This window comes from Pleurodeles waltl, chromosome 10, assembly GCF_031143425.1.
Source record: "Pleurodeles waltl isolate 20211129_DDA chromosome 10, aPleWal1.hap1.20221129, whole genome shotgun sequence".
Lineage (NCBI taxonomy): Eukaryota > Metazoa > Chordata > Amphibia > Caudata > Salamandridae > Pleurodeles > Pleurodeles waltl.
Genome location: NC_090449.1, coordinates 39,833,792 through 39,905,880, shown reverse-complemented (window position 1 = coordinate 39,905,880; position 72,089 = coordinate 39,833,792). Strand labels below are relative to the sequence as shown.

At 44.6% G+C, this 72,089-nt stretch overlaps 1 protein-coding gene across 1 annotated transcript; it reads left to right on the top strand.

Annotated features, from left to right (window-relative positions):
* The first annotated feature begins 29,015 nt into the window (after positions 1-29,015).
* On the top strand, positions 29,016-55,362 carry LOC138262304 (olfactory receptor 1E16-like). The gene is made up of 2 exons (XM_069212202.1): positions 29,016-29,101; positions 54,438-55,362. The coding sequence occupies exons 1-2, from the start codon at positions 29,016-29,018 to the stop codon at positions 55,360-55,362; spliced, it is 1,011 nt and encodes a 336-aa protein (XP_069068303.1).
* The last annotated feature ends 16,727 nt before the right edge of the window (positions 55,363-72,089 follow it).

The window sequence follows — 72,089 nt, the reverse complement described above, 5'->3', positions numbered from 1 at the left end:
AGCGGTGTCCCAGGTGGACACCCCTCTTGCCAGTTCCAACTGGCCTGGTGTTCTGCACCCAGATTTACTTGGAATAGGATTACTGGGCCCAGTTTTACCTGGTGGACTCCTGCACATGGTAACAATATCTGCACTTTTATATTTTCAGTTCCAAGCTATTTATTATTGAAATCTCTCTGGGATATACTATGCCTCTGCTGCCCAGGCAATAGAGGTAAATTACATCTGCAAAGCAAGTGGTAAGTGTCTGGTCTTGTGCACGAAAGCACCCACACCAAACGCAGGTATAATGTAATTTAATTAATAGCACCAATAATTCAATGGAACAGCAGAGCTATTAACAAAGTGTAGATGATATCCCAAAGCAGTTACGTAAACTGAAAGAATAACATGGGAGTGCAGAGAAGACAAATTAGCTTTCATATGTCCCTGTAAAGCAATACTGGAAACTCCTTGTTTGTGTTCTCATAAACATCAATACACGGCAAGGGAAGAGGGAGCTGGACCAAAAGCAGCAGCATGCATTACTCTGCAACTGAAACCCTCAGATGTCTGGTGATTCAGTCCTTTATAACTAAAAAGCTGGCAATTCTTCTCATTGATCCAAAGGGGTGAGCACTGATGTATTCAATCTGGTTTTATCCAAGCTGCGGTGTTGTGGCGATTTGGAAAAAACAAAGGTCAAAGGGACATTATAGTAACCAATTGAGTGTTCTAAACTCCCTAGTGGAGACTTTTATTTTTATCAATGATATATATATATATATATATATATATATATATACATACATATACATACATATATATAGTCACTGGAAAAAACAAAGGTCAAAGGGACATTATAGTTAGGTTCTGAATTCACAGGTACAAAACCATAGCAATTCAGCTGTTATAGCTAGAGTTATTTCAAGTACCTATACACATCAAAGTGCGGTACCCCTCATGTAACAATTAAATGGATTGTAATCTGAATAAAAATCACTCAGTAATCGGCACTCGCAACACGGCGGTCTTATTGTTCTGAACGTCGGCTTTTGATTCCCGTTGGAGGCACTCAGATATGCCCTGGAGTTATTGAACTCACGCATTGTATATATTCACTACATTGCGTGTTTCAGTGCCGATTACTGACAAACAATCGCCTGTTTGAGCCAGATTCGCATTGGATTAGGTCACATACAAAGTTGTGATGGAAAATTGGAAGTAGTAGGACTTGTAAATAAGTGGGAACGAATTATCAGAGTCAAGTGCCCTGAAGAAGTCGTTTGGGACAAGAGACAACACTGTCCTGAGACGAAACACGTGTTGGCGGGCTCGAATTCTTAAATGAATTGTGGCGTGAATTGCATGAAAAATTTGTATTACAATGAATGAATTGTTATAAATATTGTGTATTACAATGAATGAATTGTTATAAATTGACTTGAATTATAAAATTTGTTGGACAAGTTACACTGTGTGTCCAAAGTGATTTTGGAAATTGTAATCATACCGAAGTGTAATTTTCAAGAGCAACAATTAATGTTTTTTGACTTTTTTGGCTAAATCTCAACTTTCCGAATTGTTTTTTTCTGTGGGGAAGTGATTTTTATTCAGATTACAATCCATTTAATTGTTACATGAGGGGTACCGCACTTTGATGTGTTTAGGTTGTAGGTTCTCTTTGGAACCTTTTGGAGGGTCGGGTGATTACCCTCGTGCAGGTTCCCTCTTACTTTGAGATCTTTGGTCCTTTTGAATCCTGAGCGCCTTGGTAATCCTAGTTATTTCACCCCATAGTTAGTATTATTTCAAGTACCTATATCTCTCAACCTAAGGTAACTATAATTCGTGCCCTCGCCATACACACTTTTTCGCATCAATAATTTTATTGCAAATGTTGCAGTGATAATATCAAAGATGCCATAGAAGGTGTCATCAATTATAAGTATGTGAAGTAATTAGGTGTGCATGCGAAGGCACGATCAATGGGTTTTTTCAGTGAATTTCTGTGCTTTTTTTACATATAGTAATTTTAAATACTGTGCATTAATCCAACCACCAACGCGCATGGCCTTTATAACCACCCAACCCCACGCTGTGCATGGCATTTGGCTGTGCGTAGCGGGGGTTTGCTACAGGGCCTGTCTCTGTCGGTGAATCTTTGAGTGGGTGCGTGAGTGGGTCTGAAAGTGGGTGCGTGAGTCTATGAGTAAGTCTGAGTGGGTGCAGGAGTGTCTGAGTGGGTATCTGAGTGGGTGCATGAGTTTCAGAGTGCTTGTAGGAGTGAATGAATTAATGTATGAATGAGTCAAATTAGTGTATGAGTCTGTGAATGTTTTTTTTTCTTAATTATTTTCACCATGGTGAAAAAAAAAAGCATAAGCCCATAATTTGACCCTCAAACACCCCTATATCACACCCCTGGGATCAGGGTACCTACACCTTGACCCATTATGCTACATTTCATTTTGTTTTAAAGCCCCAGGGACTATGTCACAGAACATTAAAATGGCTGCCACAACTTTCTGTTCAGGTTGTGGCCAGCCAGTTATAGCACCTCTGTTTGCACACACATTTGCACATAATAATTAATTATTCGTGAATCCTTTGCGCGTCTCGATAGCTATATTATTTTTTCTTTTACTATCTCAAAAACTACTGAACAGATTCACACCAAGCAAGAAAAATGCTTCTTTCTGGAACAAAAGCTACCTTTCTGCCAAATCTGGTGTAATTCAGTTCAGAAGTTCGGGCTATAGTCATGTTCAAAATCTCAATGAGACTTAACATGGAAAATGCAACTTTTTGACCTCCCTATCTCTCGGCCCCCACTTGCCAGAACACCACGAAACTTCCCATGCATTACAAGATTCTCAGGAACACTTTGTTTGGAAGATTTTGTGAAGATTCGTCCAACTCCGCCAAAGATATAGGCAAATCAAAAAATGATTTTTCTATGGAAACATGGTCCTAACTACACCTATATACTGGTGACCGCCAGTAGGTAATATGTGATATATATATATATATATATATTACCTAGTGGTGGTCACCACTAGGTAGTTATAATTAGGACCATGTTTCCATAGAAAAAGCATTTTTGACTTGCCTATATCTTTGGCACCATCTAGCGAATCTTCACAAACTTTTCCAAAAAAAAGTGCTCTGGGGATTCTTGTTCCGTACGGAATGTTTTGGGGTGATCCGTCAAGCGGGGCCCAAAACAAAAGGGGGGGAGAGTTGTCCAAAAAGTTGCATTTCCGATATTAATTCCCATTGGACCTTTAAACGCGACTAAGGCCCGAACCGCTGGATGGAATGGCACCAAATTTGACAAAATGGTAGCTGGCAGTGCACAGATTGTGCTTTCGGTAGTTTGGTGTAAATCCATTCTGTAGTTCTTTAGATCTTTGAGAGAAAATTAAGTTGTATAACTGTCATCACGACTTTAATAGTGACGTTCGCGAACTGTATTCGCGAATGCGCACAACAATGGGAATGTTGCGATTTCCTGGCAGCAACCTGAGGAGAAAGTTGCAGCCGCCATTTTAGGGATCCTGACACGGTCCCCAGGGCTGAAACATACAATGAAAATTATCATAAGGGGTCAGGGTTGTAATACAGGTGAATGTGGAAGTCAAATTATGAACTTAAAATCATTTTTGTCAAGCTGTGCGATATTTGCGAATACATTGCAACACTTAGTGCAGGCCCCCGTGTGATGTCACAACCAATTTGTGATTCTCAGCTACACAAAAAAAACATTGAGAGAGTTATTCATAAACAAATTCATTCAGTTATAGTAACACTCAGAAAGTGATGCTCCCACTCACAGACCCAGTCACACATTCATGCACCCACTCACAGACACTTATACGCCGGTTCACAGAGCCACTCAGACTCTCGAGCAACCACTGACAGACGCAGTGACACCCATACACACACTGGCAGACCAACTCAGACACTCTCACACCCTCTCACAGACCCACTCAGACACTCTGACACTTATACACCCATTCACACACCCACTCACTCAGACCCTCAAGCAACCACTCACAGACCCACTGACACTCATACACCCACTCACAGACCCAGACACTCAAACACCCACTCACAGACCCACTCACTCATTCACACACCCACTCACAGACCCACTCAGACATTCACCCACCCACTCACTGACCCACTCAGACATTCACCCACCCACTCACTGACCCACCCACACCCACACTTATAGACCTACTGACACTTATACATCCACTCAAAGACTCAGTCAGACACTCAAACACCCACTCACAGACCCACTGATATCCTCATGTACCCACTCAGAGACCCACTCAGACCCTTATGCACCCTCTTCACAGATGCACTCAAACCCTCAATCACCCACTCACAGACCAACTGGTACCCTCATGGACCCACTCATAGATGTACTCAGAGCCTAATACACTCACTCACAGACCCACTGAGACACTAATGCACGTAGTCTCAGACCTGCTTATATGCTGACACATTTACTCACATAGCCACACAACAAACACACACCCATCCAGTGACAGAGTCATGTGGCCACTCATGACTAAGTTGAACATAGGTTACGACATTTACTGAAAGAGTTTGTGAACCAGTTATGTACAGTAGAAAGTGTCATTCAAACTTTGGTATGTGTAGCGACAGATAGTCACATATATGTTTTTTGAGGTTTTAAGAAAGTAATATGTGAGGTGTGATTTTCAATTTTTCCGAAAAATATATACTTAATAATTTTGAATGGGCTGGTGTTTTTCCAACAGTTGCGATGATTGCAACATTGTAGCGAATATTTTTGAAAATTTGAAAAAAATAATTTGATAATGTCAAATAACAAGAGCTTTGGGTATTAGGGTGGCCCTGAGGAGAGCTTTTGAGTTCATTGAGAGTATTTTAAAGTTACATGTAAGTGCGGATGCAGAGTTTCAGTTTGGAAAGAAAAACGTTGTTGCCTTCATCTGTGAAATGGACACCGTCACTTCTACATATAATATTCATGTCAAAGCACAGTTTGTTGTTGTATATACCATATTATGGTCCCCGAGGAATGCAGAAACAGTTTTATAAACATGTTTCCTGGCTCCCTCAATCTGAGGACAGAATTGATTTGACCACTTCCATTTCTGTCTTTGACATATGTTGGAGTACACCAAGACAATGTGAGGGTGAAGTCTCATCTATTGTGCAAAGATATCCTTCATTAGGATTTCCACTCAATGTGCCCAAGTCATTACAGCCACAGTGCGCAATCATGAGTTCAGGGGGTTGGTAACCTTTAATGCTTTCAATCAAAGGCACCAACTGATGCCACTTTCACCCTCTCTGGCCAATCTAATTAATGTTCACATTAAGAAAACCCAAGTCCCTGTCAATACCACTCCTTCTTGCAACCTCTCTAGCCCAAAACACATAGCTGTGCCCAACAATCTACATTCCAACCATTTTGAAGTGAAGCAGCAGTAGCAGTCAGGAGAAGGCCAGAGACGAATTAGCAGTTTTGAAAATGGTATGAAGTTAAAATGGAGATGTGCTGCTGGTTTAAAAAAACATATGTTTGATTGGATGCTGTGGATATGCAGGCGACTGGAAGTAGGTAGTGTCTTGAAAGGATAAATAACTAGTATTTTGATTGGCTCTGGTAAAAATATAATTTGTACTGCAGGCTTAGATATGATTTTGAATCTCTACAGTAAACAACACCTGCTGCAGCTCGTTTTGTATCAAATATGCCCTTTCCAGAATGCGCACCAAACGTTTGACCTACTGGTTCTAGTGGGTTGCTATTGAGAGTGTGCTAAGACTGTATTGAGGAAGGGTTTTAAAGAATGAGTTCTTTCTTTGAAAAAGTAAAAGGCTTTGCAGTCATTATTGTGTGAGTAGGATTTACTTTCCTAGACTGTGATTTCCCCAAAAAGTCTACTATGTTCTTAAAGTCTTAAAACTAGAAAGCGAAATATTTTTTGGACCTCTGTTTTTTTCACAAACTGGTTGCGAAGATCACAACTAACACGAAACACACAGAAAATAAAAAAATCTACCATACTTTGCTTCTTCAGAAAAATGCATGAAAGGGTTAACACATACTAACCATTCAGAAGAATACTTGCAAAAGTTAACAAGCATTTGAAATGCAATGGGTCTCGCATTTGCTTTAGTTACAGCTATTGGTGTTGTAAATTCACAACTGGACTTCCACTTAAATTGGTCAAACCTGTCTCATAATTTGGTCTTTTCCTGCCACATAACACCAGTGGCCCTGCATATAACTAAAGCACTTCCATTTACCTTCTTCCTCTCTCTGCACCCAAAAATGAAAATCTTGCCTTTTAACATCCTAATTTAAATCTACCATGCTAATTCCAATAGAATACCACTTTCACCACCCAACCATCAGAGTTGCTGGCTGGCTACCACAATTCCCAAAACAAGACAGTCACGTAGGAGTAATAAGAGAAATAAACTGGAATGGTCATGCCATAACATCTTACAGCACTACTAGGGCTAGACAGCTATGTTCACTCAGATATATAGGCAAGTACTGACACAATCTGTTTATGTATCCAGACATATACTGCTTTTCTAAAGGGTGAGGCCTAGTAGTGCAGAGCCTCTGTGTACTCTGTCACTGGCCACTGATATTGGACTGTAAACCTGCTTTCTGAAATCTCAAACTTACCTTTTAGTGCAAATCTCTCACCTCTCTGACATGCATCAACCATGGTGCTATGTGCTTAAGTGATTAGGAAACATGTTTTCCAGTTTTAGAAAGTTACTCATGCATTTTCAGACTGGTAGCCCAAGCACTACATAGAGTATAGCACACACCGAGGATGTGATACTCATGTTTCCAGAGCATAGATGCTGTGTCCCAGCACTGACAGAGAAACAGAGACACTTCTACATTTACTGACAAACTAAAAAAGCACTTATATGTGCAGTGATAACAAAGGCAATTGCAGACACAGGTATATGTTCAGCCACTTATGTACAGATTTACAGAGTCATAGAGCTTCTAAAAACAGCAGTCAGATTGCGGCAGATGTACTAAAATATTGTGTGCTGCTACTGCAGGTACACACTTACACTCACTCAGATATATAGGGAAGTGGTGACAGAATCTTTTCATGGCCTAGTAGTGCTGAGCCTTTGTGTGGACTGTCAGTGGCCACTGAAATTGGAATGTAAAATTGCTTTCTGAAATCTCAAAGTCACCTTTTAGTGCAAATCTCTCACCTCTGTGACATGCTGTAGGTATGCTATTAACCATGATGTAACATGCTTAAGTGATTAGGAAATGTACTTTTCAGTTTTAGAAAGTTACTTATGCACTTTCCGACCGCTTAGGCAAGCACTACGAAGCGTATAGTACTCACCAAGGAAGTAATATTCCTGTTTCTAAAGCATGGATGGTGTATCTCAGCCACTGACAGAGAAACAGAAACACTCTTACATTCACAGAGATACTCAAAAAGCACTTCTGTGTGCAGCAATAACAAAGGCAACTGCAGGTGCACTCACATATCCCTGTAATCTCCAACAGAGGTACTAAGGTAATTGTTCAGCCACTTATGTATAGATTTACAGAGTTATAGAGTTCTAAAACAGGCACTCACATTCCAGCAGGTGTAGTAAAATATCTTATGTTGCTATTACAAGTAGACACCTACATTCACACATATATATAGGCAAGTTGTGACAAAATCTTTTCATGTATCCAGATAAATATTGCTTTAATCATGGGTGAGAACTACTAGTGCAGAGATTGTCTGACTCCGTGATAAATTGTAAATATGCCATAAAGGAACTCACATACATATTTTCAAAGCATGCACCCTGTGACTTAGCCAGTGAGAGACATAATGTATGTGCTCTCTCTCTGCCTAACTGAAATTGGTCTTTGAAAGTTCTCTGTCAGGAGAAACAGATGGAAATATAAACTTCATAATTAATAGAACAATGTTATTTATATTATAATACAGCAACTGTTTATATTACTATCTACTAAATTATAATGTTTAATGTGAAAAAATACAAATAAAATAAAAATGTACTTTTGTTTGGTTTATTTTCAGACATTAATTTCTTGTTACGTATACACAGTTGCCATGCCATTAAACAATCAGAGAAAAAAGAAACAGAGACAACAATACTACCTTATGACAACTGAGAAACAAAAGGGGCAAGATGGAGAGAAATAGCGGAAGAGAAAGAAGCGGCTGGTGAGACAACAAAGACATTTATTAAAATGATATGTGGTCAACTTGGAAGACATAAAAAACGAGATGTATAAGAGACAAAGGCCCATATTTAAGGTTTTTGCTGCAAAACGGCGCTAATGCCGTTTTGCAGAAAAAATATTAACGCCGGCTTACGCCATTCCTTAGGGCCATCTTAACGCCATATTTATACAATGACGCAAGATGCCGCTAAGTAATGGCTAGTGTCTGGATAAAAAGACGCTAGCTGGGCAGAGATGGCGCTAGGTAGTATGACGCTACTGGGTCAGAAATTAGGTTACGCTAGTTAGTGGCATAATATATGCCACTAACCAGCCTAGCTTCATTTTCTGACACACAAGCAGCCACAAACATGTCTCCTGTCTAAGTATAGACAGAAGTCATGCCCACCACCCCAATGGCTTGCACAGAGGACCAGTATCCCCTAGGCAAGGCCATTGCATGCACCCAGTGCCAAACACTGGCCCTCATTCGAGGGGCCCCCAACGGCACACTGTAGGAAGTTGGCTCTGTATATATTATCTCAAAGTGAGAGATAATGTGCACATAGTTGAAGGGTTCCCCTTAGAGGTTGATAGTGGCAAAATTAGATAATACTAATGCTCTATTTTGTGATAGTGTATTCGAGCAGTAGGCTTATCAGAGGGTAGTGTTAAGCATTTGTTGTACACACACAGGCAATAAATGAGAACACACACTCAAAGACTTAACTCCAGGCCAATAGGTTTTTATATAGAAAAATATTCTTCTCTTAATTTATTTTAGAACCACAAGATTCAGAATTCAAGTAAGTACATACATTGTAAGGTACTTGGCATAGGTAAGTATAGAACTTTGAATTAAAACAGTAATGTACACAGTTTTGGCAAAAATGGCAATAAGCTATTTTAAAAGTGGACAGTGCAAAAATCAACAGTTCCTGGGGGAGGTAAGTAATAGTTAGTTTAGCAGGTAAGTAAAACATTTACAAGTTCAGTCTCCAGAGCATTGGCAGCCCACCGTTGTGGGTTCAAGGGAATCCCAAACACCCAGCACCAGAAACACAGGGCCGGTCAGGTGCAGAGGTCAAAGTAGGGCCCAAATAGGTTAGGAGCCTATGGAGAATATGAGTGCTCCGGTTCCAGTCTGCTAGCAGGTAAGTACCTGCGTCCTCGGGGAGCAGACCAGGGGGGTGTTGTAGAGCACTGGCGGGGTCACAAACAGGCACACAAAATACACCCTCAGTGGAACAGGGGCGGCCAGGTGCAGTGTGTGAAGTAGGTGTCAGATATTAGGTAGAAATCAATGGAGAGACCCGGGGATCACTCTGGCGATGCAGGAAGGGCACAGGGGGACTTCTCAGGCCAGCCACCAACTGGGCAAGGATGAGGGCTGCCTGCTGGTCCCTCCTGCACTGGCAATTGGTTTCTCTTGGGCCTGGGGGCTGCGGGTGCAGTGCTTCTTCCAGGCGTCGCATTCTCTCTGCATGCGTCGCTGTGGGGGTGCAGGGAGGTCGAATCAGGGTGTCCACGTCGTGGAAGTCAGATCGGGGTCCTCTCTGCAGTGTTGGTTCTTCCGGAGTGAGGCTGGAGTCCCTTTAAAGAAGGTTGTTTATTTGTTTCTTGGACAGAGCTGCTGTCCACAGGAGTTTCTTGCTCCTTTGGTTGCAGGGCAGTCCTCTGAGTCCTCAGAGGTCACTGGTCCTGCTGGATGCGTCGCTGTGCAGGTTCTTTGAGTCTGGAGACAGAATGGTAGGGCTGGGACCAAGTCAGTTGTCATCTCCGTCGTCTCTGCGGGGCTTTCAGGTCAGCAGTCCTTCTTCTTGTTTCAGGTCTTCAGGAATCTAATTTCCTGGGTTCAGGGTCACCCGTAAATACCCACTTTAGGGGTGTGTTTAGGTCTGGGGGGCAGTAGCCAATGGCTACTGTCCTTGAGGGTGGCTACACCCTTTTTGTGCCTCCTCCCTGTGGGGAGAGGGGCACATCCCTAATCCTATTGGGGGGAATCCTCCAGAACAAGATGGAGGATTTCCTAAGGCAGGGGTCACCTCAGCTCAGGACACCTTAGGGGCTGTCCTGACTGGAGGGTGACTCTGCCTTGTTTTTCTCATTATCTCCTCCAGACTTGCCGCCAAAAGTGGGGGCTGTGTCCAGAGGGGCGGGCAACTCCACTACCTGGGTGCCAGGGGGCACTGTAACACCAGACTTGAGCCTTTGAGGCTCACGGCCAGGTGTTACAGTTCCTGCAGGGGGAGGCATGAAGAACCTCCACCCACTACAGGCTTTGTTCCTGGCCACAGAGTGACAAAGGCACTCACCCCATGTGACCAGAAACCCGTCTGGATGTGGCAGGCTGGCAGAAACTGATCAGCCTAGCACTAGTAGTTGGACTGGTATACAGGGGGCATCTCTATTTGTCAATAAATCCCACACTGGCATCAGTGTGGATTTATTGTGCTGAGAAGTTTGATACCAAACTTCCCAGTATTCAGTGTAGCCATTATGGAACTGTGGAGTTCGTGTTTGACACACTCCCAGACCATATACTCTTTATGGCTACCCTGCACTTACAATGTCTAAGAATTGGGGTAGACACTGTAGGGGCATAGTGCTCATGCAACTATTCCCTCACCCGTGGTATAGTGCATCCTGCCTTAGGGCTGTAAGGCCTGCTAGAAGGGTGACTTACCTACGCCACAGGCAGTGGGTTGTGGCCATGGTACTCAAAGGGGAGTGTCATGTCGAATTAGTCTTTTTCTCCTCACCAGCACCCACAAGCTGTGAGGCAGTGTGCATGTGCTGAGTGAGGAGTCTCCAGGGTGGCATAATACATGCTTCAGCCCTTAGAGACCTTCCCTGGCCACAGGGCCCTTGGTACCAGGTGTACCATTTACAAGGGACGTATCTGTGTGCCAGGGCTGTGCCAATTGTGGAGACAAAGGTACAGTTTAGGGAAAGAACTCTGGTGCTGAGGCCTGGTTAGCAGGGTCCCAGCACACTTTCAATCATAACTAGCATCAACAAAAGGCAAAACATTAGGGGGTAACCATGCCAACAGAGGAATTTTCCTACACAACACCCCCCCCCCAAACGAAAGAGGATGAGACTAACCTTTCCCAAGAGAGTCTTCATTTTCTAAGTGGAAGAACCTGGAAAGGCCATCTGCATTGGCATGGGCAGTCCCAGGTCTGTGTTCCACTACAAAGTCCATTCCCTGTAGGGATATGGGCCACCTCAACAGTTTAGGGTTCTCTCCTTTCATTTGCATAAGCCATCTGAGAGGTATGTGGTCAGTTTGAACTGTGCAGTGAGTACCAAACAGGTACGGTCTCAACTTCTTCAGGGACCAAACCACAGCAAAAGCCTCCCTCTCAGTGGCACTCCAACGCTGCTCCCTGGGGAGTAACCTCTGGCTCATAAAAGCAACAGGCTGGTCAAGGCCATAATCATTGGTTTGGGATAGAACTGCTCCTATCATAATGCTCAGAGGCATCAGTCTACACATGAACGGCTTAGAATAATCTGGAGCTTTCAGTACTGGTGCTGAGCACATAGCTTCTTTCAGGGTGTCAAAGGCCTTTTGATAGTCCAAGGTCCAGTTAACTTTTCTGGGCATTTTTTTGGAGGTGAGTTCTGTGAGGGGTGTCACTATGGATCCATATCCCTTCACAAACCTCCTATAGTAGCCAGTCAAGCCAAGGAATGCCCTGACTTGAGTCTGGGTTTTTGGAGCTTCCCAGTCCAGAATAGTCTAGATCTTGGGTTGTTATGGCTGAACGTGGCCTCTACCTACAAGGTGTCCCAAGTAAACCACTGTACCCTGTCCTATCTGACATTTAGATGCCTTAATAGAAAGGCCTGCTGCTTGCAGGGCCTACAAAACCTTCCTCAGGTGGACCAGGTGGTCCTGCTAGTTGGAGCTAAAGTCAGCAATATCATCTAGATATGCTGCACTAAAGGACTCCAAGCCAGCAAGGACTTGATTCACCAACCTTTGGAAGGTGGCAGGGGCATTCTTTAAGCTAAAGGGCATAACAGTAAACTGATAATGCCCATCAAGTGTAGAGAATGCTGCCTTTTCCTTTGCTCCAGGTGCCATTTTGATTTGCCCGTACCCTGCTGTCAAGTCAAAGGTACTTAAGAATTTGGCTGCACCTAATTTATCAATCAGTTCATCTGCCCTTGGTATGGGGTGGGCATCTGTCTTGGTGACAGAGTTGAGCCCTCTGTATCCACACAAAACCTCATGTCTCTCTTTCGATCCTTGGTGTGAGGTTTGGGGACCAAGACCACTGGGCTAGCCCAGGGACTGTCAGAGTGCTCTATCTCTCCCAATTCCAGCATCTTCTGGACTTCCACTTTAATGCTTTCTTTGACTTGGTCAGACTGTCTGAATATTTTATTCTTGACAGGTAAACTGTCTCCTGTGTCCACATCATTGGTACACAGGTGTGTCTGACCAGGGATCAAGGAAAAGAGCTCAGCAAACTGCTGGAGTACTTGCCTTCAGTCAGCTTGCTGTTAGCTAGAGAGGGTGTCTGAGTAGACAAATCCATCTACTGAGCCATCTTTAGGGTCATTTGAGAGGAGGTCAGGGAGAGGTTCACTCTCTGCTTCCTGATCCTCATCAGTAACCATCAGCATGGTTAAGTCTTCCCTATTATTGTAGAGTTTGAGGCGTTAACATGAATCACCCTCTTTGGTGTCCTGCTTGTGCCCAGGTCTACTAAGTGACCTGACTCTTTTTCTCTAGCACTAGGTAAGGGCCACTCCATCTATCCTAAAGTGCCCTGGGAGCCACAGGCTCCAGAACCCAGACTTTTTGCCCTGGCTGAAACTCAACCATTGCAGCCTTTTGGTCATACCACAACTTCTGGAGTTGTTGGCTGGCCTCAAGGTTTGTGCTTGCCTTTTCCATGTACTCTGCCATCCTGGAGCGGAGGCCTAGTACATAGTCCACTACATCTTGCTTAGGCTCAAGGAGAGGTCTCTCACAGCCTTCTTTCACAAGTGCCAGTGGTCCCCTAAAGGATGGCCAAACAGAAGCTCAAAGGGGGGAAACCCTACTCCATTCTGTGGCACCTCTCTGTAGACGAAAAGCAGGCATGGCAAGAGGACACCCCATCTCCTTTTGAGTTTTTCAGGGAGCCCCATGATCATGCCCTTCAATGTCTTGTTAAACCTTTCTACAAGACCATTGGTTTGGGGGTGGTATGGTGTGGTGAACTTATAAGTCACCTGTTGGAAAATGGGTTATTGGTAGGGCAGGTAGGTACCTACACCTAGCAACAAGCCACAAACCTCCACAAAAGTACAGTTAGGTCTCAGTAAATTAATCCCAGCTCTACCCTTGGTAGCTTGGCATCGAGCGTCAAGGCTTAACTTAGGAGACAAAGTGTAAAGCATTCAAGTATCACAAAACAGTAATTAAATAAAACACAGGAAACAGTTTAAAAATCCAAAACCAATTTATAAAAATAGCTTATATTTTTATCTTTAAAATGACACAAAAACGATTAAAATCGGTTCAGGGGAACCGGAGATATGAATTTTTAAAGTATTATTATTTTCTAGCGCATAGAAACAAAAAGCGCCAATCGGGTCATCTGGTTGCACCAGGACCGGGACAAAGTCAAACTTTCAGGCCGACCGCGATGGAGCCCTGCTCGGATACAGGTCGCGGGAAGCCTCGGTTAAAAAGTTACCTTCTGACTTAGTCTTTATTTTGAAGTTTTTCTTCACCGGGACGAACCTGCCAGTTGGATCCGACCTCCTGGAGCCCTTGTCCGGATACGCGAAGTCGGTTTCCTCGGTGGTGATTTCTACCTTCGGACTTAGTCGTTTTTTCGAGATGAAAATCCTTCGACCGGGGTAAACCTGGATCTTGATCCGACGTCCGTGGAGCCCTTCTCGGATACGATGGCTGGAAGGTCCCGGTCAACTTTTTACGTTCGGACTTAGTCTCTTTTTCGGATGTTTTTCTTGACCGGGACGAACCACGAAGTCAGGCCGGGTCGCGGTTGAGGCAAGCCGGCTAGAATTTCCGCGTCGAGTCGGTCACTTTATGGAGCTTTTTTCTAAAATTTCTCCAATCTTTTCCAAACTTCTGGGGCTTCACCCAGATGTTCTTTTAAGGTTCTTTTGGGGTCCACAGCTCACCCCAAGGGTCCAGAAGTTCTGTGATGGTCCTTGGGAAGTGCGGACTTCAACTCCCAGAGTGCACCTGGCGCAAACTCCTTTTTGGCCACTGGGCAGTGGTCAGCTGGTCACTTTTTCAGGAGTTGGTGCAGGGGACTCTGGTTAGCAATTTTTCACCTGTAGCAAACAGGGAGTCCCTCCTTGAACCAGTGGAAGCCAGGCAAAATCCTTCTTGTGGTGAAGCCCAAGTGTGCAGCTGGTGCAGTCTTTCTGAGTGCAGGGTCCAGGTGCAGGCCAGGGGTCCAGCAGGGCAGTCCTTCTTCTCCTTGTAGTTCTTTCTTCTTGAAATTTGGTGGGGATCTGAGGCGTGGGTGCAGGTCTGCCAGTTTTATCCTTGCTCCTGGGTGAAAAGCAGGGGGGCCCTGGTCCTCCAATCAGGGACAGGGTCGTCCCCCTGTGATGACCACTTCCTGGGAAGTGTGGCAAAAATCCATCCCAGAAGGCAACAGTCTCTAAAAATCCAAAATGGATGAATCTGATTTTTGGAGGAGAGATCTGGCTGAGCCCACCCACTGGTGTGGCTAAAAATCATAAACACACCCCTCTCCTGCCCTCTCCTAATCTAATCAAGGGGGCACCTAGCTGTCTGGGGTTGCAGGATGTGGGGGTGTTGCTGGGTGCTCCAGATGTCCTTCTCTGCCTTTGAAGACCAGTTTGGCAGCCCTCCCCCTTCCTGCTTCCCCATCTGCTGAGGGGAGATTCTCTCCCCCAAGCACATTCCTTTGTGTGAAGTCAGGCCACTTCACACCTCATTAAAGTAGCCTGGCAGAAGCTGCTGCAGGCTGGCCAATCAGAGCACAGCAGCAAAAACAATGCAGAGCTGAAATTGGCAACTTTTTAGGTAAAGTCTAAACTTTTTACCTGCACTAGTTATATTAAATCCAACAACTGGAAGTTGTGGGATTTATTATAACAATCAATTTGATACCAAATTCTTGGTATGTAACATTTAAGGAGACTTTAAAATTTTAAATAAAGTCTGCCCATTCTAGCCTATGAAGGCCATTTACTTCAATGAGGGAAAAACGAATTTGGCTGTTTTTACCTCACCAGGGCTTATAAATCTACTTTTATAAAGTCCCTGCTTATAGTTACATGGCACCCAGCCCTAGGGGCACATAGGGCACACCTTAGGGGTGACTTATATGTAAAAATAAGGTAGTTTAAGACTTTGGAAGTACCTTTAATTCCAAAGTCGAATTTGCATATAACTTTAATTTAAAAGCAGCCAGCAAGGCAGGCTTGCTTTTAAAATGACACTGGGCACCTCAGCAATGCACCTAGGTGTGCACCACCTATGCTGTGGCCCCTAAACCTACATGCCCTACCATATACTAGGGACTTATAGGTAGGTTAACTTAGCCAATTATAATTAGCCTAATTTGCATATCCATTTTACACAGAGCACAGGCCCTGGGACTGGTTAGCAGTACCCAGGGCACCATCAGAGTCAGGAAAACACCAGCATAAAGTGGAAAATGGGGGCAAAAAGTTAGGGGGCCTCTGCAATCAGCCCCAGTTTCTCACACAACCCCCCCCCAGCCCACACGCCCAGGAGACTCAGCCCAACCCTGGGAGAGTCTTCCTGGCTTGTTAGGCGAGGAAGACAGTGAAGAAAACTGGCTGTCCCTTTGCAGGGCCTACTCTGCCTTACATCCTCCTGTCAGGGTCTCTCCCTCTGGGTAGTGAACCCACCCCAACAATGAAAGGACCCATTTCAAACTGAAACTTCCCTCTAGGGGGGTCTTCCTCCTCTCTCTCTGCCAACTTGGGTAGTGAGGTGCCCACCTCCCCTACTCCTAACTTTGCTAGGGCAACACCTAGCTTACCCAAAGAGGTCACCCAACACTTGAGCAACCCCACCATGACCAATAGGGTCAGGGGGCCTACTTTGCTATTGGCCCTGGGGTCTGCCTCCCAGGCCAAGTACAGTGCTGCCAGGAAGGCTAGCACCCAGCAGAGGCTACTGACAGCTGTCAGTACCCAGAACCACACCCTAAGCTCTCCACTGACAGGTGGCTGAGCTGCTTTAGGGGCATCTTTGGGGTCCTGGTACCCCTCTTGCTGTCTAGAGTGGGGGGCTACCACCTCCTGTGGCAGACACCCTCCTTCCACTCTCCCTTCTGTCAGTGCAGGGGCAACACCCTGCATCTGGACAGCTGCCTGACTACTCAGGACTTCCTTGGGGTCAGGTGAGGCCTCACCAGTGCCAACTTTGGGCTCCCCCCTTACTGGGGCAGAGGGCCCTTGGCTCCCTGGAACTCTCTTTAAGAGTGGCCTACCCTTCCTTTTCTTCTTTCCTTTTCTTGGGGACCCCTGTCTCCTAACTGTAGGGACGGACTCCCCAGGACTTTGGGTTGGGGGGGCGCCCTGGGCGACCACCCCATCTGTGACCAGACTCACCTCTGGGAGGTCATTGCCCAGGATACAATCTAGGGGAAGGTCAGCACTGACTACCACCCTAATCCAGTCAAGGATACCCTCCCTCTCTAGGGGCACTATGGCTACAGGTTTGGAGGTGACCTCCCCTGTGGCTATCCTGACTTTCTTTGTCTTTCCTGGGACATACATGTCTGGGGTCACTAACCGGTCACTCACTACAGTGTGACTGGCACAGGTGTCTCTCAGGCCAGTGGTAGGGATCCCATTTACTTGAATGTGGTGGAAGTGCCTACTCCCACCCTCAGGGATCACCAGCTTACCATCTGGTCCTGTCTCCCAGCACAATGCTAGGAGGACTTCATCATCTGAGGAATCCTCCTCTATGGCTACACTGGACAGCCCAGTGCTAACCACTTTCTTTGGACAGGCTGCATCTCCTCTGAAGTGACCTGTCTGCTGACAGTCAAAGCAAGCCCTACTGTCCAAGAGCTTTTTTAACCCTGGGTCTCCCTGTCTCTGCTTGTCAGAGTGGGAGTGGGATTTACTCTCCTCCTTCTTAGGGTTCTGGGGTACAGAGGGAGTCTCTGTGGTGGGCTTACCACCTCCCTCCTTAGGTTTTTGGGGACCTATCCCCCCCTTCTTGGAGTCTCCCCCCTGGGACTTGACAACCACCCTGGTTCTCAACCACTCATCAGCTGCCTCCCCTAGCTCTCTAGGGTGGGTCAGCTTAGAGTCCACTAGATGCTGGCGTAACCTTTCTTGGATACAATTGGTCAAGATGTGCTCTCTCATGATCAGATTGTATAACCCCTCATAAGTATTTACTTTGTTGCCAATAATCCAGCCCTCTAGTGCCTTTAGTGAGGTGTCCACAAAGTCAACCCAAGACTGGGTACTGACCTTCTGGGTGTCCCTGAACTTCATTCTATATAGCTCTGGGGTCAGACCAAACTTCTTGACTAAGCACCTCTTCATACTAGGGTATGAATCTGCCTCCTCCCCCCTTAAGGTCAGAAGCCTATCCCTCCCTGAGTTGGGGACCAACTCCCACAAAAGGGAACCCCAGTATTGAGGCCTAACCCTTCTCATTTGGAGTGCCCTCTCAAAGGCCCCTAGCCACTTATCTATGTCATCCCCCTCTACATAAGCAGGAACCACCCCCTTGGGTAATCTGGGGCAAACTCCCCCACCCATGGACACCTCAGCTTCTTTATCGCTGCTTCCATCTCTTTTTTCTTTGTATGCCCACTTTTGCTTTTCTAGGGCCAGCTTATCTGCTTCCAAAGCTATGTAGGCTAGCTGGGCTTCCAGCTCTCTTTCCCTGATGGATGGGTTCTCTCCTCCTGAAAGGACCCTCTTCCTACCACTAGCTTTGGGTCTGCCCCTAGTGACTGTATCCAGTGAGGACCGTTCCTCCTCTTCCTCACTTGGGGTCTGATGCCTTCCCTCCCCTGAGTGGTTAGAGTTAGCATCTTCCTCTTTTTCTTCCCCCTCTGGAGCTTCCTCTGTCTCTACCTCTTGGGCCTCAGCCCATGCTGTCAGGGATTTAATTAGGATTTCCTTCCTGAGATTAGTGGTTGCAGGCAACCCTCTCTCAACACACAACCCCCTAAGCTGGACTACTGTCAGTGTAGGTAGGCTAGCCAGATCAAGCTCCATGGTTCCCTAGTTTTGTGTCAACAAAAACTTTTTGCAAAAATTGGAAACAAGAATTTAGAAAAAATTACAAAAATTCAATAATTGAAATTAATCCAAATTAATTAAAAAAAAAAAATTAAAATTAAAAATTAAAAACAATTTTTGCACTAGGACAATTTAAAGGATTTTTAATTTGTTTTATCTAAAACTGTAACGTGATATTGAACACAAGTACAGGATCCCGTCGCTGCTTCCAATTATGTTGGAAAATGGGTTATTGGTAGGGCAGGTAGGTACCTACACCTAGCAACAAGCCACAAACCTCCACAAAAGTACAGTTAGGTCTCAGTAAATTAATCCCAGCTCTACCCTTGGTAGCTTGGCATCGAGCGTCAAGGCTTAACTTAGGAGACAAAGTGTAAAGCATTCAAGTATCACAAAACAGTAATTAAATAAAACACAGGAAACAGTTTAAAAATCCAAAACCAATTTATAAAAATAGCTTATATTTTTATCTTTAAAATGACACAAAAACGATTAAAATCGGTTCAGGGGAACCGGAGATATGAATTTTTAAAGTATTATTATTTTCTAGCGCATAGAAACAAAAAGCGCCAATCGGGTCATCTGGTTGCACCAGGACCGGGACAAAGTCAAACTTTCAGGCCGACCGCGATGGAGCCCTGCTCGGATACAGGTCGCGGGAAGCCTCGGTTAAAAAGTTACCTTCTGACTTAGTCTTTATTTTGAAGTTTTTCTTCACCGGGACGAACCTGCCAGTTGGATCCGACCTCCTGGAGCCCTTGTCCGGATACGCGAAGTCGGTTTCCTCGGTGGTGATTTCTACCTTCGGACTTAGTCGTTTTTTCGAGATGAAAATCCTTCGACCGGGGTAAACCTGGATCTTGATCCGACGTCCGTGGAGCCCTTCTCGGATACGATGGCTGGAAGGTCCCGGTCAACTTTTTACGTTCGGACTTAGTCTCTTTTTCGGATGTTTTTCTTGACCGGGACGAACCACGAAGTCAGGCCGGGTCGCGGTTGAGGCAAGCCGGCTAGAATTTCCGCGTCGAGTCGGTCACTTTATGGAGCTTTTTTTCTAAAATTTCTCCAATCTTTTCCAAACTTCTGGGGCTTCACCCAGATGTTCTTTTAAGGTTCTTTTGGGGTCCACAGCTCACCCCAAGGGTCCAGAAGTTCTGTGATGGTCCTTGGGAAGTGCGGACTTCAACTCCCAGAGTGCACCTGGCGCAAACTCCTTTTTGGCCACTGGGCAGTGGTCAGCTGGTCACTTTTTCAGGAGTTGGTGCAGGGGACTCTGGTTAGCAATTTTTCACCTGTAGCAAACAGGGAGTCCCTCCTTGAACCAGTGGAAGCCAGGCAAAGTCCTTCTTGTGGTGAAGCCCAAGTGTGCAGCTGGTGCAGTCTTTCTGAGTGCAGGGTCCAGGTGCAGGCCAGGGGTCCAGCAGGGCAGTCCTTCTTCTCCTTGTAGTTCTTTCTTCTTGAAATTTGGTGGGGATCTGAGGCGTGGGTGCAGGTCTGCCAGTTTTATCCTTGCTCCTGGGTGAAAAGCAGGGGGGCCCTGGTCCTCCAATCAGGGACAGGGTCGTCCCCCTGTGATGACCACTTCCTGGGAAGTGTGGCAAAAATCCATCCCAGAAGGCAACAGTCTCTAAAAATCCAAAATGGATGAATCTGATTTTTGGAGGAGAGATCTGGCTGAGCCCACCCACTGGTGTGGCTAAAAATCATAAACACACCCCTCTCCTGCCCTCTCCTAATCTAATCAAGGGGGCACCTAGCTGTCTGGGGTTGCAGGATGTGGGGGTGTTGCTGGGTGCTCCAGATGTCCTTCTCTGCCTTTGAAGACCAGTTTGGCAGCCCTCCCCCTTCCTGCTTCCCCATCTGCTGAGGGGAGATTCTCTCCCCCAAGCACATTCCTTTGTGTGAAGTCAGGCCACTTCACACCTCATTAAAGTAGCCTGGCAGAAGCTGCTGCAGGCTGGCCAATCAGAGCACAGCAGCAAAAACAATGCAGAGCTGAAATTGGCAACTTTTTAGGTAAAGTCTAAACTTTTTACCTGCACTAGTTATATTAAATCCAACAACTGGAAGTTGTGGGATTTATTATAACAATCAATTTGATACCAAATTCTTGGTATGTAACATTTAAGGAGACTTTAAAATTTTAAATAAAGTCTGCCCATTCTAGCCTATGAAGGCCATTTACTTCAATGAGGGAAAAACGAATTTGGCTGTTTTTACCTCACCAGGGCTTATAAATCTACTTTTATAAAGTCCCTGCTTATAGTTACATGGCACCCAGCCCTAGGGGCACATAGGGCACACCTTAGGGGTGACTTATATGTAAAAATAAGGTAGTTTAAGACTTTGGAAGTACCTTTAATTCCAAAGTCGAATTTGCATATAACTTTAATTTAAAAGCAGCCAGCAAGGCAGGCTTGCTTTTAAAATGACACTGGGCACCTCAGCAATGCACCTAGGTGTGCACCACCTATGCTGTGGCCCCTAAACCTACATGCCCTACCATATACTAGGGACTTATAGGTAGGTTAACTTAGCCAATTATAATTAGCCTAATTTGCATATCCATTTTACACAGAGCACAGGCCCTGGGACTGGTTAGCAGTACCCAGGGCACCATCAGAGTCAGGAAAACACCAGCATAAAGTGGAAAATGGGGGCAAAAAGTTAGGGGGCCTCTGCAATCAGCCCCAGTTTCTCACATCACCCCACACACATTCCACATATGTTTTAGGTAAGCTGACATGAAGTTGGTACCTCTGTCAGAAACCACCTCCTTAGAAAATCCAAATCTGGTAAAAATACCTAAGAGTGCTTTGGCTACTGCAGGGGCAGCAGTGTACCTAAGGGGAGTTGCTTCAGGGTACCTGGTAGCATGATCCACTACCACCAGTATATATTGGTTCCCTGATGCTGTGACAGGTTCCTGTGGACCCACCATGCCCACTTCCACTCTTTCAAAGGGGAACCCCACCACTGGAAGTGGAATGAGGGGGGCCTTTGTATGGCCACCTGTCTTACCACTGGCTTGACAGGTGACACAGGAGCTGCAAAACCCCTTTACCTTCTGGGACATATTGGGCCAATAGAAATGGTTGACTAACCCCAACCCAAGTCTTGGTTTGACCCAAATGCCCAGCAAGGGGACTGTCCTGGGCTAAGGTCAGAATGAAATCCCTAAACCCCTGAGGCACTACCAATCTCTTAATGGCACCAGGTTTAGGATCTGTTGCCTCAGTGTAAAGGAGTCCATCTTCCCAATAGACCCTCTGGGTTCCGCTGACATTACCTTTTTCTTGCTCAGCTGCTTTCTGTCTTAAGCCTTCAGGAGCCGGACAAGTCTTTTGTCCCTGACACAGTTGTTCCCTTGAGGGTCCCCCTGGGCCCAGGAGCTTTACCTGATAAGGCTCCAGGTCCATGGACTCCGTTTTCTCAGGGGATAGAACATCTTCCTGAGAAGAGAGATTCTGATTCTTGTGCTGTGAAGAAGCTGGTCCCCCAGTCTTCTTTCCTTTCCTCTTGGAAGGTTGAGCCATTATTCTAGACTCCATTACTTATTTTTCATCCTGTGCTCTGCATTGTGCTCTAGTCTTGACACACACCAGTTCAGGGATGCCCAGCATGGCTGCATGGGTCTTGAGCTATACCTCAGCCCATGCTGAGGACTCCAGATCATTCCCTAGCAGACACTCTACTGGAATTGCAGAGGAGACTAACACCTGTTTCAGGCCAGTGACTCCTCCCCATTGCCACGGAATGGACTTTAGTTTAATTGTCAGCATTTGTGACGGGATATGTCTGTCCAGCCAGGTACTGTCCTGGGGAAACCAGTTTGTCTGTCACCATGGTGATACTGGCACCTGTATCCTTCAGGGCCTCTACTCTATTCCCTTTTATCAAGAGCTGTTTACTGTATTTTTGCATTTTAGGCGGCCAGCAAGCAAGTGGGGCTAAATCGATCCCACCCTCTGAGACTAAAGTAGCTTCAGTGTTGACCCTGATTTGCTCTGGGCACACTGTTGATCCCACCTAGAGAATGGCTATTCCAGTGCTAACTGGAGTAGTATTTGTGGGACTTTTCTTGGGACAGGCCTTGTCTCCAGTTTGGTGTCCATGCTGTCTACAGTTGTGACACCAGGCCTCCTTTGGATCAAAGTTTGTACCCTTATACCCATTTGTGAACTGTGAAGAGGCTTGGGCCCACCCTCCAGAGCAGGTTTTTGGGGCCCTGTAGAAGACTCTTTGTTTTTGCCCTCGGATGTCTCACCACCCTTCCCCTGGGGAGGCTTTGTGACCCCTTTCTTCTGGTCACCCCCTGTGGAAGTCTTGGTCACCCTAGTCTTGACCCAGTGGTCTGCCTTCTTTCCCAATTCTTGGGGAGGAACTGGACCTAGGTCTACCAGATGTTGATGCAGTTTGTCATTGAAGCAATTACTTAACAGATGTTCTTTCATAAATAAATTATACAGCCCATCATAATCACTTACACCACTGCCAGTTATCCAACCATCTAGTGTTTTGACTGAGAAGTCAACAGAATCCACCCAGGTCTGGCTTGAAGACTTATGAGCCCCCCTGAACCTAATCCTGTACTCCTCAGTTGAGAATCCAAAGACCTCAGCCAGGGTAGCCTTCATGAGGTCAAAGGATTCTGCATCTTTACCAGAGAGTGTGAGGAGTCTATCCCTACACTTTCCAGTGAACATTTCCCAAAGGAGAGCTCCCCAGTGAGATCTGGTTACTTTTCTGGTTCCACAAGCCCTCTCAAAAGCTGTGAACAATTTGGTGATGTCATCACCTTCTTCAGGTTTAGTTGTAATCCCTTTGGGGATTTTTAGGATGCCAGTATTCTCTCTGACCCTATTTAAGTTGCTGCCACCATTTATGGGAGTTAAACCCATTTCTTTCCCTTTCTATGGCTAGGAGCTACTTCTCCAAAGCCGATCTCTTGGCCATCCTTGCTAAAAGGATGTCCTCTTTATTAAAACTGCCCTCAATGCTTACAGAGGTACTGGTCTCCCCTGTGGAAGAACCCGACTCTCTGACTATGATTTGTGGGACATGGTTCTAGGAACCCTGTCCTCCCTATTTAGGACAGGAGGGGGAAGTTCATCCTCCTGTTCACTAATTTCCCCATCTGAGGGAGGATCCTCCATATCAGAGGGGTGGTCCCTGGTGAACTCTGCCAAGAGCTCCTGGAGGTTTGCCTTGGTAGGGTTGGATCCAGTTTTTATCTGTAGATGCAGGTAAGGGGTGAGGTTGAGATCCATCTCCATCTCACCTGTTTGACTCATTATGACTCTAAAATTTGGGATTACTTTTTAGGAAACTAAAAACTACTTCTAGTACTTAAATCCTAACTATTACAAACGTTTAAACTCAAAAAGAAATGCTAACAGGGACTTACACAAGGCCCTAGCAGGACTTTAAATTTATTTGAAAAATAGTCAAAAATTCAAAAATCTGTTTCTAATGACAATTTTTAGAATTTTAGTTGTGTAATCAGGTATTGGCTGAGTAGTCCAGCAAATGCTAAGTCTTAGACCCCACCGCTGATCCACCAATGTAGGAAGTTGGCCCTGTATATACTATCTCAAAGTGAGAGATAGTGTGCATAGAGTCCAAGGGTTCCCCTTAGAGGTTGATAGTGGCAAAATTAGATAATATTAATGCTCTATTTTATGGTTTTGCGGTCAAGCAGTAGGCTTATCAGAGGGTAGTGTTAAGCATTTGTTGTACACACACAGGCAATAAATGAGAACACACACTCAAAGACTTAACTCCAGGCCAATAGTTTTTTAAATAGAAAAATATTCTTTTCTTAATTTAATTAGAACCACAAGATTCCGAATTCAAGTAAGTACATACATTGTAAGGTACTTGGCATAGGTAATATGGAACTTTGAATTAAAACAGTAATGTACACAGTTTTGGAAAAAATGGCAATAAGCTATTTTAAAAGTGGACAGTGCAAAAATCAACAATTCCTGGGGGAGGTAAGTAATAGTTAGTTTAGCAGGTATGTAGAGCACTTACAAGTTCAGTCTCCGGGGCATAGGCAGCCCACCATTGGGGGTTCAAGGCAACCCCAAACACCTAGCACCAGCAACACAGGGCCAGTCAGGTGCAGAGGTCAAAGTAGGGCCCAAATAACAAAGGCACCTATAGAGAATAGGGGTGCTCCGGTTCCAGTCTGCTAGCAGGTAAGTACCTATGTCCTCGGGGAGCAGACCAGGGGGTTTTGTAGAGCACGGGGGAGGTCACAAACAGGCACACAAAATACACCCTCAGCGACACAGGGGCGGTTGGGTGTAGTGTGTGAAGTAGGTGTCGGATTTTAGGTAGCAATCAATGGAGAGACCCAGGGATCACTCTGGCGATGCAGGCAGGGCACAGGGGGGCTTCTCGGGCCAGCCACTGACTGGGCAAAGATGAGGGCCACCTGCTGGTCACTCCTGCACCAGTAGTTGGTTTCTCTCGGGCCTGGGGACTGCAAGTGCAGTGCTTCTTCCAGGCGTCGGGTTCTTTGTTACCGGGCAGTCGGGGTCAGGGGGAGCCTCTGGATTCTCTCTGCAGGCATCACTGTTGGGGTGCAGGAAGGTCAACCCAGGGTGTCCACATCATGGGAGTCGCCTGGGGGTCCTCTCTGCAGTGTTGGTTCTTCTGGACACGAGCCGGGGGCCTCTGGTGCAGAGTGTTGGGGACTCATGCTTCCAGAGTGAGGCTGGAGTACCTTTAAAGATGGTTGTTTCTTTGTTTCTTGGACAGAGCTGAGATTCTTGGTCCTTTGGTTGCAGGGCAGTCCTCTGAGTCCTCAGAGGTCGCTGGTCCCGTTGGATGTGTCGCTGTGCAGGTTCTTTGAGTCTGGAGACAAGCCGGTAGGGCTGGGGACAAGTCAGTTGTCATCTCCGTCGTCTCTGCGGGGCTTTCAGGTCAGCAGTCCTTCTTCTTGTTTCAGGTCATCAGGAATCTTGTTTCCTGAGTTCAGGGTTGGCCCTAAATACTCAATTTAGGGGTGTGTTTAGGTCTGGGGGCAGTAGCCAATGGCTACTGTCCTTGAGGGTGGCTACAGCCTCTTTATGCCTCCTCCCTGTGGGGAGGGGGGCACATCCCTAATCCTACTGGGGGGAATCGTCCAAAACAAGATTGAGGATTTCCTAAGGCAGGGGTCACCTCAGCTCGGGACACCTTAGGGCTGTCCTGAATGAAGGGTGACTCCTCCTTGTTTTTCTCATTTCCGGACTTGCTGCCAAAAGTGGGGGCTGTGTCTGGAGGGGCGGGCATCTCCACTAGCTGGAGTGCCCTGGAGCACTTTAACACCAGGCTTGAGCCTTTGAGGCTCACCGCCAGGTGTTACAGTTCCTACAGGGGGAGGCGTGAACCACCTCCACCCAGTACATGCTTTGTTCCTGGCCACAGAGTGACAAAGGCACTCACCCCATGTGGCCAGAAACCCGTCTGGATGTGTGAGGCTGGCAGAATCTGGTCAACCTAGCACTAGTAGTTGGACTGGTATACAGGGGGGATCTCTAAGATGCCCTCTGTGTGCATTTGTCAATAAATCCCACACTGGCATCAGTGTGGATTTATTGTGCTGAGAAGTTTAATAGCAAACTTCCCAGTATTCAGTGTAGCCATTATGGAACTGTGGAGTTCGTGTTTGACAAACTCCCAGACCATATACTCTTTATGGCTACCACGCTCTTACAATGTCTAAGAATTGGCTTAGACACTGTAGGGGCATAGTGCTCATGCAACTATGCCCTCACCTGTGGTATAGTGTACCCTGCCTTAGGGCTGTAAGGCCTGCTAGAGGGATGACTTACCTATGCCCCAGGCAGTGGGTTGTGGTCATGGCACTCTGAGGGGAGTGCCATGTTGACTTAGTCTTTTTTTCCCCACCAGCACACACTAGCTATGAGGCAGTGTGCATGTGCTGAATGAGGGGTCCTCAGGGTGGCATAATACATGCTGCAGCCCTTAGAGACCTTCCCTGGCCACAGGGCCCTTGGTACCAGGGGTACCATTTCCATTGGATTTATCTGTGTGCCAGGGCTGTGCCAATTGTGGAGACAAAGGTACAGTTTAGGGCAAGAACTCTGGTGCTGGGGCCTGGTTAGCAGGGTCCCAGCACACTTTCATTCATAACTATCATCAACAAAAGGCAAAAAGATAGGGGGTAACCATGCTAACAGAGGCATTTTCCTACACACACCTAAAAATTTGTGGTGACCCTCTGGTGTGGGTAGGGGTGTCCAGGTACTTGGGGCGGCCATCTGTGGGTCCATTCCATTGTTGTTTGACCATGGAAATGGGTCCACAGTCACCCTAACGTCTGGTCTGACCAAGGCGTTAGATAATGGCGCTAAGCAGGCTTAGTGGCATTATCTGGGCCCACCTACTCCTTGCGCGTGGTCTCTCCACTGGAGTATAGGTATGGCGGTAGGGGGTTAGATTCATATTGTAGATGGGAATGCCTACCTTACATCTAGATAGCGCAAGGTAGTTTGCCTCATCCACAATATGGCGCTAAGCCCAATATCTTGACGCTAGACATGTCTAATGTCAAAGTATAAATATGGCGTTAGGTTTGCGCTGTTTTTGAGTCAAAATAAATTACTCTAAAACAGCGCAGAGTATAAATATGCCCCAAAGTTTGACAACAATTAAGGAGGGAGTAAAAGTACATATCAAAAGTAAGAGATCAAGAAATGAACCACAAAAGCTAAATAGAAGGCAGCATCAGTGCACAGAAATACGAGTTAGAATGTTCTGCATCAGAGTAATCAAGAATCTACTGAAAACTATGAAGAAATATAAAAGAAAGAGAGAAGCTGTGAGAAAGAAGTTTAGTTGATAAGTCATTTGTTCTAAAGAGGAAGCTATTTATCTTGATTTTAAACAGAATGTAAACACTAGATAAAATAGTGTTGAGTATGAGGAGAAAATGTCATGGTCTGCACGTCGCTTCCCACCGCTGGCTGAAGAACTTGAAGGAGCACCCAGTCTTCTGCTGGTTCTGGACTGACCAAGATAAGAGTGACCCTTTCTAGTAGCCACGATGCTGCTTGACTGGGAACGCCTAAGCAGACTGTACCCTCCAGAAGGAGTCCCAGAGAAAAAAGAAAAAAAAATGTGGGAAAAAAACTCTACTCAGGAACTCCTGAAAAAGAGGAAAAACAAATAATGAAAAAAGAAAAAAAATTGAATCATCTCTATCAAGAGCAACAGGAACTAGAGAAAAACACTAAGGAACAGGAGCGAGGACCACCACCAAGCAAAGTGTTTGAAAAGCAAGGAAGACCAGAACTGAAAGGCTTATATACCAGGAGACAGGAAGTGACAAACAGGAAGAAAGAGCAACACCATCTTGGATTGGGAAAGCCACATAGGAAAGAATAGGGAAAAAAATTGTAGCATAAAAGGAAAAAGACAAAAAAGGCATGCTGTGAAAAGAACACCAAGAAGACGACAACATGGACACCAGAACAAGAAGAGGAGTAAAATGGAAAGAAAAGAAGAAGAAAAAAGAAAGAAAGAAAGAAAGAAGAGGATTCCCCTTAGGTAAGGAAGGAAAAAAGTCAGGAAGGCAAACTGGGCAAGCGGCCTGACTGGGAGCATGAAATGTGCTGTCTGGGCCGCTCCGCGAGAGAAAACACCCAAAAAAGCGGGATGCGGCGATGCCGGCGCTCCGATATTCGGAGCGGAGGCTCGAACGCAGCTTGAAGAAGAGACACTGCGGTAGAACGTAGCGTCACAGAAAATGCCAAAAGAAAAGACTTATAAATAGAACTAACGTTTGCAAAATCTTTAGTGGGGAATGGAGACATACTTCTAGAAGTGACCCCTTCTTTACTGATTAAAGCCATTTCGAAGAAAACAGACTAATGCATGCAGTTGATGAATACGGATGATATTATGAAATGAAAGATGGTACTCCTATTGAGGAAGAGGTAATGGTACCTAGAAATGTAGAAGAATTCATAGCTGAAGAGGTTCAGGGAAGCGTAGACAGACACCTGTATATAAGTGGAATTGTAGCAGCATTTGTAGTGTTTGCCAGGAATCAGTTAAACATTTTTTATGTACATTTCCATGCAAAAGTCTTAAACAGAAAATGTTACTTTTACAAAGACTAGACCCATGCAAAGTAAGAAAGTACACAAATCTACAGGGACACTCACTAGCATGTTTATCAAGCAAAATGTGCCAAAGCACCTTTCATCATTTTAGAATGTTAGCTACCACTTGCGAATGCGTACTTTAGTTAGAAGACTTTACCATGTGAAGAGTCCTGCACTATGTTTAGAAGAAATGAATAGAGCTCTTTTGCATGGAACAGTGGCAGAGGTGGAAATGGTTTGTGGTGATATACAGTTTCATTTCTTTGGACCTGAACACGAGTGCAGAGAAAATGAACAGCTGGAATCTGCAAGTGTACCAGAACAAGAGATAGGTATTTCTGAAGACACTTCTCAGGAAGAGATTAGAAAATGTAAAACAGTCTGTTCAGAGAAACCGGACTATGTTTGCATATCTTGCCAAGTACAAACCTCAAGCTCCTTATGTTATTGTGTCTTCAAAACCTGACGAAGACAACAGAGATGAGAGGTGAGAATTTGCAGCTTACTTAGTTGTAGAGGAACGCTTTGGTTGTTGCACACAACAAATTATATGTAAATATTGTTATAATAAATTATAAGAGAATAAAATGTCACTAGAGCAGTGTATAACAATTTAGAACTAGTTTCTATTTGACCACAAGATTTGAATGTTAAAGAGTCTATACTTTATACAATGTTTACAACCATTCCAAACGATTGTCCGTATGGAGGCAAAGACAGGAAAATTACCTCCAACAGACCTCCAGAAGGGTCTAAAAGGAAGAGTTGATTATTTGCCATTAGATTTTAGGAAGAATGTTGAAACTGTAGGTGTGAAAAGAGACTTGGAAGAAGGACTTGTAATTCTAGTGAATGGTGTGCCTACTAAGAATAAAATGATATGGCAAGAGTTAGTAGATGTTAGCAAACTTACGAAAGCATCATTATATCTGATACAAAATAACATTTACAATAGAAATGTAGATGCTCTTCAGGATATTTCACATATAGATGATGATGGAGTAACATCAAGAAGCCAAATTGAAAAGGTGGATCGAGCAAAAAATGAATCCTCTACATTCTAAAGAGAGTTTTGGAGACGCTATTGAGCTATTCCAAATGAAAAAAAGCAAAAGGAGCTCCATTAAGTGTGTGGGAGAAACATTTAGAAGCTTGTTGCTTCCCAAACTTGTTTCCTACTGGAGTAGGCGGTAGGTATGATGACTGGCCTGTACAAATACCAGCAGCTGGGTACAGGTCAACTAGGCTATATTCAGAGGACCCTAGATTTCAACAGTTTATTCCTTATATATTTCACCTACTATTTGAGAGTGACTTGTCTGGGTTATCCTATGCAGGACTGCATCTCAAGAATCTGACAGCAAGGGAATTTGTTGATAAGGTTCATGGAAAAGAACACCTTGAGTATAACTTAATCAATTTGATTGCATGTCAATGTGGCACAAATTAATATTGGTATAATCGCCACGGTGAGCTGAAATGCATGTTGAGAAATCTAGTATCACCTACTTGGCTTGTCACTCTCAGTTGCGCTGAGTAAGCATGGGATGATCTCTTTGAATTCTTACAAGAAGCAAACACTAACGTAAAATATAACAATCTGAAAACTCTAGGAGAACTCTGTTCATTGGATCCTTCAAACGTTTGTAGCTACTTCAAACATCGATTTCAAGCAATGATGGCTTTTATCTGTAACAAAACAAATCCACCTCTGGCGAAGTCACTGATTTCTTTTGGAGGAAAGAGTACCAAGCTAGAGGTGCTCCACATATACATATGTTGTTATGAGTAGAAGATGCCCCAAAGTTTGGAACAGAGAGTGATGAGTCTATGTTGTCCTTTATAGAACAGTATGTGTCAGGTGTAAATACCAAGGGAAACTTCTGAAAAGGGATAGAGACAAGTTGTTAGATTTCAAAATAATAGGTGTGGTAAATACTGTAGTCGAGCATACAGATCAAAAGGAACATTTTATACAGAATGTCGTTTTGGATTCTCACAACCTGTGATCTCAGAAGGAAGAGTAAATAGCTTTTTGTCTGCAGTCAGACACACCTTGACATAAAAATCACCAAAAAATACATACAATCTCAGTAGAACAGAAGCATCAAAACATACCAATGACTGCCACCATGTTATTCTAAAGATATGGAACACAAATATGGATATACAGTTAGTTGCAGATAATTCTATTGCTGTGGCTTGATCTGTTACTTCTTACATAACAAAGGCAGAAAAGACAGAGATGAAAGAGATGTGGAAGGAGATTTCAGCAGAAAAGGGTCTCACAAAGAAATTGTACAGTTTCAGTTTGAAAATGCTTACATATAGGGAAATTGGCTCTTTTGAATGTGTAGATAGGTTGAGCTCTGCAAGTTTTTTTTACCAAGTCTAGAGGAATTGTGTGGATAAACTTAGGCCTTGCAAGAAGTCGTAATAGAGTATTAAAGACTTTTCCAGAATTACTGTATCTTGCCAAAGTTGATCCAGAGAGTACAGATATTCTAAAGACTAACATGTTGGATTCATACTACCCAAAAATAAGTGTCCATCTGAAAAACATGTTGTATGAAGTACTTCAGCATTACACACATAGGACTAATGTGAATGAAAACATTCAAGGAGGAAGATTTGCAGTTACTGGATGTGATGGCTGTTTAGTAAGACATAACAAAGGAAATCGAATTAATCACAGAAAGCTTAGGGCCATATGTATGAAGCACTGTATTAGTGATTACCAAATAGTGATTTTTACTGAATCGCTATTTGGAAATCACTAAATGTGATGTAACATAGTATTCGCAAAATGTTTTGCGATTACCTAAAATTAGCAATTGCAAATAGTGATTACCAAATAGCGATTCGGTAAATTAGTGAATCTCTATTTGGTAATCTCAGTTTGTGATTTTTGCATTTATGAGTAGCTTGATCACCTCACAAGCAGGAAGTGGGTCAGTCCATGCTGTTTCCAGAAGCCCGAGCCACAGGAGGAAGCAGACTCAATGAGCTCAGCATTAGGGAGTTAGTTTGAAGTGTCACCCAGGACCAAAACACCCCATGGCCACTGAGGGGAATGCAAAGGATGCTGGAGACAGAAAGAGGAAACTGAAGTTCAGTAAGCAGGAATTGGAGGTGCTCACTGAAGAGGTGGTAAAGAGCCAAGACAAGCTCTTTGGGAAACCCCCTCCATAGAGTGAGAAGCAAAAATTATGGACTGACATCCAGGCAAAGATCAGCACAGTGGGTGTGGCACAGCACCCCATTGAGGAAATACGCAAGCGTTGGTACGATTTTAAGTACACGTGCGAAGGAGAGGGTAGCAACCAGGCTTATGGAGGCAAGGAGCACTGGCAGAGGACCATCCACCCAGACACAATCCACCTCCTTGGAGGACATAGTAGAGGCAACTCTGAAGCCTGAAGACATTTTTGGGGTCACTGACACAGACAACTCAGCCACACCAGGCACCAGCAAAGGTAAGCACAACAATGATCTGAATTACCACATGTGCAGGGAAAATTGTCCCCTAGAGGAAATCAGTGTTAACACTCACTGATAAAAACAGTCCATGCCACACATTCCATGCAACCCAACAATGTCTTATGGAGTGGTAGTCCATATTCCAGCAGTGAACCAAGATCACACATTGCAGCATTGTGCATCCCCAAACAGATAGGCAAAACAAATGACAAGCAGAAACACTATGTCAGGGAAACTGTTTATTTCAAAATGAAACTTTGAACTGAGACATGCAAAAGTAATTTGTAAGTGAAATATTGATCATTGATGGTGCTGATGTCCCTGCACCACATTCAGCAGAAACAGAAACTGGGAGGAATAAGGAAAGCCAGCCACGGTCTGAGGTCGAAAACGCTGTGTCCGCACCTGCACAATCCAGACACGGGGCAACAGTGGACATGACAGAAGATGTGCATACACCACATTCAGAAGATAGACGCACTCACAGACGTCAGTCCCTTTTCCAGCACCAATACACTCCCCTCAAAGACATAGAGCAGATGTCAAGCAGAGGATGGTGAGGGCCCATCTATTTTTGGTGGTCTCGAGGCATCAAGGTTGAAGGTGCATCACCTACTATGTAGCACATGAAATCAATGCACAAGAGATTGGTGTCTCTGAATCGCAACATGTGCTAGCTGAATTCAACAGTGTTGGAAGGACAGAAAGCAACAGCAGACCATTTAAGGGAGATGACGAATACCATTAAGGAACTCTGCACAGTAATGCACCAGGACCATGTCACACATTGTCGGCGCTATCACCAATTGATGGGTAGATTGCATGGGTTTAGCAGACCTGTCCATCGCCTCACAAAGCAACTGCTTTACTGTCACAATGTGTCGTGGGCATGCAAGTGGAGATCGCACATTGCAGTGGAGACATTGCACAGGCACTGGTGCAGGTTACCAATGCATTGGAGAACATGCAGACAGCCCAGGTCGCTAGGAACTTAGACCTAGGTGGTGGGGATAGTGAGGAGCTCTCTAGCATCATTAATGTGACTATCCTTACGATGGAGTATAGGCGTTGCAGTTCCAGACACAGTGCTGTCTCAGAAGCCTCACCAAAAGATGCCACTGAGCCCACTAACCAATCCAGTAGAGTGCATGGATGTAAAAAGTAATGGGGACATGTTCCAGGGCTTGTTGTTTTGCGACATTGCACTACTCATATCATGTTTATGATGAAACATTTGATTTAAGTACAGATAGTGCTTTTGGACTACCTAAGTTGTATGCCCACATATTTGACCTGAAGTTGAGGCAATAAATGTGATACCTATAGCAATAAGGAACAATGCGTGGCCTCTTCATTACTTTTTTTGAAAAAAAATTGTGCATCATTTCTGCATGTCTTTATCTGCCTTCTGCTGCTCTTGATCCATCTGCTGAGTGACGGGGTCGTAATGGGGTGTCATCCTCATCAGACTCTGTATCTGAGGGTTCCAGGTGCATGTCTCTCAATGTGGCGATGTTGTGCAACATAGCACATGTAGCCACAATCTTGCAGCAGGTCTCAGGACTATATTGTAGTATCCAGACACTTCTGTGCAGGCATCGAAAGCGATTCTTCAGCAGGCCAAAGGGCCTCTCAAAAACACTTTGCATCCTCCTATGTGCAGCATTGTAAGGCTGTTCACTTGGTGTAGCTGGATTGAGGCATGGTTTGAGGATGAAGGACCGCATTGCATATGCACTGTCTCCTACAATGACAGGAGAGAATATTGAGTCATTGTCATCTCTAACCTCATCTGTATACTATGCTACATTGTTCTATGTTTATTTACCAAGTAGGTATCCTTCTCCAAACTCTCCACCAAGTAGCTGTGTGTAGATTGCACTATGCCTGGATATAAAGGAGTCATGTATGCTACCAGGGAATCTGGCCACTAAATCTGTGATGATGTGTGAGGCACAGCAGATTACCTGTATGTTCATGGAATGGCTACATTTCCGATTTCTGTATATATATTAATTGGCTGATGGTGGCTAGATTGTGACATGTGTCCAATCAATGCAGCCAATGAAATGTGGGAATTGGGCTAACTGATAGAATTAAAATTTTGTGAGCCGCAAGTCCTGTAAGGTGTTGGGGAATTTGATGTGTTCATTGATTTTGGTTAACATTGCATTCAGGAATGCATGGAAGAAGCGTGAGAGCGCACTTTGGGACACACCTCCAGCTGCTGCTATTACCTCTGATAGCTTCCTGAGCTGCAAGGAACACATAACAACTGCATAAGAGTGGGTATTGCATTGGTTCTGTATGTGTGCCGCTGCAATTGTGGTTGCCAATCTGCTATTAGGTCTAATATCATGGCAGGATTCAACATATACGTCTCATACATCTTCTCCTCTGTTTGGTCAAACAATGTTATGTGCACTCTGAAAATGCGCTCCTGTCTCCTCCCCCCTCTCCTCAAACCTGTCAGGATCCTCATCCTCCTCGCCATGAGGTAGAGTGCAGGCATTGTTGAAAAGGGCTGATGCACTCTGGGCCTCTTTATATAGGTTGCACCTGATTACCACCTGATTTGAGTTGGTGGTAAATTGCACATGCAAAATCCCTGTTTTGCAAGAATTTGCAATTTGTAAATGGTACATACATTGAATTTGCAATTACCTATTTGAGAATCTTAATTTGCGTTTTGAAAAATCGAGTTGCAATTTCAGGGAATCGCTAATTTTGAGATTCCTTAAAATTGGTCTGCGAATGCCTTTCATCCATTGTGAAAGCCGATTTTGCATTTGCAAATGGCCTATTTTTGCGATTCAGAGAGAAAATAATTTTTCGACTTGTCCCTTTTACAACTCTTCAAACCATGGATAAATTAATCAAAACAACTTGACTGTTATGAAGACTCATTCAAAGATGTAAAACATAGCATTCAGTGTTGTTTCCATCATATTTACAGATGTTAAAAGATGAGTCTGCACAGGAAGAAATTATCGCATCTGACATAGCAAGGTAGAGTTTGCAAAGCAGCCAAAGTTCTGCACCAGAAAGGCAAGATCCTCTTGGAGAACCACTAATTCAAAATGAAGGAGCTATAGCAATGAATGAAGTGGAAATTGCCATGCAACAGACAAGTGAGGAAACAGTGGATTTACAACACTTAATGAAACAACTGATCAATGAGCAAAGAGAAATTTACAACAAAATTAAAATCAAAATAGAACATGGATTTCTCCATGACAAAAAACTATGTGCATGTCCTACATATAAACCAATATTATTGTAGATCAGTAGACAAGCTGGAACTGGCAAAAGCTTCCTAATTAAAGTTCTCACCAGTTATTTGCAGAAGACTACTGATTCAATTTTGTCCTGTGTAGTAACAGCTCCAGCAGGATTAGCTGCTCATAATATTAAAGGAGTTACTGTGCATCGATTACTAATGCTACCTGTTGAGCATGACCATAAACTGAAATATCAAAAGTTATCTGGTGACACTTGCCATGAAGTATCAAGAGTTTTAAAGAAGATGACTCTTCTCATTATTAATGAAGTGAGCATGGTATCAAACATAATGCTTCCTTGCATACGTTTAAGGATGCAGTAGGTTTTGAGAACCAGATATGATGTAGTATTTGGAGGAAAGCATTTAATTGTGTTTGGAGACCTACTTCAACTCACACTTGTAAGAGGACAACCAATTTTCAAAACTCTTCTCCATAATGAAACAAGGAATTCCAAAGGAAGTATTGGCAATGTAAATATTTGGTTAAACTCTAAGTACAAAGAATTAGTAAGAAGCGTGCACCAAGCATCTCATATGGAATATGGAGGGATCCTGAAAGACATTAGAGTAGGAGTTCATCCAAAACAAGGGAAAGGTGCTCTGGAAACTTGCCTAATGGAGAACCTATTCACATCTGACAGTGTTCCAGAACTAATGTTTAATTTCATTAAAGAACAGAAATATTTAAGTTTGTTTAATGCCAACACTTGCACAGTGCTCAACATTTAATGAGAAATTACTACAACTGGAGAAAGAAGATAATTTAGAAACTACAGCTATTGATAAAAAAATGGAGCATCAAAGAGTCACAATACTACTGACAGATAAACTACAATCAAAATTGAATTATTTGGCGAAATCAGTATCCAAAACAGCAGGATTAGAAAAGCATTTCCCTGTTTGCAAAAACTGTCTAATTATTTTGTGGCACAATATAAATGTTGAGGAAGGCTTAGTAAACTGTGCAAAGGGTAAAGTTGTTTAATTCATTAATTTTCCAAACAGAGACGAGATAGAATATTTGGATATAAAATTTGATCAGAGAGGTGAGGTGAAGAAGATTGGCAGGTGTGCTGCACTTTTTTGCTTGTAAAAGACTTATAAGTGCAATGGCAACAGTTTCCTCTGTCTTTAGCATATGCAGTGACCATCCATAAATCACAAGGTTTAAGTGTAGATGCAGCTTTGGTTAGTGTTGGATGTTCTGTATTCAAAGAAGGAATATTATATGTAGTATTGTTGCGAATTAGAACCTTGTCCAGTTTGTTTTTAATTGATTTTGATGGGAGCAAAGTTAATGCTGATGTAAGCTGTGCAAGAGAACACAATTAAGAAGTTTATACACTCCTCATTTAGACCAGTACCTCGTTTATGAGAAACGGATACTCTGCCCAAAGCGGAAGATTACAAAACAATCTACAAACCATCAACAAAAGAAAGGACAAAATGAGAACACACACAGTGCTAAGAAGAGGAAACTGGAAAATGACGGTCAAATGATAGATTACCAATTAGAAAACAGTACAGGTATCAACTGCTATGCAAATTTCATTCTTAACATACTCTTCCATTTACCCCATATAGTAAAGCAAATTGAACAAAAGTCAGATAAGAGAATGTGCTCTGCATTATATAATTTGCTGCAACATTTAATAACTGACAAAACTGTAGTACATAAAGCTTCAGGGATACAAGCCCTTTTAGATGTATGTAGTGCATCAATAATGTTTACTCTCAAAACTCAACAAGATGCCCAGGAATTCATTATGGTCATGCTTGGAGTCTTACAAGAAGAACAAGTTTGATGCTCTTTGGACTCATTCACAAATGACCAATGAGTGTGAAGAAGAGTGCTCTTTTACATCTACAATGGAAATCAACTCTGAACATTTATGTACTTAACATTACCTGATTGTAAGACTGTACCTTTTGACAAAATGTACTGAAGCACCAACCAAAATATGACCTGCCCGAACTGCAGATCTGACCTTTTCACAACACTATTTCAACAAAGAATAAGAAAGTATATTATACTAATGCTACAATGCTGCAGACCAGATGGTAGCAAATTGGAAACTCAAATTACAAACATTAAAGCTGGACAAATATCACATTCCGGAAGAACTTTTACTACTTTGCTACCATCTGTCATGAAGGAGTTACTACAACCTCTGGACACTACACTACATATTTAAAAAGTAAACGTGGATGGACAGAATGCAACAATATCAACCTGACATACAAACAAAAGCTTCCCTTCAAACTACCAAACTCATGTCTTCTCTTTCTTCAAGCAAAGTTCTAAGGAAAAGTTATGGTTAAAAAAGTGGTGTACGATATATCCCTGATATGCTTAATCTTTTCTTTAGACATTGTTCGGCCTACCAAGGGTAATGTCTATAAAACAGGGTCAAATGCAACGGTGCTTTCAATATTGTATAGAGAAGTTAATATAGCAAATCCATACAATGCTCTCTAAATAAACTGTGAAACTGGAAGAACATACTCAAATTACAGCAGCTCAAAGTTGAAACAACAACATTTCATCAACAATAAAAGAAAATTGACTTTTTGCTTCTCCAACGTAACTTCTACTTTCAAAGTGAGGAGAAAAACTGTTAACTGAGTTTTTGTATGCATGGATTATTAATACTTAGAAATCATGTGGCCTACCAGGGATGATGGTTTCCAGAAAAACTTATAAATTAGAAAAGTACTTCAGATTTACTTCTGATATTGTACCGGATATAACTGTTCAAGAAAAATATTAAAATGTACTTGTTTAAATTACTGTAGAAGCTAGAAAGTAACCCAGTAATTAAAGAAATGTAGTGAATGCAATGCATAGTATAACTTATTTGTAGTGATATACTGTGGGGCTTTTTCAACACATTGATTGTTTTTTACCCCACTATTTGAAGCTGATGCTTTATAAAAACCACCAATATACAGTGAAGAAGTATAAAAGCTGAGAGCAGTGAAAAAATAAAAATTATAGTTTAACTACATTGTAATAATGGTTTATAGTGTTGTATTGATTATTACTATATTTGTGTAATTGTAGAAATTAAATACTAACATATGTTTCTCTTTTTTTTTTCCTAATAGTTGCTATAGTTCAACATTGTTATATAGCAGCCAAAGACTTTTGCACACAACCATACACACACTCATACAATCACTCAATCTCCAATGCACCACTCATGCGTTCAGTCGCACATCCATACATGCACTCTTACACACAGTAAGACACCCATGCAACATTCACTAATACATCACTCATACATTCATTTCCTGACCCATATAGCACTTCTGCAGTCACTCACTCACCCATACACCACTTACACACTCATTCTCTCACCCATACATGCACTTGTGCACTCAATCAATGCCCCATGCATCATACATGCACTCACTCACTCTTCCATACATGCACTCACACACACTCTCAGTTACCCATGCACCATTTGTGCCATTACTCTCACACACCTCCCATACACTCATTCACTCACCCATGCAGCACTCGTGCACTCACTTATCCATACAGCACTCATGCAGTCACTCACCCATCTACACACTCATTCATTCACTCAATCTACCATGCAAAGCTCATGCACTCACTCACTGATCCATCCATACAGTCATAGACAGTGATTCATCCGTGCACCGTTTCTACCCTACCTCACTCACACATACAGCATCTATACATTAATTCACCAATAAATCTATTCTGACACACACACACACACACACAGTCACACATATATATCTTATGGGTTTTAAACCAAGAAAGTCAGTTCTAAACAGAACCTTTTTTTCTGGAACTCTTAAAACAAATGGTGTTTTCAGAAAGTTTTGTACATTTTGTTGGTATTTGTTTTAAATAAAATGGCAACTAGCTGATAACAAAGTCCTTACAACTTGGAAAAACTGGAAAAGGACATGACTCAATTTAGCAGCTTTCTTCATCAAAGCAACTGACTTCTCGCCTACTGTTAAAACTGTTTTACAGTTCAGCCAGAAACTTCCCACTCTATTAAATTCTGGAGCAATATTTGACAACTGGCTCCCTAACTCTTCTGGCACAATGTCTCTCACAGATGGAGTTGGTGTAGTTTAATGCAATTTTTCTCCATCTCTTTCCTCCATCATCTTTGATACTTCCTGTTGTGGTAGGCCTTGAGATGGTAAAGCATACTAGTTGTGGGACAAGAGTGTTTCTTGCTTGATCCTCGTGAAAGTACTTTATCACATAGACTCCATTAGACCAGTTTCGCTACAATCTTCTTTTCTCCCGAAGGGATAACAAAAAAATTCCAGCAATTGATTTCTTCTTTGGAGTAACTTCTTGATCTGAAGAACTTTCTTCCTCTGAATGTTCCTGGGGCAGAGGAGATGAACTAAATGTTATTTTATCTTCAAATAGCAAAAAAAAATAAAAATTTTTTACAGAAAACAGGAGTGGATGCAGCACAGCTAAAAGAGCTTCCTCTCTCTGCAGGTTTGATCCAAATGGGAGGACTGGGTGTGGTTTTCCCTACAATATAACTATTTACTGTCTTGACCATTGAAATCCTTTTATTTTGAGATCACACGACAGTCACGAATAACGACGTAATGGCAACACATGAATGCATCGCAACCAAACGAATTCAAAACACAATAACGTGTTTACAAATCTATTACTTAAGAGATTTAAACGTTTATATACCACTATAATAGAATACTAATGTGAAAGATTGGGTTTAAAATCGGTTTATATGTACTTACAATTTCTTGAAAGTACGCCAACATTGTGATTAATCGCAATAAACGCTACTGACAAAACGGATGCCATTAAAGAAAAAATAAGTGCATAACACTGTAGAAGTGATCTACACATTTATTCAATAGTTTCCTCTTCAAAATAATTCAAACATTTTGAAAAAGGTTATGTAGGAAATGCCTTTGTATACACACTATGGCCCTCATTATGATATTGGCGGGTGGCAGAGATCAAGTGCATGTGCAGTGCAGGGGCCCCATGGCAGATATGGACTCATAATCCCCAGGGCAGCGCTGCCATGGCAGATTACAACCGCCTGGACTGCAAGGCTGCAGCCTGGAGGTGTCGGCAGCTGGACCATGGCGGCTCCACCATGGTCATAATGTGGCGCTCGGACCGCCATGACCACGGCAGTCTGACCCTCACCGTGACCCAGGCGGTTGCCAGACTGCCAGGGTCATAATGACCCCGTATATTTTTCAGAAATACCCCAAAATCACGATTAATCGTGACCACCACTATGCAAATGTTTTATTGAAAAAAATATGAAAAACATATATTGAGAAACGTACACACAGTAGCAAATAGAATTCTACAAACTGTAAAGTTAATTTACTTAAAAAAATGTAATTTACATTTTTCTATAATAATATGTAATCTATAACTAAAGTTTTGCAGACTCAGCGTAATGCATCTCTGCTTTGCTAGAATTTCTGCCACTGTGGTTTATATTCACGTGGAGTATATCTATCATGTACACATGCATCCTACTACTTATGAAAATAACTATTTTTTTTTACACAACATATAAAATATTGATAAAGTAGCTTGCTTCTGTGATCTATTCACATAGTCCAATACAATCACTCACTCACCCTTACAACATTAACACACTCCATGACTGCCAAGTATCACGCATCAGGCGTTAGTCTAACGCATTTCAGTGTGGTGGTCTGTATCACTACACTCAAATGCATTATCACACATTATAGCTCCTCCTCAGCAGTCAAGTGGAGCACTGTTATAATCCACCATCATGACTGTGGGCTGCAGTGGCTGAGCGTGGGCACGCTCCTCAAGTTCCAGCAGGCTAGAGGGGTTGGCTACAGCTCCGCAAGTACTCTGTTACAGTGTATGTAACACATCCCAAGCCTGACACAGGCGCATAACTGGTGTCACAGTCAGTGTCCAATGGTTTAACTGTGCTAAGATGGGGGTGTGAGTCATAGTTTTGGCTGCGCTCTTCGTCACGCCAGAAATGCTCACTGCTGCAGCTCCTCTGACCTTGCCTCACGCACTTGGCAGGATGGGTGTCTGGCGACTTACAGTGCTGGCTGCGGAGAGCTCTCACTGCGGCTGGCAGTTATTATGGGATCATCTTCCCACCTTCCGCGACTCAACCTCACCCTAGGCCCACAAGGCTGACTCTAGTGAGAGTGAGTGAGGCAGACTGAGGCCAGACAGAGTCACAGTGAACAACTAGAGCAGCAGTAGCAACTCAGCTGCTCACCGGGTCGAGCACGGCGCCGCAGCAGTGGTAGAAATGATTGCACATGATCCCGCAAGCGGGGCCTGACCCCCCCCCCAAGCTCCCCAACTCAGAGTCATGAAGGTCAACACTAAGTAAGTGCCACAGCGAGCACCGCTGTATTAAAGTGTCATAAGTATACACTTGTGTGTCAAATACGCAATGCTAAATTAAATTGGTTGGTTGTAGAGCCGTGCAACTCTCAGGTTATAGCGGGTGGCGCGCTGGACCCCTGGGCGGGCGTAAGCTCATCTATTACTTTTTATACTGCTCACTGTCAGTGCCTTTTTGAAGTAAAAAAAAGTGCCCACGCTGCCTATGACCTAGGCTGATTGCTTGATTTTTGCTCGTGAGAAAGTGTCACTATTAGTTGTTGAAATGTCACTCAATTACACTGAAATGATGGAAATATCATACATAGCAATCTGAAACCTCACTCACTCATGACACAATCATTCACACACCAATGCACACAGTCATATACCTACTTACTCACCGACTCAAGTAGTCACATATTGATTGACAAACTTAAAACACACTGATACACCTATCATTAGAAGCAGTAAAACGATTTTACACCCACTAACACATCCACTTACAAGCTCACATACCCAGGCACAACTACAGACAGACAATTACAGTCCTAGTGACAGACCAATACTGCTACTCACGCACCCAAACACCTACCTATTCAGTCATTCATAGAGGCATTTTAAAATGCATCAGATTGTATATGGTAAATTATAGTTTTTTTAAAAATGTATAATATGAATAAAAAAATACAATTAAAATAGACATCACACTTACAAAATATAATTCCCAAAAAACTTAGAATTTAAATAAAAAAACAAAGGTTACAGGGATGTTATAGTAAATAATTAGAAGTTAAAAATACATGGAAATTCACTGAGAAAACAAAGGTTACAGTAATGTTATAGTTAGGAAAAAAGAATTAAAAAAAAACATAGTAATTCATTGAAAAAGCCAAAGGTTACAGGGACGTTATAGGTAGGAAATAGAATGTCAAAAAAACCTTAGAAATTCACTGAAAAAAACATAGGATGCAGGGATGTTATAGTTAGGCTCACATTTTAACCCCTTCCCCGCCACGGACGTAATGGTTACGTCCATGGCAGCGCCCGTGTGGCGCCATGGACGTAACCATTACGTCCTGAATGCTTCCCTCGGGAGAAGCGCTAGCGCTCCTCCCGAGGGACGCCCCCCCACCCCCCCAGGTCAGGGCTGACAGGGGAATCCCTTCCCCTTCCACCCCCGACCCCCCCCACCCCCCCCTGTGACGTCAGCGCGCGAGCGCGCGCTGATTTGTCACAGGGGCCTCCCTAGTCGCGCTGGAAGCTCTGCTTCCAGCGCGATTGAAAAAGAAATGCAAAAGCATTTCTTTTTCAATCACTTGGGAGGCCCGGAGGGGCTTCAAAGGGAAGGAAAAGTATTTCCTTCCCTTTGAAGTCCCTCCGAGGGTTTCAAAAGCCAGATTGCTTGCAATCCGGCTTTTGAAACCCCACTAGACACCAGGGATTTTTTTTTTTCTTCATTGAAATTGACAAAAGGGAGCGACCCCTTGGGCAAGGGTCGCTCCCAGGGGGGGCATTTTTTTGAAAAGGCCTTTTCTGCCCCCCCTGGGGGCAGATCGGCCTTACTAGGCCGATCTGCCCCCAGGGGGGGCAGAAACCTCTAGGCACCAGGGACCATTTTTTTTTTTTTTTTGTTTCATTTTTTTTTTTTTTGGTGGGGAGCGACCCCTTAGGCAAGGGTCGCTCCCCTTGGGGGAAAATTATATTTTGGCCATTTCTGCCTCCCTTGGGGGCAGATTGGCCTATTTTGATGAGGCCAATCTGCCCCCAAGGGGGGTAGAAACCACTAGACACCAGGGAGTTTTTTCTTTGCGTGAATTTCACGCAAAGGGAGCGACCCCTTAGGCAAGGGTCGCTCCCTGGGGGGGAGGGCAATTTATTTTAGGCCATTTCTGCCCCCCCTGGGGGCAGATCGGCCTATTATTAGGCCGATCTGCCCCCAGGGGGGGAAGAAACCTCTAGGCGCCAGGGCAATTTTTTTTTTTGTGTTTTTTTTTTTTGTTCTTTCTTTTTTTTAGAGATGGGGAGCGACCCATTAGGCAAGGGTCGCTCCCCTGGGGGGCAAATTGTATTTAGAGCATTTCTGCCCCCCTGGGGGCAGATTGGCCGATTTTAGGTCAATCTGCCCCCAAGGGGGCAGAAACCACTAGGCACTGGGGATTTGTTTTTTGGCGCCAATGTCACGCAGGGGGAGCGACCCCGTAGGCAAGGGTCGCTCCCGGGGGGTGGGGGGTGGGGGTTGGGGGGGCAAATTTATTTTAGGCCATTTCTGCCCCCCCGGGGGACAGATCGGCCTATTATTAGGCCGAACTGCCCCCGGGGGGGGGGGGCAGAACACTCTAGGCGCCAGGGCAATTTTTTTTTTGTGTGTTTTTTTTTTGTTGTTTCTTTTTTTAGAGATGGGGAGCGACCCATCAGGCAAGGGTCGCTCCCCTGGGGGGGCAAATTGTATTTAGACCATTTCTGCCCCCCTGGGGGCAGATTGGCCAATTTTAGGTCAATCTGCCCCCAAGGGGGCAGAAACCACTAGGCACCGGGGATTTGTTTTTTGGCACCAATGTCACGCAGGGGGAGCGACCCCGTAGGCAAGGGTCGCTCCCGGGGGGGGGGGGGGGGTTGGGGGGGGGCAAATTTATTTTAGGCCATTTCTGCCCCCCCGGGGGACAGATCGGCCTATTATTAGGCCGAACTGCCCCCGGGGGGGGGGGGCAGAACACTCTAGGCGCCAGGGCAATTTTTTTTTTGTGTGTTTTTTTTTTTGTTGTTTCTTTTTTTAGAGATGGGGAGCGACCCATCAGGCAAGGGTCGCTCCCCTGGGGGGGCAAATTGTATTTAGACCATTTCTGCCCCCCTGGGGGCAGATTGGCCAATTTTAGGTCAATCTGCCCCCAAGGGGGCAGAAACCACTAGGCACCGGGGATTTGTTTTTTGGCACCAATGTCACGCAGGGGGAGCGACCCCGTAGGCAAGGGTCGCTCCCGGGGGGGGGGGAGGGGGTTGGGGGGGGCAAATTTATTTTAGGCCATTTCTGCCCCCCCGGGGGACAGATCGGCCTATTATTAGGCCGAACTGCCCCCGGGGGGGGGCAGAACACTCTAGGCGCCAGGGCAATTTTTTTTTTGTGTGGTTTTTTTTTTGTTGTTTCTTTTTTTAGAGATGGGGAGCGACCCATCAGGCAAGGGTCGCTCCCCTGGGGGGGCAAATTGTATTTAGACCATTTCTGCCCCCCTGGGGGCAGATTGGCCAATTTTAGGTCAATCTGCCCCCAAGGGGGCAGAAACCACTAGGCACCGGGGATTTTTTTTTTGGCACCAATGTCACGCAGGGGGAGCGACCCCGTAGGCAAGGGTCGCTCCCGGGGGGGGGGGTGGGGGTTGGGGGGGCAAATTTATTTTAGGCCATTTCTGCCCCCCCGGGGGACAGATCGGCCTATTATTAGGCCGAACTGCCCCCGGGGGGGGGGCAGAACACTCTAGGCGCCAGGGCAATTTTTTTTTTTTGTGTTTTTTTTTTGTTGTTTCTTTTTTTAGAGATGGGGAGCGACCCATCAGGCAAGGGTCGCTCCCCTGGGGGGGCAAATTGTATTTAGACCATTTCTGCCCCCCTGGGGGCAGATTGGCTAAGTTTAGGTCAACCTGCCCCCAAGGGGGCAGAAACCACTAGGCACCGGGGATTTGTTTTTTGGCGCCAATGTGACGCAGGGGGAGCGACCCCGTAGGCAAGGGTCGCTCCCGGGGGGGGGTGGGTGTTGGGGGGGCAAATTTATTTTAGGCCATTTCTGCCCCCCCGGGGGGCAGATCGGCCTATTATTAGGCCGATCTGCCCCCGGGGGGGAGGGGCAGAAACCTCTAGGCGCCAGGGGAATTTTTCTTTTTTTTCTTTGTTTTTTGTTTTTTAGAGATGGGGAGCGACCCATCAGGCAAAAGTCGCTCCCCTGGGGGACAAATTGTATTTAGGCCATTTCTGCCCCCCTTGGGGGCAGATTGGCTAAGTTTAGGTCAACCTGCCCCCAAGGGGGCAGAAACCACTAGGCACCGGGGATTTGTTTTTTGGTGCCAATGTCACGCAGGGGGAGCGACCCCGTAGGCAAGGGTCGCTCCCGGCGGGGGAGGGTGGGGGTTGGGGGGGCAAATTTATTTTAGGCCATTTCTGCCCCCCCGGGGGGCAGATCGGCCTATTATTAGGCCGATCTGCCCCCGGGGGGGGGAGGGGGCAGAAACCTCTAGGCGCCAGGGGAATTTTTCTTTTTTTTCTTTGTTTTTTTTTTTTAGAGATGGGGAGCGACCCATCAGGCAAAAGTCGCTCCCCTGGGGGACAAATTGTATTTAGGCCATTTCTGCCCCCCTTGGGGGCAGATTGGCTGAGTTTAGGTCAACCTGCCCCCAAGGGGGCAGAAACCACTAGGCACCGGGGATTTGTTTTTTGGTGCCAATGTCACGCAGGGGGAGCGACCCCGTAGGCAAGGGTCGCTCCCGGCGGGGGAGGGTGGGGGTTGGGGGGGCAAATTTATTTTAGGGCATTTCTGCCCCCCCCCTGGGGCCGGCTGAGCTACAGGCCAAACACCACAGGTAGGCACCTTGCAAAAAACACCTCTGTTTTCTGTGAAAAAATATGTTGTGCCCACGTTGTGTTTTGGGCCATTTCCTTTTGTGGGCGCTAGGCCTACCCACAGAAGTGATGTACCATTTTTATCGAGAGACTTAGGGGAACGCTGGGTGGAAGGAAATTTGTGGCTCCTCTCAGATTCCAGAACTTTCTGTCACCGAAATGAGAGGAAAAAGTGTTTTTTGGGCCAAATTTTGATGTTTGCAAAGGATTCTGGGTAACATAACCTGGTCAGAGCCCCGCAAGTCACCCCATCTTGGATTCCCCGGGTTTCTAGTTTTCAAAAATGCACTGGTTTGCTAGGTTTCCTCAGGTGTCGGCTGAGCTACAGGCCAAAATCCACAGGTAGGCACTGCTTTTTATAAAAAAATGTGATGTGTCCACGTTGTGTTTTGGGCCCTTTCCTTTCGTGGGCGCTAGTCCTACCCACACAAGTGATGTATCATTTTTATCGGGAGACTTGGGGGAACGCTGGGTAGAAGGAAATTTGTGGCTCCTCTCAGATTCCAGAACTTTCTGCCACAGAAATGTGAGTAACATGTGTATTTTTAGCCAAATTTTGAGGTTTGCAAAGGATTCTGGGTAACAGAACCTGGTCCGAGCCCGGCAAGTCACCCCTCCTTGGATTCCCCTAGGTCTCTAGTTTTCAGAAATGCACAGGTTTGGTAGGTTTCCCTAGGTGTCGGCTGAGCTAGAGGCCAAAATCTACAGGTAGGCACTTCGCAAAAAACACCTCTGTTTTTTTCCAAAATTTAGGATGTGTCCACGTTGCGCTTTGGGGTGTTTCCTGTCGCCGGCGCTAGGCCTACCCACGCAAGTGAGGTATCATTTTTATCGGGAGACTTGGGGGAACGCTGGGTGGAAGGAAATTTGTAGCTCCTCTCAGATTCCAGAACTTTCTGCCACAGAAATGTGAGTAACATGTGTATTTTTAGCCAAATTTTGAGGTTTGCAAAGGATTCTGGGTAACAGAACCTGGTCCGAGCCCCGCAAGTCACCCCTCCTTGGATTCCCCTAGGTCTCTAGTTTTCAGAAATGCACAGGTTTGGTAGGTTTCCCTAGGTGCCGGCTGAGCTAGAGGCCAAAATCTACAGGTAGGCACTTCGCAAAAAACACCTCTGTTTTTTTCCAAAATTTAGGATGTGTCCACGTTGCGCTTTGGGGTGTTTCCTGTCGCCGGCGCTAGGCCTACCCACGCAAGTGAGGTATCATTTTTATCGGGAGACTTGGGGGAACGCTGGGTAGAAGGAAATTTGTAGCTTCTTTCAGATTCCAGAACTTTCTGCCACAGAAATGTGAGGGACATGTGTTTTTTTAGCCAAATTTTGAGGTTTGCAAAGGATTCTGGGTAACAGAACCTGGTCCGAGCCACGCAAGTCACCCCTCCTTGGATTCCCCTAGGTCTCTAGTTTTCAGAAATGCACAGGTTTGGTAGGTTTCCCTAGGTGGTGGCTGAGCTAGAGGCCAAAATCTACAGGTAGTTACTTTGCTAAAAACAGCTCTGTTTTCTGTGATATGTCCACGTTGTGTTTTGGGGCATATCCTGTCGCGGGCGCTAGGCCTACCCACACAAGTGAGGTATCATTTTTATCGGGAGACGTGGGGGAACGCTGGGTGGAAGGAAATTTGTGGCTCCTCTAAGATTCCTGAACTTTCTGCCACAGAAATGTGAGGAACATGTGTTTTTTTAGCCAAATTTTGAGGTTTGCAAAGGATTCTGGGTAACAGAACCTGGTCCGAGCCACACAAGTCACCCCTCCTTGGATTCCCCTAGGTCTCTAGTTTTCAGAAATGCATAGGTTTGGTAGGTTTCCCTAGGTGGCGGCTGAGCTAGAGGCCAAAATCTACAGGTAGTCACTTTGCTAAAAACAGCTCTGTTTTCTGTGATATGTCCACGTTGTGTTTTGGGGCATATCCTGTCGCGGGCGCTAGGCCTACCCACACAAGTGAGGTATCATTTTTATCGGGAGACGTGGGGGAACGCTGGGTGGAAGGAAATTTGTGGCTCCTCTCAGATTCCAGAACTTTCTGCCACAGAAATTTGAGGAACATGTGTTTTTTTAGCCAAATTTTGAGGTTTGCAAAGGATTCTGGGTAACAGAACCTGGTCCGAGCCCCGCAAGTCACCCCTCCTTGGATCCCCCTAGGTCTCTAGTTTTCAGAAATGCACAGGTTTGGTAGGTTTCCCTAGGTGGCGGCTGAGCTAGAGGCCAAAATCTACAGGTAGTCACTTTGCTAAAAACAGCTCTGTTTTCTGTGATATGTCCACGTTGTGTTTTGGGGCATATCCTGTCGCGGGCGCTAGGCCTACCCACACAAGTGAGGTATCATTTTAATCGGGAGACGTGGGGGAACGCTAGGTGGAAGGAAATTTGTGGCTCCTCTCAGATTCCAGAACTTTCTGCCACAGAAATGTGAGGAACATGTGTTTTTTTAGCCAAATTTTGAGGTTTGCAAAGGATTCTGGGTAACCGAACCTGGTCCGAGCCACACAAGTCACCCCTCCTTGGATTCCCCTAGGTCTCTAGTTTTCAGAAATGCACAGGTTTGGTAGGTTTCCCTAGGTGGCGGCTGAGCTAGAGGCCAAAATCTACAGGTAGTCACTTTGCTAAAAACAGCTCTGTTTTCTGTGATGTGTCCAGGTTGTGTTTTGGGGCATATCCTGTCGCGGGCGCTAGGCCTACCCACACAAGTGAGGCATCATTTTTATCGGGAGACGTGGGGGAATGCTGGGTGGAAGGAAATTAGTCACTCCTCTGAGATTCCAGAACTTTCTGCCACAGAAATGTGAGGAACATGTGTTTTTTTAGCCAAATTTTGAGGTTTGCAAAGGATTCTGGGTAACAGAACCTGGTCCGAGCCACACAAGTCACCCCTCCTTGGATTCCCCTAGGTCTCTAGTTTTCAGAAATGCATAGGTTTGGTAGGTTTCCCTAGGTGGCGGCTGAGCTAGAGGCCAAAATCTACAGGTAGTCACTTTGCTAAAAACAGCTCTGTTTTCTGTGATATGTCCACGTTGTGTTTTGGGGCATATCCTGTCGCGGGCGCTAGGCCTACCCACACAACTGAGGTATCATTTTTATCGGGAGACGTGGGGGAACGCTGGGTGGAAGGAAATTTGTGGCTCCTCTCAGATTCCAGAACTTTCTGCCACAGAAATTTGAGGAACATGTGTTTTTTTAGCCAAATTTTGAGGTTTGCAAAGGATTCTGGGTAACAGAACCTGGTCCGAGCCCCGCAAGTCACCCCTACTTGGATCCCCCTAGGTCTCTAGTTTTCAGAAATGCACAGGTTTGGTAGGTTTCCCTAGGTGGCGGCTGAGCTAGAGGCCAAAATCTACAGGTAGTCACTTTGCTAAAAACAGCTCTGTTTTCTGTGATATGTCCACGTTGTGTTTTGGGGCATATCCTGTCGCGGGCGCTAGGCCTACCCACACAAGTGAGGTATCATTTTTATCGGGAGACATGGGGGAACGCTAGGTGGAAGGAAATTTGTGGCTCCTCTTAGATTCCAGAACTTTCTGCCACAGAAATGTGAGGAACATGTGTTTTTTTAGCCAAATTTTTAGGTTTGCAAAGGATTCTGGGTAACCGAACCTGGTCCGAGCCACACAAGTCACCCCTCCTTGGATTCCCCTAGCTCTCTAGTTTTCAGAAATGCACAGGTTTGGTAGGTTTCCCTAGGTGGCGGCTGAGCTAGAGGCCAAAATCTACAGGTAGTCACTTTGCTAAAAACAGCTCTGTTTTCTGTGATGTGTCCAGGTTGTGTTTTGGGGCATATCCTGTCGCGGGCGCTAGGCCTACCCACACAAGTGAGGTATCATTTTTATCGGGAGACGTGGGGGAATGCTGGGTGGAAGGAAATTTGTTGCTCCTCTCAGATTCCAGAACTTTCTGCCACAGAAATGTGAGGAACATGTGTTTTTTTAGCCAAATTTTGAGGTTTGCAAAGGATTCTGGGTAACAGAACCTGGTCCGAGCCACACAAGTCACCCCTCCTTGGATTCCCCTAGGTCTCTAGTTTTCAGAAATGCACAGGTTTGGTAGGTTTTCCTAGGTGGCGGCTGAGCTAGAGGCCAAAATCTACAGGTAGTCACTTTGCTAAAAACAGCTCTGTTTTCTGTGATGTGTCCACGTTGTGTTTTGGGGCATATCCTGTCGCGGGCGCTAGGCCTACCCAAACAAGTGAGGTATCATTTTTATCGGGAGACTTGGGGGAACATAGAATAGCAAAACAAGTGTTATTGCCCCTTGTCTTTCTCTACATTTATTCCTTCCAAATATAGGGGTGTGTGTAAAAAAGACATCTATTTGAGAAATTCCATGTAATTCACGTGCTACTATGGTCACCCCGGAATTCAGAGATGTGCAAATAACCACTGCTCCTCAACACCTTATCTTGTGCCCTTTTTGGAAATGCAAAGGTTTTCTTGATAGCTATTTTTTACTCCTTATATTTCAGCAAATGAATTACTGTATACCCGGTATAGAATGAAAACGCACTGCAGGGTGCAGCTCATTTATTGGCTCTGGGTTCCTCGGGTTCTTGATGAACCTACAAACCCTATATATCCCCGCAACCAGAGGAGTCCAGCAGACGTAACGGTATATTGCTTTCGATAATCTGACATTGCAGGGAAAAGTTACAGAGTAAAAAGTAGAGAAAAATTTATGTTTTTTTCACCTCAATTTCAATATTTTTCTTTTTCAGCTGTTATTTTCTGTAGGAAACCCTTGTAGGATCTGCACAAATGACCCCTTGCTGAATTCAGAATTTTGTCTACTTTTCAGAAATGTTTAGGTTTCTGGGATCCAGCATTGGTTTCATGACCATTCCTGTCACTGACTGAAAGGAGGCTGAAAGCACAAAAAATTGCACAAATGGGGTATGCCCCAGTAAAATGCCAAAATTGTGTTGAAAAATTGGGTTTTCGGATTCAAGTCTGCCTGTTCCTGAAAGCTGGGAAGCTGCTGAGTTTAGCACCGCAAACCCTTTGTTGATGCCATTTTTAGGGGAAAAACCACAAGCCTTCTTCTGCAGCCACTTTTTCCAATTTTTTTGAAAAAAACAAAATTTTCCCTGTATTTTGGCCAATTTCTTGGCCTCTTTCAGGGGAACCCACAAAGTCTGGGTACCTCCAGAATCCCTAGGATGTTGGAAAAAAAGGACGCAAATTTGGCTTGGTTAGCTTATGTGGACAAAAAGTTATGCGGGCCTAAGCGCGAACTGCCCCAAATAGGCAAAAAAAGGCCTGGCACAGGAGGGGGAAAAGGCCTGGCAGCGAAGTGGTTAATCATACAAAGCCACTGAAATTCAGCAGTTATAATTACCTGAGCTACTTCTTGTGCCCTCATAATACATTGCTTATGACCTCACATTTTACATTACACATCATCCACAGAGCCACTCACACACTCACTCATACTCCCATACAAACATCATCACACATACAACTACTGAAATACTCATAGACAGACCAATATAAGTACTGCCACACACCTACTCACTCACACATCACTAACATCACCACTCAGTCATGCATACATAACTATCTAAGCTATTAACACACTCAAACTACTCACACACCCACTTACAGCCCATTCAGACATTAGCTACTCACTCACACACCCATACAAACATTCATATATCTAATAAAAGACCCATACAACCACTGACATACCCACTCACTCACATATACAACTCACACACCCATGTACTCAGCCATGCAGTCACCTACACATCTAGTTACTCGCCAATACAAACACTTACATACCCAATAACTCATCCACACAATCACTCACACGCTCACTCACCGACACATACAGGCACTCACAAACCAACATACCCATACAGCCACTCCTACACCCACTTTCATATTAATAAATTAACTCACACAACCACTCACTCTCAGAATGACTCACTGATACAACCACTCGCTTATGCAGACAGCAACTCAAACATATACTCACCCATACACTCACTAAATGACCCACAAACTCACTGATATAGTTGCTGTTATAGCTACTCAGTCCCAAATAAACCTCTCACACACAAACTTACTTACCCATACTGTTGCTCACAGATACTCTTACTTACCAATACACCTTCTCACACATGCACTTACTGTCCCACTCAACAACTAACACATCTACTTACGTATGGACACAGCCACTCATACATTAATTCAGTCATCCATATACTCAATAACACAGATAGTTACACACCAATTCAGTCAGTCAAACATCCAGTCACTAGATTATACTAACATTCTCACACCTACTCACTCACCTGTACAGCCACTCGGACACCCACTCACTGTACCAATACAGCCTATCACACAGTCAGTTGCTCACCCATACCCTTCCTTACACATCCAATTGCTCTTTCATACAGCAGCTAAGTCAATCATTAACTCACTAATACAAGCGCTCACATCTTTACTCAATCAATCAATCAATCAAAGATACTGTATTCGGCTCAAAAGAGCCATAAAAGACACAATTGATTACAAACATCATGATAAAAACTTAATAAATAGAGGTAAATAAAAATATCAAATATAAAAAACAGATTAAAAAAACTAATAATGATTACGAATTCGAATAGCGGCATTTATAAAATTTAGCACAGCCTCTGTTATCTCCTCTCTGCCAAAGTCCTTTAAATAAGAAAAGACAGAATGACTATGTCTGATACCCAAACGAAAAAGGGCTAGGCGTAAAAATAAATATATAAATTACAAAAAAAGATAAAATGAAAAGTGCTTTGAGGTGATCTACCATCACAGCCGCAAGGAGGCAGTTTCTTGAACCAGGTGTCTTGAGTAGGAAATGCTGATAAGAAATGTATGGATTTCAAACGAAGTGTAGTAAGTAAAAACCTATGCCGTTCAGAAGTAATCATACTAAGATGTAACTTAGTAAATAGTGGCTTTAGAGACAAACGCTCCCGGGCCCCAGACATGTTACCATTTAAATCTGAATTGTATTTAAAGTGCAAATATAGGTCCTTGGTTCTCTGTATAATCTCCCCGGCAAGGAGGTGGGATCCTGGAAATATTCCTTTACCCCAAGGCGCGAGAGCATGAGATTCACATATCTGATCCAAGGGATATCCAAAGAGCGCGTTAATGACAGACAATCCCTAATCACAGATCTGCAAAAATGATCTTCAGGATTTGTCCATACTCTTAACCAAAGCAGTAAAGGTTGCACTCTTATGTAATCGGCTATGTTCCTTAGCCCCACTTCATCATGACAAAAAGCAGCTGAGGAGATGAGGGACTGCTAACAATCTTCTCAAAAACGTATTTTCCACTACCTGCAAACTTGAGCAGTCCGTATAACCCCACTCCTCTGCTCCAAATGTAGTGATTGAAAGGCATTTACTTTTAAAACTGATCATCATTTCCTTAACTGGTTTATGAGCCTATTTCTTTGAAAACCTATAAACTGCGTCAATGGCTCTCTGAAACTGCAGATTGCGGACGTTTATTAAAGATTTCCAATTAAAATCCACATCAATTGGGACCCCTAAATAATTACTCATACACACATATAACCACTTACAGACACTAGATGAGGTCATCAGTGATGTAATTTGAGATGTCATCCACGATGACATCATCAATGTCACTATGTCATGAGTGATGTAATATGTGAGGTCATAAGCGGTGCATTATGGGGTGCACATTATAGTTAGCTCTAGTAACTATAACTGCTCAATTTCAATGTTTTTTTTACGCTTAAAATGGGAGCCTAACTATAACACCTTTGTAACCTTTGTTTTTTCAGTGAATTTCTAAGATTTTCTTAAATTCTATTTCCTAACTATAACATCCCTGTAACCTTTGTTTTTTTCAGTGAGTATATATATATATATATATATATATATATATATATATACACACACACTCATGGCTTTCAGGGTGCCCTGTTATACTTGCTGAATGGTTCATCACTTTTGCTCCTACAACTGCTCTCTTTGTTGACATGAATCTAAGCTCTGCCTCATGCTAATTACTTCTTACAGGACGAGGCAATCTAGTGATACTGAGAGATCAATGTAAAGTAACTGGACGCCAGTGACAAACTTCATCCTGCTGGGACTGTCAGATAGCCCAACCCAGCAGGCTGGCCTCTTTTCACTGTTCCTTACCATGTACTTTGTGGCTGTTCTTGGGAATGGGAGGATTGTGGCCATAATTATCAGAGACCGGCATCTTCATACCCCCATGTACTTCTTCCTGGGCAATTTGTCTTTTGTGGACATTTGCTTCACTTCTGCTATAGCTCCGAAAATGCTCCAGAACATGCTGGCAGAAGTCAGGACTATCTCTTTTGAGGGCTGCATGGCCCAGTTGTATGCTTTTTGCTTCACAGCCACCACTGAAATATACCTTCTTGCCATCATGGGTTTTGACCGATATTTTGCTATCTGCAACCCGCTCCGTTACACCTATGTGATGTCCAGGGTCCTGTGCATATCCTTGGTATCTGGTTCCTGGCTCTTCGTGTCCTTGCATTCTTTGCTGCACATCAGCATGGTATCTAGATTTGACTTCTGTGGCTCCAATCTCATCCAACACTTCTTTTGTGACCTCCCACCACTCCTCAAGTTGGCCTGCTCAGACACCACCACTTATGAATGGCTAGTCTTCACTGAGGGCTCAGTTGTCAGCATGAGCCCCTTTGTGTTGGCCGTTGCCTCTTATGTAGCCATCATATCCACAATTCTAAAGATCCCGTCAGAGGAGCGGAGGCTCCGGGCCTTCTCCACATGCTCCTCCCACCTCACTGTAGTGACTTTGTTCTTTGGGACCATCTTCTTCACCTACTTCCGCCCATTTTCAGCCAATACACTAGACCAGGGGCGGATGGTGACGGTGATGTACACCATTGTGACGCCCATGCTGAACCCCTTCAATTACAGCCTGAGAAACAATGACGTCAAAGGAGCGCTGAGAAATGCATTTAATAGGAAAATATCTGTATAAGAAAGACGATGGGTCCTGCAGCTTGACAGAAGACATTCCACCAAAACAATGGATTGCTCCCTAAAGTTGAACCTAAAATGTATATTTTCCTTTATTCCACATTATATATTGATTTATGTGGCAGCCATCAGTTATCTGTGAGTCTTGTAAGCCAACCCAAATAGTGATAAATCTCTGAAGATGTGGCTAAAGTGCCATTATCCAAGATAAAACATTTGGTTTATTTGCATGTAAAGATGTGCTTTTTTATAGCTATATCTGTATTTTGTTTGTTTAAGTAAATTTTGGAGAAAACAACAACATGTTGATTCCCAGTAGAATTTCATATTGTTTATTCATATTGTTTATGTTATCTTAATATGCTAGGGATGTTGGTGCCCTTTTGAAGGAAAATGATGCTATAATTTCAAGAAAGTGGGTTATTAGTTGTGAAACGTGTGAGTCCTTTCGTTTATTGGCAACCAATTACTCCATTGTAGCACTTGACATCTCTTAACGCAGCAAAGCAGAGTCTCAAAGCATACACGAAGGAGGGGCTAGTACCTCAGAGCTCACTGCTACACAACAAACAACACTCAATAAATCATTGCCCTGTCACTCCTGTTTCTTATAAAAAGGAAAAGTACCTTATTATGCACGCACTACAGAATTCTACATAGGTACTAATTCAGAAATATGTACATGTAGACAGGTGGAAATACCTAGGTTGACACACTAACATCCCTAGCAAGCCCTGAAACCTAAAACCACAGTACCCCCACATTTATTAGACCCAACATAAGGAAGGTCTGTTATCAAAAGGCAGGCCTACATGCTTTCTCGAAGTGTCGCCACAATAATACAAAGCAAAAATCTGTCACAAAGGAATAATGCAACACAATTAATATCTCTATGGATAGCACCATCTTACAACTACATTCATTGATGCCTTTCATGGCTGACTGTTAACCTTGGGGTTTTCAATAAAGCATTCCTACATGTGACTTTCATTAGCCCCTAGGGAGCTATGGACATGACCTCTATGTCCATAGCCCTCAGAACCGTGTTCGTCAGGCTCCCCTGGATCAGAGTTGAGATTCTCTTTGGCTGCAGCTCACGGGGGTATGACGATCCTGAAACGAATGCAATTGCATCAGTACGTGATGACGTCAATTGTAAGACCAGCACCCAGGAAATGGCTTCCTTCTTTTGCTCTAAGCACAGAGAAGGCTAAACACAGTCTTGTTCTCAATGCTTGTGAGCACAGAGAAGGCTAAACGATGGGCCTGATTCACAAAGGAAAACTTACAGTTTTCTGTAAGCTTACGTTTGTTTGGAATGCACAAAACTGCATTTTATTGGTAAGTTTATGAGTGCGGAGATTCCATAGTCAGGGTGGAGAACTCCACACAACAAAAGATATGGCACGCCTGTTTTTTTACCTGCAGAGTTCTCCACCCTGACTGCGGAGTCTCTGCACTCATAAATTTATGATTAAAATGTAGTTTTGTGAATTCCAAACAAACATTCACATACACAAAAGTGTCTGTTTACCTTTGTGAATCAGGCCTCCAGTCTTGTACTCCATGCTTGCAGGGAATTGTGCAGAAAGTGAGGAATCGCTGGAAAGCTGAGAAATCCAGCTTTCCAGTGATTCTTCTCTGGCTCTGCAAAGCACCAAATGATTACAGTGGGATGTAATCCAATGGCCCTTCCACTAAACGCCAAAAATGTCTTCAAAGGTGAATCAGCCCTTTGGCCAAGGGCCTGTGCTTCCCGTGACCTCCCAGTATTTTCAGTCTTTCTGCCTCCCTCAGGGGTGGATGGAGGTGCGGAACATGTCCCCCACTCTGCCCCTATGAGGGAGAAGGAAGCCCACCAGAGAAATTCTAAAAAGAAAGAAATACAAAGGTTTGAGGTGGGCCCAGCAAGCATAAACCCCTGTATCCATTCCAAAAGGGTGCAGTCTTTCTGCCCCCTGTGAGGCAGTTTGCATGGTTTGCAGGATTTGCACCCAATCTGCATTCTATGAGGTAGAAAGTACACCAGACACCAGGGACTTTTCTTATAAAAAAATAAACAAAGTGTTGGGCTGCCCACTTACGTATGCCCCAACCTAAAAAGGGGGCAATACAGTCTTTCTGTCTCCCTAGGAGAAAGAGTGCAGAAAGTTAACTAGACAGCAGAGAAGGTCTAGAAAAGAACAGAGTGGTGGAGGTGGAGGACACCCACAATGGCATAGGCCAATACCCTCAACCCAAAAAGAGAGATTACAATCTTTCTGCCTCTCCTGCAAAGCATACTAGTAAGTTCACCCCAAACTGCCTGTCGGGTGGAGGGTAGACAGTCAACCAGACACTAGAGATTTTTCTTACCAAAAATTAAAGAAAGGGCTTGGGCCAGTCCACAATGGTATACTGCCATCCAAAAGCTGGAAATACATTATTTCTCCCCCCTGAAGACAGATTGGGCAGTTTGGCCCCAATTGGTCCCATCAAGAGCAACAAAAAAAAACATTTGACTCCTGGAAAACGAAGGGGTGTTGATGACTCACTCTGGCATAGAGCCTTGCCACCACTCTGATGGGAGGCAATACAGTCTTATTTACCACAATTTACAATACCCCATGGGACAGAAAGCCCACTAGGCACCATGTAACCCTTACAAAATAGAAAGGGGTGGGCCTGCCAACCATAGCATAGGTTCATGCCCTCATCCCATAAGAAAGCAATACAGTTTGCGCACCCCTTTGAGAGGCAGACTGGGGGGTTGTGCCATTTCTGTGCTCTTGGAGGGTGGAAAGCCCACTAGAGCATGGATTAATTTACAAAAAACAGAGGTGGCATGGCCCACTCTTGCATAGGGCTATGACCCCACCCCAAATGAGGCAATACAGTCCTTCTGCCCACCACAGAAGGCAGATCGGTGGGTTTGCCCCCAATCTGCCCCATGGGGGGAGGGGGAGAGCAAGTCCACTAGACTTCAGAAATTTCAATAATGCACCAAAGCAAACAAAGGGATGTGGGTGTGCCACCTTGAAATCAGGCCATACACACACCCTAAAAGTGGCAGTTGAGTCTCTTTGCTTCCTGCGGGGTGGGTAGGAGGTGTGTCTCAACTGGAGAGATTTCCATAAATGTGCCCTAGGCAGAGTAGAAAGCCCACTACACACCTGGGATTTTACATTTGAGAAAAACAAAGAGATGGGGGCAATCCACTCTGGCAATGGGCCATACCTCCACCCCAAAGGAGGCAAGTCAGTCTTTCTGCCTCCCTGGGGCAGAGAGAGAGCTTCACCCAATTTGCCTCACACTCGCCCGACCCCTAAAGCATCAACACTCTGATGGGAGGCAATACAGTCTTATTTACCACAATTTACAATACCCCATGGGATAGAAAGCCCACTAGGCACCATGTAACCCTTACAAAATAGAAAGGGGTGGGCCTGTCTACCATAGCATAGGTTCATGCCCTCATCCCATAAGAAAGCAATACAGTTTGCGCACCCCCTTGAGAGGCAGACTGGGGGGTTGTGCCATTTCTGTGCTCTTGGAGGGTGGAAACCCCTCTAGAGCATGGATTAATTTACAAAAAACGGAGGTGGCATGGCCCACTCTTGCATAGGGCTATGACCCCACCCCAAATGAAGCAATACAGTCCTTCTGCCCACCACAGAAGGCAGATCGGTGGGTTTGCCCCCAATCTGCCCCATGGGGGGAGGAGGAGAGCAAGTCCACTAGACTTCAGAAATTTCAATAATGCACCAAAGCAAACAAAGGGATGTGGGTGTGCCACCTTGAAATCAGGCCATACACACACCCTAAAAGTGGCAGTTGAGTCTCTTTGCTTCCTGCGGGGTGGGTAGGAGGTGTGTCTCAACTGGAGAGATTTCCATAAATGTGCCCTAGGCAGAGTAGAAAGCCCACTACACACCTGGGATTTTACATTTGAGAAAAACAAAGAGATGGGGGCAATCCACCCTGGCAATGGGCCATACCTCCACCCCAAAGGAGGCAAGTCAGTCTTTCTGCCTCCCTGGGGCAGAGATAGAGCTTCACCCAATTTGCCTCACACTCGCCCGACCCCTAAAGCATCAACACTCCTTTTGCTCCACAGAGGACTAAAGCATCCCCACCCCTGTGGCAATCAGGGGGAAATTTCAATTCTTTAGGATGTTGTTTTTACATATAGGCCACCAAAGTGTGGATAAATCCCAATTTTGTCCCTCTTGTCATGCTGCCTGGCTGCAATATTTGGCCTCAAGGCTGGCCGCCACCCATGGAAACCTATCAAACCCAGAGATTTCTATAAAGTGGACACCCTTGGGAGTCCAGGGTGCTGTGCCTCGCATGGCTCCCAATATGTTGTCTTACCCACAATGTCCTGCAAACCTCAAACTTTCTCTAAACCACTGTTTCTTACATTTCAGTGACCTAAACCTCTGGACTCTGCAGGGATCCACAAAATTCCTACCATACAAAGTTCTCAGTCTTCTCCCCCCCCCAAAAAAAATTACAATGCTTGCATGGCTAGGCCTTGTACACAAAAGGCCATAAAACATAACATAGAGACATCTGCAATAAGTGTATTTGCAGTATTTGGGCCCAAACTCAATTGGGAAACCTTCCACACCCAGGCATTTTTTTAAACCTAGAGCCGTGGTGGATTCCACAGTGATGTGCCTTGCATGGATCCCAGGATGTTTTCTTAGCACATTGCACTGCAACCTTAAATGTTGGCTAAAATCACACATTTTCTTTTACATTTTTGTAACAGAAACTTTCAGAATCTACACAGATCCACAAAATTCCTACCACACAGTGCCCTCCCCCACTGGTCTTGATGAAAAACTACCCTTAGTTTTAAAAAATGTCTGGGTTTGGTAGGTTTTCCTGGGTGGCGACAATCCAAGACCCAAAATCCCACAGCTACCAGCGTTTCAAACTAAAGCGGTGGTTTTGAGTGGAATAATTTGATCTGTCGTTGTTGCATTTTGGGGCCTTTTCTATAGCGGAAGCTAGGCCGAGGCACACAACTGGAGTACCTTCTTTTAGGGAAGATGTGTGGGAACACTGGGTCGTAGCAAATGTGTAGATCCCCACACTTTCTGAAACTTTCCTTCACAGAAATGTGAGGTAATGTGTGTTTTAGTTAGGAAAACATTGTGAGATCCGCTCAAGTAACACCATCCTGGACTTCCCCTTTTGTCTATTTTTCCGAAATGTCAGAGTTTGGTAGGTTTCTGTTAGTGACGACGACCCAGCCTAGGCCCAAAACCGCTTTGCTAAAACTAATTAAAAATAGTAACTTTGCATGGAAAAATGCTATCTGTCCATGTTATGTTTCGGAGGCCTTTCCTATCGCGGATGCTGGGCCCATCCACACATGTGGAGAACTGTTTTCATCTGGAGGTGTTGGGGGATGCGCAGATGGTTGGAGATTTGTGGATTCCACATAAATTCAGGAACTCTCCCTCACAGACAAATGAGGAAAATGTGCATTTTTAACTGAGGTTTGAAAGTGCTTCTGGGTAAGAAAACGTAGTGAGATTCATGCACATCACAACATCTTGGACTTCTTCATCTGTCTAGTTATCAAAAATTTCAGGGTTTGGTAGGTTTTCATGGGTGGTGGCCAAGCCCAAGTCCAAAATTCATAACTACTTGCATTGCAATAAAAGTGTCAGTATTGAGTGGAAGAGTTTGATCTGTCCCTGTTGCATTTTGGAGCCTTTCTATTTGCAGGTGCTGTGCTCACACATACAAGTACTATTTTTATCGCAAGACCTGTGGGAACTCTGGTTGGTAGTAAATTTAAGGATCCCCACAGATTCGCAACCTTTACTTCACATATGTGCTTGTAGCCAAAGTTTGAGGTTTGCAAAGGTTTCTCGGTAAGTAAACATAGTGAAATTTGTGCAAGTTACACAACTCTGGACTCCCTGGATGTCTAATTTCCAGAAATGTCAGGGTTTGGTAGGCTTCCCAGGGTGACATCCATTCCCAGGCCCAAAATCCACAGCTAACCAAATTGCAATGTTAATTTTCACTCGAAAACTTTGATTTACCCATGTTGAGTTTTGGGATCTTTCCTACTGCCCACCCACATAAGTGGGGTACAGTTTTTATCAGGAGATATTTGGAAATGCTATATGATTGGAAATTTGTGGGTCCTCACAGATTCCGTAACCCCAGAAATATGAGGAAAATGTGTGTTTTGGGCCAAAGTTTGAGGTTTGCAAGGGCTTCAGGGTAAGAAAATGTAGTAACCTCCATGCAAGTCACACCATCCTGAACTCCTCTGGGTGTTCAGCCTTCAGAAATGACAGGGTATGGCAGGTTTTCCAGGGTGACTGCTGAGCTAGAAGCCCAAATTCTAGAGCTACACACTGTAAGCAATTGTGTTTTTTTGTGGAGGGGTAGAAACACTTCTCAAGCAACAACAACAATTGTTGTCAGGGTGAACCACAAAATTCCCTAAATTAACTTGTGCTTTACCCTCTGGTAGCTTGCCACAAAAGAAGGCAAGCTTAACTTAGAGGCAATGTGTAAAGTATTTAGGCAGCACACAAACAGTAATAAAATGAACACACAACACAAGAAAAATCCCAAACCAATATAGAAAAATAGTATATTTTTAATAAATGCAGTGATACCTGAGAGGCAAAAATACAATCAGTAGATATGCTATTTCAAAGTTTGGGTAAGTATAGTGCCTTAAAGCACAACACACCACTCTCAGTCATCTGGTTGTGTTAGACCATAGGAAGTTCACAAATTCAGGCTGCGTACGATGGAAAGCAGGCCAGATACAGGGACCAGGTTAGTCAAGCTGAAAGAGTTATTTTCTCAAATTCTGGCAAGAAGTGTCTATTTCGCAGTCGAGGAGGCTGTGAGGAGCAGGGAGATAGTTTAGGAAGGTCTGGCGCCATGGATGGTCGTCAATGTAGCATGAAGATCCAGTCAGGCAGTACTGGCAATATGTGCTGGAGCTTCACGTTGGCAGCCACTGTGGGCTGTAGTGCACTGTATCACACTTGTCATCACTGTAGTATGAACTGTCAGGTTCATGGGAGCTTTGTGTTGGCGGTAGTTGTGGACACCAAAGGACTCGTTCGCTGTCACAAAGAGCCCAAAACTCCAGGATTTCTCCTTTCTTGAGAGTGGACTTCAATCTGATGCCAGCCAATGGTCCTGGACCTGGGGAGGCACCTCTTGGGGATCAGGGACTCACTCTAGCAGAGGCCAGCAGGGATCAGGCAGGTCCAGGCAGGTCTAGTTGCAGCACGACAGAGGCCTCAGGAGCTTGTTGTGCCCCTAAACTTCAAAACAGAATGTCTGCCAAACCCACCCTAGATGTCACTCAGGTTAGCCTAGGATGAAGGGATCAGGGCAAGTTTTTCTTCACAGAGAGCAGGGCAGGCCTCGAGCAGCTGGGCAGGCCTCTGCTAGCAGCAGGGCAGCCATCTGAAGAACAAGTCAGGCCTCAAGTAGCAGGGCTGTCCTCTGGGGAACAAGTCAATCCTTTTTCTATAGTCAACAGGTTCAGGAGCACACTGAAGAAGTGGTTCACAAGGTCCAATATATACCTGGTCTCAGCCTTTAAGGTGGAGAAATGTCTAGCCCACCCCTACATCTGTCTATGGATATTTCCTTCCTTCCCAGCCCTGACCCCAAGTGGTCTAGGGTGACGATAGACTGGTGTCAAGTTCCTTTGTGAGTGTGCTGGAGGCAGCACTTTGAAATTTAAGTGGAATAGGGAACATCTGTTCCCCATTCATCCTGGCAAGATGGCCCAATCTACCAACAGCTAAGAACCCTTTGTCTCACTGCCTGAGAGGAATACACAAAGGTCAACTGTCACCTATCCACAGTCATGTGGCCTAGAACACAGGCTGTAGGCATCAAATGGTTAGGACAACAAATTGCCAACATTCTAAAGTGGCATTTTCAGAACAGTGACTTAAAATCATCTCTATGATCAAAGAGGATTTTACATTGCAATTCTTTAGTGATCTTTTGTGATCAAACATAATTTTCTACTTGTTCCCAATCAAATGTTAGCACTTATTAAGTGTAATAAGGTAATAAGGTAACATAATATTAGCCTATGGGAGAGTTAGGCCTCACAGTAGTGAACACCAAATTTAGGTTTTTGTTTTTATTCCCAGGACATGTAAAACCTGAAAACAACTGTCCTACTTTTTAAACACAATGCACCCTGCCCTATGGGATGTTTAGGGCCTACCATAGGGTATAGATACATTTTCAAAAGGAATGTTTAGGCCTGGCAAAAGGTAAATTTTGCCAGGTCCGATTTGCAGTTTAAAACTGCGCAGAGGCTGCAATGACAGGCCTGAGACATGTTTTAAAAGGCTACTTTAATTTCCAGCTCTACTTTGGCTTTGGCTGTGGTTGCAATGTAAACTGTTTCTGCAAGATGTGCTTGTAGCATGCTTTGGTTACCAAAAGGAACTAATGCTTCTGTGTTTTCCAATGCTTGAAATGAAAGCAATGTCTTTAGATGAATGAGCAACCATAGGGTTCTGAGCAAGTAGGCCCCCCCCACCTATTCCACAGAAATGCCAAGAAGTTGAATGTATATTTGAACATCTTTTCCAGAAACATTGTCTAACCCAAATATTGTGTTCAAAATATAGTTTACAAAAATATAGTCCCATCAGGTGTTGATTTTCTAATATTATGTTCAAAGAGGCAGCAGTTCTGTAGATGTTATATAGGGCAGAATGTTTATGTTGGGTGATATTGTGAGAATTATATTCTTGCACCACCACAGGAAGAGAGAAAAACTCAAAAACTGTTTTTTAAAAGAACTCATAATTTCTGTCGATAATTTAGTGCTTTAGCATCAGGACGTCCTTGGTGTGTATCAAAGAACTCTATGAATATCAAATCAATAACATCAAGGGCATACAAACTCACAGTAACTAGGGGGGGTCAGAAAGAGAAACTCAGTGCAGGGAAGCATGTTGTCTGTCGGCACTCTTGATTGAGGACTTACTGGTCTGCATAATGAAATGACGCCACCAGGCAAACACGGTGTTTTAAAGTAACTGGTTAGAGATTTTTGAGAAATAATGTTTGGGATCTATATCAGAATTGCACAGTTATCCATTATTATATTGTCAGACTTTATTCCCATGCTTTCTATATGATTACACAAAATAAATTATAATCATAATAAAATACCAAGATTAATGAGCAGTGGTTCAGGGGAGGGGTGGTCAGGTTTGAGTCTGTTATCTTTTTGAAAGAATAAGAGATTGTCTGATAGGTCTGCCAGATTCTAAACCTCCCCTTACACAGCTTAGATAAGAGGGTAGGAAATAACGAATAATTTCCTTTTCTCCTCAGAAGGAGAAGTCAACTTTGGCAGCTTGGGAAATCGTGGATGTACTGTGTAGAAATACATAGACACTGTCTGTATGTTGGTGCATTAGGAAAGGATTTACTGTAGACTGAATAGATACATAAATGACCCTACCAAAAGCAGGTGTTTTAAATGCTCAGGCCTGGTTCTTGGGTTCCAGGTGCCTTCCAGGGAACTTCAATGGCCCTGGCATTCCAGTACATCTTTAGGTCCCCTGACAAGAAGGGCAACACGGTTGGCTGCCCTTAATTTTGCTTGAGATTAAGAAATATGCCTAGATTTCTCCTGGCCCTTGAAGAAACTGAGAGTGACTGGATGACAGTGGTCAAATGAACTTTGGCTTTGGAAGTAAAATTGCAGATCGTGACCAGCAAACTGCATTATAACCAGGGCATTTAGGTCCTTTTATAACACTTAAAGATTGCAATTGCCATAATGATTTAAGGGAATTGAACATGTAGGCCTATCTGTGTCTTGATCAGGACATTTTCTTTCCAAAGTGAAATTCTATGAATTTCTGTGTTGTGCTCTAATTATTAATAGAAACAGTTTCATCATGAGAGGTTTTACCAGAGGGAATCCATGTTTCCACACAATGTATCTGCACTGCTTTCCCCAGTGATGTGATGCAGAATATTGCTATTCCCCTTTGACAGCTGCAGGGCTGTAAGGATAAAACCTGCTACATATATATGTAGTGGCAAACAGAGCTGGCACAACACATCCAGTGTCACCATGGGCACTTGAAGAGGATCTGTGGTGTGATGTGCTCAAACAGGTGAGTGGCAGGTGAAGCACCTGAACCCAGTGTGATTAATCTGTATAGGTCCCTATTTCCAATGGGGTTCACGGGCCCAGTTAATGTCCATGTGCCACTGCCCTGGGTCGCCAGGTGCAGACAGGGGCTATGCACCCCATTAAATGCAGTTTTGTGAATACCAAAAAAATATAAACTTAAACAAATGTGTAAGTTTACCTTTGTGAATCCTGTCCACAAAGAGGAAAGACATTTACATGTACTGAATGTTCTCTGCAGGCAGGTGACTCAGGGTTCTCATATCAGACATAGGTAGCGTCCTCATTGTGGAATCCTGCTTCACAACAGGAAATTATGCACAATGCAGCACACATTCACCATCACAACTAGTAGAGCGCACATCTAGTGGCACTAGGACATACTGTGACATGTACACCACATCCAAGTGCATTACAACATCCACCAAAGAAGAGCTGTAAATGTAGAATAAGTGCAAGCTACACATCCTGGAAGTGGTGGGCGGTGACCCTCAGCAGTGGAGGATCATCAAGCAGAGTGTCAGTCCAGTGGCAGGCACGGTAAAAAATCCCAATGCCTTTAGCCTCAATTCCAAAGCTCTCAATCATGGCTTTTTATGATAGTGGGCCGTGACTGAGAGCTCTGGAATTAAGGCTGAAGGCAATGCGAGTTTCTCACAGTACTTGTCAGTCAGACAAAATATAGAAAAGAAAAATGCACTAACTCGCGCTCCTCATCTTCATGCAGTCAGCACGACGCTACCTCCTGGAGCATCAGTCAGCTCCTCTCTTCAAATCCAGATGCTACTCTCATGCTGCAGATGAGCAGCATGAGAGCAGTGCCAGAATTGGCTGGAGAGGGATGCCTCAGAGCTCCAACAGGCACAGGGGGCTCTCCCTCCAGCTGTTTAAGACAGCTATGTGGAGAGCTTTACACCGAGCATATCAGGCTGGCCATCACAAAACAGCCAGCCAAACTTAAATGCGCATTGTAAACAGGTGGAGTGAGCACCCCTACCCTGCTGCCAGTCACCAGCAATGCCCCACCCCCAAACACTGCTTGGGAGCAGTGAAAAATAAAATGGTAATTCATTTTATTTTTCACATTTGTTGCACTGGCAGCAGGGAAGTGATGCACCTCTGCCCTAATGGGGGGCTGCCGCTCCAACCTGGCTATATGCAGTTGGGTACACACACACCCTGTGGGAAGAGCCCCCACAGAAAAATGGGAATGATATTGTGAGGACCTTTCTTTGGGTCCTAGCAGTCATGTGGCACTGGGCATTACCTGTGTTGAACTGACTACCATTTGAGTTTCCTGATCTCCAATACATTGTCCTCCTATTGAAAAAAACATACTTCCTTTGTACATTAGACTGTCCAGGTGTGCAGACACTTGAGACATTATTACTCAAATAACTAGGCCCACAAATCTGGGATTATCTGCACTTGGGGTGGATCATCCGCACTCGGGCCGGAGGAGGTAACCCTTCATACTGACACACCTGTATCAGCACCTACCATCCCCCCACCCAGCTCCAGCTGAAACTCCTCAGCCCACACCCATGTGTGATGGGTGCAATTGATTGCACTCATGTGGCACTTCAGCCACCTAACCACAATGCACACATCTTCTGCAACTGACACCGTTGGCACTCCATCAATGTGCAGGGTGTCTGTGATGCCAGTGCAGTGGTAGCTTCACTGATGCGCATGCAGTGTTCCCAAGCAGTACCCATGATAGCTATGTATCCTGCACATCACCTCTTTACCAGCGGATGGCAGCAGGAGAATTTGGCAAAATGTGGCTACTGCGTAAGTATCAAGCACTACACAAGTATGACATGTATTATTGTTTTTTAAGTTGCACAACCATTAGATAACCCTATTTCTCATGCCTCATACATGCCCCCAACAGACACAGTGTGTACAATTTCATACATCATGTTCTGATGCAAGAGGGACATTTACAAATAACCTCCATTTCCCACTGCAGGTGATGCTACAAAAGCTCTCTCCCCTTATCTCCTCACACCATACAGATGTGCAACCACTGTACCTCAGCAGAGGTACAATAGGGCACACAGACATACATGATGCATCATTGAGCGTACTTATGGTCTCCTGAAGTCAAGATTCAGACGTCTCAACTGTACAGGGGGTGTGCTGCTGTACTCACCTCAAGTTGAGTGCAAGATTACAGTAGCTTGTAGTGTTTTGCAAAACATAGCATTAAACTATGGCTTAAACATACCTCTGGACCCTCATTTAGGTCAGAATCCGGCCAACAGTGGCCATTGTACAAAAGGCAGGGTATGCAGGCGCTTGAACAGTTGGTTGACACTTTCTTCACACAAGCAACATGTTGTGTCATGGCCTTCATGTGGTTTGTAGTCTGTTGTCAATGATGATAGATGGACTTTTGACACTCTGTCCATATATTCCATCCTGAGACTACTTTGTAAGCCATACATGATGTCTTTAAACAACAGCCGTTGCCACAAGTCAAGAGATTGACCATGCAAAACGTTATGCGCACATGTCTGCGATTAGCGTGGACAGTGTCTCTTAGGGCTTCATTGATTCTGGGGAGTAAATGTTTGCAAGTGTCAGACCTCCCTGGACAGTGTAACAAGAGGGGTCTGCTTCACAAAGGACCTCTCCCCTCAGGGTGAAGGTGCCACATTAGAGGGTGTGTAATTGTACACAAGGGGAAATTGCTGCTATGAGTGTTCACAGTGTAGTGATCCTACACCAAGTGTGGTGACTCACCCACAACTTTGTGGCATCTGCCACAAGGGCAGAAACCATTTGTGACCCAGGCCCCTTGTACGTGTGTGTGTGTGTGGCAAATCATGTGGCAACGTGGCCCTGTGTCTGACATTTGTACACTTGGAACAAGTTGACCAGTGTAGTGACATGGATACTCCATGCTCATAGCTGGCATGTTTGGCAGCTGCTCATAGGATGTGCCACTACGGGTATGTGGTTAATCATAGTGGAGACTGGGACTTTTGTTTGTGTTTCTTTATGAAATGACAGTGACTAAAAGACTGAGAATACATCATGATCAGCTGGCCTGGATCAGCATATCAAGAATGGTCCTGGGAAATTTGGAATGGCTCCATGATCACAAACGGTCTTGCTCATGAATCATACGAACACCTACTGGTCACATTCATAATGTTTAGCCACGTAGAATTGTGTGTAATGGAGAATGCATCACACATGCAGGTCTCATGTACCCTTATGATGACATGTCACTGTCTCTTGTCAACCCTACATGTACCTTCCCAGACATATGACATGGAGTGGCTGCCACTATCTGGGCAGGTAATGCTATCCTAACACACACACCCTCCTTGAAAGGTACATCTAGGCTTATCACAGGTACAGAGACACACTACCCTGCAGCATGCAGTGAAACAACTCCATTGGTCATATTCTAAAAACAGCCCCAGGTACGCACTGTGAATGTACACCCGCTCTGTGCACCCTCAAGGCACTTCTGTAGTACAGAAAGGGCATAAGACACTCGTGCTGCACTTCCTGCAATACGGATATCGCTGGTGCACATATAGTGCCTGCACTAGCACCAGTGGGTGTCCACTCATTAGCATTCGGGCATAGACCCATGTAAATGATGGAATACCGTTGCCAATGCAGCCACACTACAAATTAGGTGCAGAGGCAAAGAAGCTGTCAGGAGGTGCACGTACAGTGTGTCACTTAAGAGGTGGGGCACTGTCAGTGTATACCCTGATGGGAGCCCCCTTAAGGGGAGACAGGTGGCCCTATTGACCCCACAGACATACAGATGCGGATAGTCACTCACTGCACTTGCCTGCAAGGGCCTCACTAATCCCCCTCAAATGTGCATGTGGGTTGACGTCTGCACAGTACTACATGGAGCGGCTGCATTATTACAGCTCCTTTTACCACTTGACTTCACCAGTCCCAGGGCAGCCCAAGTGAGCATCTGCCCTGGGGCACTTCATTCAATCTATTGGGGCACACTTTCCCGCTCTGCACCTTTTTTACGCTCCAAATTGAAGCAAACAGAGAAAGTGTCTCATGTGTAATGAGGCTCCAGTAGCAAGCATCTGTTTATCTGGGCCCACATAATGCGGGACTACCTATCAATCACTCCCTCAGTGAACACGTCCATATCAGTATCACTGACAGTCTTGTCTTCCCGTCCACAGGTCATTCAGCCATGTTGGATGAGGTGGGTTCAACAGTACAGCAGGATGGCAGAAGATCCTACTTGGAGGTAGGGCTGACTCTGAATGACCAATAAATGGATATCAGCCTCTCCAGATGTTGAAGGGGGTTTGGAGTGCTGCTCACTGCTATTGTTCTACAAAATTCCAGACCACATATATGAGCTGTAGTCACAATGGGCACCCACACATGGAAGTCTCATTGTGGACATTCTGCCCCAAGTTCAATGACTGAGGAGCCACTGCCACTAGTGTGTAGGCTGTTTGCAGGGCCAGACAGGCCAGGTGGGGAATTTGTCAATTCCCCGGTGGCCTGGAGGGGTGAGGCCTGCTTTTGTCAGTGTGTGTTGGGTCTGAACTGGTGTCGCAGTATGTGCCCCTAGTAACAAAGCAGCACTCCTGCATGATCCACACACTTGCGTTTCCTGTCTCTGTGGGGGCTGGTCTGACATACTTGATCATGCTGCTATGTATTAGCAGTCCTGCTCTGGCCTTCTGTGAATCTGGCCCTATTTGCCCATGGAAGAACACCACTACCTGCACTTACTTTGGTGATACAGTCCAGTCTACACTGATATAAGTGCCATATGTTGATATCAAGAGTAGCGTAGTGCAAAGGGTCAAACTGTGCTGGCCATTAATGTAGTGTAGCATGTATCTATATGCTGTTTCATTCCTTCATTAAACTTCCAGCCCTTTTTACATGCTTTTTGTATATGTTAAACTTGTTTGACCTTGTCTACCGCCCCGAGTACGGATTCTACGCTCCGACTGCAGAGTCTACGCTCTGAGTACCTAGAGTACGCTTCGGGTGTGGATAATCCACACTCAGGCCTAGAATACGAAGACGGGCCAGAACCCAATGAATTTCTACAGGAAATGACACAGAGGAAATGCAAGGCAGGAGGTTAATGACAGGAAGTTGCAGGCAGGCATTTTATTGTCATTCTGAGTCTTTCCCAACTACAGATAGCATGCTCTGCCATCCTACTGCTCTGTGCATCCTAACTGCCCCAACATGGCTTAGGAATTTCAGTGAACGAGATTTGGACATTTTAGTTGGGGTGATGCTGGACACAGATTTATAGGGACCCCGAGGACCAGCCAAGCAATGCAGCGTGCATCCGATTGGGCAGATATTGCGCAGCTCTGCAGTGCAGTCGGCGTGTACCACGGGCAGGCCAGGACAAGCCACAAGCACTGGAAGGACCTGAAATGCTGGGCCCGACTGAGGCCCCAAGAGCTATTGGGCCAGTCCTCCCAGCCCAATGTGCACCGGCCACGCCTTAAGCCACTGTACAGGAGGGTCCTGAGGGCAGCCTGGCCCAGCTGGGGGATTTGGAGCAGAAGAGACCTGGTAAGTGCATAGGCTGCATCATGTCTGTCAGTATGATCTGAGTGATGACTGAGCTGTGCCACCATGTGTCTCTTTTGACTGTGTACACAATCTGAGCAATTGCTGCAGTAGTCATAAGGCTAATGTTTCATTGGAGCCCACAGGATGCACAAACCAGGGTGAATCCTGGGACTTGTAGTGTTCTGAACACTATTGGAGTAAAGGGGCTCACTTGTGCATTTGGAGGAAGAAATGCAATGTCAACACCATGACTGTTGATCCAAGGGACCTTATCACTGCTGGGTGCAAGGGCAAAGGGATGGGCCAGACAATGTCCAGTGTGGGGTCAAGATGTTATTTTGTGTTTTGGACGTGGAGTTATGCATGCTTTTTGTGTGTGTGTTTTGTCAGTGTAAAGTGTCATTACATGTATCTTGGACTAAAGGCTGACTTTAGGATACTTGTCTCACACACAATGGTACCGACATTTCCAAGGGAAACTAAATGCTCAGGTCTCCAAAACAGTGGCTCGTATGTCACATGTGACGGACGTCTTGCTAGCTGTAACAACTATTCACTCGTGCCAGCAGGTTTACAGCACTAACAGGCTGTCTTTGCATGCCAAATGTGGCACCTGCCATGTAGATTGTCTGATGCTGTCAAGGATCCTCCAGTACATAGACCCACAGCTTAGCAAGGGTCGAACCAAGGCCAGGTGCGTATATGTACACCCACTCAAGCATTTGTGTGGAATCAGACCATACCACACATTAGATGACATTTGATAGTCAGTGTAAGACTATCCAGTCTGCACATTACAGGATGATCATAGATACATGCTTAGGTGTGCACAGATCCATCCAGACTGTGTCCCAGCTCTACTTGTAGACTGACTTTGGAAGATGACTAGGTAGCAAGGACAGGAGACACTGGGCCCAATTTACAAAGGTAAACTCAGACATTTGATCTAAGTTTACAACAAACATCTTTATTAACCTTTTTAAATTGGGCTTCAGTATTGCAAA

Coding starts and splice junctions, on each gene's coding strand:
- LOC138262304 (XM_069212202.1), top strand. CDS start 29,016: ATGTTTGCATATCTTGCCAAGTACAAACCTCAAGCTCCTTATGTTATT. Junction 29,102..54,437: donor GAAGACAACAGAGATGAGAG/GTGAGAATTTGC, acceptor ATCAATGTAAAG/TAACTGGACGCCAGTGACAA.